This window comes from Trematomus bernacchii, unplaced genomic scaffold (assembly GCF_902827165.1).
Source record: "Trematomus bernacchii unplaced genomic scaffold, fTreBer1.1, whole genome shotgun sequence".
NCBI lineage: Eukaryota > Metazoa > Chordata > Actinopteri > Perciformes > Nototheniidae > Trematomus > Trematomus bernacchii.
Genome location: NW_022987851.1, coordinates 8,791,116 through 8,862,549, shown reverse-complemented (window position 1 = coordinate 8,862,549; position 71,434 = coordinate 8,791,116). Strand labels below are relative to the sequence as shown.

General features: G+C 40.4%; 4 protein-coding genes across 6 annotated transcripts; 3 read left to right on the top strand and 1 right to left on the bottom strand.

Annotated features, from left to right (window-relative positions):
- Positions 1-343: 343 nt before the first annotated feature.
- si:ch211-149e23.4 lies at positions 344-10,618 on the top strand. Its single transcript, XM_034113288.1, has 14 exons — positions 344-458; positions 2,704-3,033; positions 3,611-3,919; positions 5,465-5,746; positions 5,836-5,992; positions 6,322-6,491; positions 6,594-6,875; positions 7,006-7,305; positions 7,394-7,678; positions 7,773-7,935; positions 8,583-8,743; positions 8,892-8,967; positions 10,084-10,111; positions 10,244-10,618. The coding sequence occupies exons 1-14, from the start codon at positions 392-394 to the stop codon at positions 10,391-10,393; spliced, it is 2,760 nt and encodes a 919-aa protein (XP_033969179.1). The 5' UTR covers positions 344-391; the 3' UTR covers positions 10,394-10,618.
- A 649-nt stretch (positions 10,619-11,267) lies between these two features.
- On the bottom strand, positions 11,268-15,748 carry rrp8 (ribosomal RNA processing 8). Its single transcript, XM_034113409.1, has 8 exons — positions 15,545-15,748; positions 15,328-15,444; positions 14,570-14,810; positions 13,551-14,442; positions 12,632-12,761; positions 12,437-12,543; positions 12,250-12,346; positions 11,268-11,702 (listed from the first exon to the last, which is right to left on the bottom strand). Exons 2-8 carry the CDS (start codon positions 15,430-15,432, stop codon positions 11,583-11,585), a joined length of 1,692 nt encoding a protein of 563 aa, XP_033969300.1. The 5' UTR covers positions 15,433-15,444; positions 15,545-15,748; the 3' UTR covers positions 11,268-11,582.
- A 1,441-nt stretch (positions 15,749-17,189) lies between these two features.
- On the top strand, positions 17,190-32,678 carry LOC117468842 (integrin-linked protein kinase). 2 transcript variants are annotated; one of them, XM_034113161.1, is made up of 13 exons: positions 17,190-17,310; positions 18,610-18,867; positions 26,123-26,288; positions 27,129-27,224; positions 27,323-27,419; positions 27,528-27,611; positions 28,584-28,669; positions 28,763-28,872; positions 29,071-29,198; positions 29,367-29,488; positions 29,626-29,725; positions 30,852-30,982; positions 31,101-32,678. In XM_034113161.1, exons 2-13 carry the CDS (start codon positions 18,779-18,781, stop codon positions 31,248-31,250), a joined length of 1,359 nt encoding a protein of 452 aa, XP_033969052.1. In that variant the 5' UTR covers positions 17,190-17,310; positions 18,610-18,778; the 3' UTR covers positions 31,251-32,678. The 2 variants fall into 2 exon arrangements, with proteins under 2 accessions (XP_033969052.1, XP_033969053.1); XM_034113162.1 differs by having other exon boundaries at positions 17,211-17,310; positions 18,648-18,867.
- Positions 32,679-34,243: 1,565 nt separating this feature from the next.
- Positions 34,244-44,234, top strand: apbb1 (amyloid beta (A4) precursor protein-binding, family B, member 1 (Fe65)). Of its 2 annotated transcripts, XM_034113096.1 has the most exons (15): positions 34,244-34,432; positions 35,013-35,657; positions 36,788-36,993; positions 37,077-37,136; positions 37,246-37,325; positions 37,434-37,500; positions 37,936-38,082; positions 38,726-38,853; positions 39,680-39,685; positions 39,818-39,932; positions 40,037-40,118; positions 40,202-40,282; positions 40,421-40,536; positions 41,515-41,691; positions 41,838-44,234. In XM_034113096.1, the coding sequence occupies exons 2-15, from the start codon at positions 35,042-35,044 to the stop codon at positions 41,991-41,993; spliced, it is 2,037 nt and encodes a 678-aa protein (XP_033968987.1). In that variant the 5' UTR covers positions 34,244-34,432; positions 35,013-35,041; the 3' UTR covers positions 41,994-44,234. The 2 variants fall into 2 exon arrangements, with proteins under 2 accessions (XP_033968987.1, XP_033968988.1); XM_034113097.1 differs by lacking the exon at positions 39,680-39,685.
- Positions 44,235-71,434: the final 27,200 nt, after the last annotated feature.

The following is a 71,434-nucleotide window of genomic DNA, read 5'->3' as shown; positions in this document are numbered from 1 at the left end:
TGACTTAAGAATTTCATCGACATAACTAGCTATGGTTGTATGACTAATAAAGAACCTTGTACACGTATGGGTGTTTGAGTGGCAGCAAACATGCACACCTCAAGGCACAAACATCCTCATGTCAGCTGTAGAGGGTGTATACCTCTAACCATAAACCACACACACACACACACACACACACACACACACACACACACACACACACACACACACACACACACACACACACACACACACGCGCGCGCGCGCGCACACACACACCACACACACACACACACACACACACACACACACACACACACACACACACACACACAGGCAGACACAATTTAAATACCCTTATGCCTCACATACAGTCAGTTGATGCGGATCCAGCTCTGATGACACCATCATGGGACGCTCAGGGCTGCTTTTTCTGGTTTTTGTCCTAAATGTTGCTCACTGCTCGGACATTCTGGGTGAGTCTGCAGGGTTACAATCCATCTGTGACTGTCAGCTGTTTATAGGCTTATTTTACTGGTCCTTAAGGGCTTGTTTAACCTGTGGCATTCACACTAAGCAGCGCTGTTGTGGCTTTCCTATGTGATTAGTCCAATTACAAATGCACAAAGGCAATAAAGCCACATGCTGAATGCATCTTGAACACACTAAATAATAACTATTTTTGCAATATGTTGCTGATGGCATTTTGGCATTGGCACTCCAGCAGTCAGTTTATTACTATTGACCAGAGGTGTCACCTAAAACCACATACGTTTCCTTACAGCCTTTAAAAGTTAATATATTAGGGTCGTTAAGGTTTTTCTTTGTGTAAGGGGGAAACCCTTGGCAGCCTACAGTTATGTAGAGATCCTACTGTACAGTTTCACTATGAAGTCTTTGTTTCTGCAGAGTCAGAGACTTGTAGCTGGAGATTAAAGTTTAAGCATGTGTTTTTTAAAGTCGAAAGCCTTAGTTGTTTACCACATCCCCAGTCTGCGATGAAGAGCTGCTGTGTACAACTGTTGAATGGTTGCTGTTTGGTGAGAAAAAGAAGCCCTGGGGCTCAGGAAATATGATGCAGTGCATGAATAACTGATTTTTTCTTTTAGTTATTACTTTGTTTGTATCCTTAAGGTGTGCTTTTTCCGTGCTTGGCTGACATAAATGTTGGCAGTAACCTGCAAGGACAAATAAATTATAAACCCACAAGGCATAATTGAACTGATCCAGCATATTTATTTCTCTCCCTGTCCTTTTAAAAGGCTTTGGAGGGTCTCCACATTGTTTCCATTTTGCTGTGATGTATAGTAAGACATGCAGAGTTTCAGCTTTCACAGCATTTGATGCAAACATTTAAGTTTAGACTGCAGCAGCTGGCTGTTTGCTCTGTTTTTAACCATGAAGCAATGCGGCAGCACACTTTTACTCATCATGTCTCTAAAGCTGAATAGAGGTTCTTGGCTTCAGATGGCTGATGGGGCAAACTGTGTCCTCAGGTGCACTTGGATAAAGTCAGCAGAGGAAGCAGGATGAAAGGGACTTTGTATGCATTGAGTCTGCACACCACACTGTCCTTAGTGTTAAAACCTGTCAGCTCAAATTAAATGTCCTTTCCTCTGAATCCTCCCCTAACCGCGGCTGATCGGCCGCCGCTGTCTGGGTATGGATCAGGGCGTAACTTTTGGACTGTTTTCATTTCATTAACATAATGGAGTCCTCTATTGAATATACTCTGAGGGGACAGCGTTGCATTACCCAAATGTCATTTTGTGCACAATGTCCATTCCCTGTCTTCACCCCCTCAATTATAAGAGGGCAACTTTATCTTTGACTTATACTTTCATATCAGTTTTGGGTTGCAAATCAGAGAGGTTTGTGGTTTCATCTCTGCAGGCTGCATGTGGAAGTTTAGCCTCTGTCACATTATATAAATGAGTGTGTGAATTGGTGAATGCTGGCTTGTGTTGTCAAGCGCTTAAGCAGCCACCAAGACTAGAACAGTGCTGCATCAATGCACTTCATTTGATATGTGTTGGGTTGGTCCATCACTTTGGTCTGGAGTCTGAAGTTAAGAAGAATAGTTTTCTATTAAATATTGAACAGACATTCATGGTCACCAGGGGATGTATCCTGCTAACTTAAGTGACCCCTTGACTTTTTCTCTACATCAACAACTATTGGATGGATTGCCAGGTCAAATATTTATTTTTTTCCAATCTCCAGATGACCTCTGGCCCAACCCGACCTGTGTGTTTATGACCTTATGTCTGCAAAAATAAACACATCAACCTCAGCTGTACTTTGTGTTAATTGCTAAATTACTAATTATACAACGTAAATACTGTAAAATAAGATAGTGAACATGATAAACCTTACAGCTAAACATTGCCATGTTAGCATTGCCCCTGTGAGCTGCATAGCATGTTGACAGGATCTTAGTCTTGTTTGTATTGATTAGTCATTGGCATGTTGTAATTATGATAAAATGATCCTCATAACCAATGACCCGGTTATTCTCATTAATCACAGTTTCACCTAACTAGTAAAAGACAATAGGAGCTGCAGAAACCCCTTTCATAAGCACAACAACAGACATCTATCAGCCTGCCCCCCTACCCCCTCACATCATTCCTGTTTCCCTAGTATTTGCAATTGTGGGACTGCTCAGGTAAACCTTTGACCTCTGATTGTTACTGAACTTTTTGTTGTTATGTGTCTCAGGTCCAGGCGAAGAGTTAATTATTGAGATCAGACACAACATCACAGCAGTGCTGGGAGAGGACGTGCACCTGAGATGTATATATCTGGGAGAGAGCCAGATCCAGAGCGCCGAGTGGAAACGCCGGACAAGCTCCAAAATTAAATTTAAGAGACTGGCGGGATTTGCTGATGGCAAACCGTTTAGCCGTGATAACGTCTCAAACCCAGTCTCTCTCACCAACCTCACAATTCACATGCAGGTGTCCAGCGTGGAAGTAGAGGGAGAATACATCTGTGAGTTCAGATCAGAAGAAGAGTATGATTTCGACAGTGTATTCCTCACTGTAGTAGGTAAGCAAAGCTGGGTGTAATTCTTTAGTCATTAAAGGTAACCTGTTATGCCAAATCCACTTTTTCATGTCTTTTATAGATAAACATGTGTCCCCTCTGTGTAAAGAGATTCTGAAAGTTTCATGAAAAAAGATTCACTCTCTTTTTGTCCTGATCCATTTATATAAAAACCGTCTGAAAATGAGCTGATCAGATTTTGGCCACTTTATGATGTCATAACGATTTGGCTTGTGTAACCATTAGCCAATCACCAACCAAGGTAACACCCCCCACCTTATCACCTGAATCTCTTCCTAGAGCACCATTGTGTTTTTTTAACCAAATATCTCGCAGAGGGGCATGGAGAGTGGCACCTTATTTTCATCTAAATTAAAGATCGGGAATCTTTTGAAACAGGGCTGAAACAGAGGGGCTTATGGGATGCTACAATGCATGATCTGTTTGGTATTTCGAGCCAAACACTTCAAAGACATGTTCTGTATATATCTGGGACCTAAACTATATTGATGAAAAACAGTATAATAGGGGACCTTTAAAAACACTGACAATGTGGTTTGACATGACTTTTTCTTCTCAGCTCGGCCGGATATTCAGGTCGAGGTGAACTCAGAGACTATAAACGGCGCTCACTACCAGGCGGTGTCGTGCTCTGCGTTCGGTGGCCGACCTGTACCTCAGATCAGCTGGTTGGTCGACAGCCGCCCTCTTTCAGATTACCCTTTCACTGTGGACGTGAGTGAAACCCTTCACTCAAACGGAACCTCCACCCTGAGCAGCATCCTGCGCTTCCCCACCCACCTGCAAGACGAGGACAGCGTGACGTGCGTGGTCCAACATCCAACCCTCCCAAAGCCCACTCTCACCACAGTGAGGGTGGAAACCTTCAGTAAGCTCAATGTTTTCAGTGTTGCTGTGTTTCTCCGTCCGTGCTGCCAGGAGGTGACATATTGTATTGCATCACCAGTCAGGGTCTTTTTGTAAACGTGCATCATGACTCAGCATCTCACAACACAATAACATTTTCCTGCTGATTTTTCACACTGGCCCTTCCTTCCCACTCTATAGACATACACAGTGACAGACCATAAATCACATTGCACAATGCAATGCATTCATGTGGGAATGCACTCTTTTCACTGGCGTCGAGCATATGGAACAACATAATGCAGCAACAGCCCAGTAACTAATTATTAACACACCACAGTGCAGTAAGCAATTAAATTGCTTTTTTTAATCAACCATTTTTTTAAACTCAAATATTGATTACAAAAAAAAAACATTTCTAGTTGAGTGGTGACATTTATTTTCCAAAGTTCCCACTTTCAACACCAACAAAGTTTTTGCACACCATAAGGTATGAATGTAAACATGTAGAAAACAAGGACATATGCTTTATTTAGACACAGGAATATTTATTTTCAAATAATTCATCTTCAGATGGCACTAGCATCTAGAAGTCTAACACGACTCATGTACAACTTTAAAGCAAGTACAAGGAGCTAGTAGTAAAGATACTAAAACACTCAAAAGCTTGGATTTCTTGTCACCTCAACTAAACCAGCAATGTTTAATTTTACACCACACATTTAGGCTCCTGCCTTATGTTAAATTGAAATGAAGGATTCAATTGAATTCCTCTTTATCCGTCACGTATACAGTGACATTTGGTGCAGGGCAGCTGGAGGCCAACATCAGACAAATCAGTTGGCCCAATCTTAGCAAATGTACCTGTGGTGCAGTATAATGTTGCTCATGAGGACCTTTTAAATTTGGTCATCAATCTTTAAAAGCTCTCACTAATGCTCCTCCTCGCGGAATGCCGGTTTCAAACTGAGATGCCCCCTACTGGTCACATACTGCATTTTGGCTGCTTTGCTCTCATTAGCATGATAGGGCCAGCTAATTTATCCATAATACTTTCACACCCCACTGAAGTAATGCAGCTTAGGCTATAGGTAATTCTCCAACTGCAGTGGTTAAATCTACACATAATTTAGGTGTTAACAGATTAAAGCGATTAAAGTGCTTAACTCACTTTAATCGCACACACCCTTCCTTAACTCATTAGGAATGGCTGGCTATTGTACAACGCCACAACATTGATATATTTGCTAATAGCCTGTGATCTCTGCTGATTCCCTTTATTAAATCCTGTGGTTCTCTCAGCGTTGGTTGGACAGCAGCTGGGCCAGACATCTGCTCTCAGCTGCAGCCCGGCCAACAGATGGGACAGGTGATAAGCTTAAGTCAGCACTTTCCAGAACCCAAGCAGAAGCCCCTCACGGCTCGTGTTTAGCTAACATTCAGCTCATCCGGCCACCGGCTCCTATTCAACAAAAACACCCTGAGCCTCAACTTGATATCTGACTTTTTAATTTGCTGGAAAAAACATTAAAAATAACTCTTCTCGCCTTTCTTCCTGCTCTTTTAGCAAGTCCAAATGTGACTATTAAAGCAGAGATGGTACAAAACGGAGGAAGTGAGTTCTGGGTGGTCTCGTGCATTTCGTCTGGAGGGAGACCTGACACCGACATCGCCTTGGCTTTGAACACTGACGAAGATCTGCAGAGAGAGGAGCACTCAGACTCAGACACAAAGACCAGCTCAGTGCTCCTCCCTGCAGCTGTGTACGAGGGGGTCAATGTCACCTGTGTGTTTGACCATCCTACATTTACAGACAAAGTGTCACGAGTCCTAACACTGCCGTCTTTTTGTGAGTGTTATCAGCATTCTGCTTCTGAAAAACTGCTGATGCTCGTGATGTAGAAGTCACAGAGAATATATGTGCTTTTTATTCTGCAGATTTGTCTGGAGTTCAGTTATTGTTCTCAGAGATGAGAAAAAACAGTGATGACTCTCAAGGCACTGAATCTTTAGAGCTAAAGGACGGACAGAGTGACACCGTCATCAGACTGCAGGTCACGGGAAATGTGCCACATTACAACGTCACCTGCCAGAAGTAAGAAATATTCATGTGAAACTGGTAACTGTTTATTTAGGTTTTGAATGTTTTGTTTTGTTTTGCAGTCTCGTGCAAAGAAAAAAAAATATGGGGTGACATATTGACAAAAACAACATCAATGCTCCTTTTTTCCTCCTGTACGCATAGACTGAAACAACTAGAGGATGTGGTAACACGTCTGTTGGCACCAAACCACAAGCGATAGACTGCAGGAACCAGATTTAGAAATGTTTCCTGAATGAAAAAACACTCATATTTTAATGTTGGTAAAACATTAAAATGAAGAATGAATTCCTCCTTGTGTTATTGCTTGTGTTGCCTTTTAGAGATGATGGACCGTTGCCTGAGGGTGTGGAGCTGGTTGGCAGCAGCCTCACAGTTCAGGGTCCTGTGGAGCATTGGCACGCCGGCCTGTATGAATGTTCCTTCTCATATCACCATCTTAAAGCAACGCTGAAGTTTAACGTCACAGTTAAACCTCAAGTTATACAGCCTGGTAAGTGAAAGTCTCTGCATATGTTTCTTTCCATGACTACATTTTGAAATGTCTGTATTATTCCTCTATAAATTATTGATGTGGATCCTTCTATCTTCTCAGTGCCTCCAACAATACGGGTTGATTTGCGGGCTGAAGATGGACACAGTGTGATTGAGTGCTCAGCAGCTGATGCTGTTCCCGTTGCTAACATGTCCTGGCTTCTACCAGAGGGTGTGTCTGGAGTCTCTTGGTTCAATTTCACTTCTCATAATGGAAGCCACTCTGTCAGAGGAGTTTTACTCCTCCCTGCCTGCTCGCCTTGGGAGCTCACTGCAGAGTGTGTGATAAATCACCCTGCGTTTGAGGAGCCAGAAAACAGAAGCATAACTCTCCCTCTTTGCGGTATGTTCGACAAATCATGCAATGGATGATTTTGTCTGAGTACTGGACACATTTGGCTGTAGAAGTGTCATATATTTTATATTTTTACTCAAAACCACTTCCTTTAGTTTCACTTCTCTTTCCCACTCAGCTCGCCCAAACATCACCATCAACTCCAGCACTGAGAGGAGAGATGGTGTGGAGTACACAGAGGTGGACTGCTCTGTGGAGAGTGTTGCCCCTGCAGCAACAATAACCTGGCATGTTGGAAACAGTGACAACAGCATCAGTTATCTGTCTGAGACCCAGGTCCAGGCTGATGGTCTGGTATCGGCCCGCAGCTCTGCACGCTTCTTGTCTTCTTTGTATTCTGGTCAGAATTTGACGTGTACGGTGGAGCATCTGAGCCTGGAGGCACCAGAAACAAAAACAATACACATTCTTGGGCCGAGTACGTTATTTCTTTCTTCGAGATATTTCTCTCTGTGACTCACACAGCTGCTCACCCCCTTCCTGTCACTCCTTGTTTTCTCTTTCAGAAGCCCCTCTGATGAGTGTGTCAGTGGTGAGACAGCAGGACTCTCCCCTCTGGCTGGCAGTGTGTAACTGCACAGGGGAGGGTGTGGGGACCAACCTCAAATGGGTCCTTCCCGAAAACACCAAAGGCCTGACATCCCTGCACTCAGAGTCTGAAGGGTATGTCCGGAAAGCCCGGCTGACTTATCTGTTCCCTCTGGCCCTTCATGAGGGGCAGCAGCTGACCTGTGTCTATCAGTCTGAACATGGAGCTACAGAGACAAAGACCCTTCCCATCCCCAGATACTGTGAGTTTAACACAAAAAAGGCTTTTATGAACTTCTGAACTCCCAATAATTCACAGTGATGCATTCAGCGATGGTTTACCTGACTTTCCTGCAGATATCTCCGCTGTGACAGTCCTTAACCACACCACTCCTCTGCAAAGCCGCTACGGTGATGAACCCTTTGCACACAGACTGGCTCTCCAGGAGGATCATCACAACCAGAGAATACTGCTCCGAGTCGAGGGAAATGTACCAGAGTACAACCTCAACTGTAAAAGGTGGTGTATCCTCTGTTATCTCAGAAAACCATCAGTAGGAAGCACCTGCATGCAACACAAAATAATTGTTTCCCCCATTGATGAGAGTTAAGAATTACCAACCTTAAAATGTTAACTGGATTGTTTGCACGACATGGACATCATCCAGGATAATTTCGATACTAATAGTTGGTTTGAAGATATTCCTTTTTTCTTGTTTTTCTTGTTAACACATTGCACGAAAAGACAAAAAACATAAATGAATGGTCAGTGTAGCAATGGCCTGATACAGCTTGTTCCACAGTCCTTTTGTTGTCCAAAACACCTGGGCAGTTCCCCAAACACACCCTGCAGCCTTAATAATCACGAGAGCACACATGTATTCGGGGCTGAAAAAAGCCCACAACTTATTCACATTTACTCCTGTTACATAAGTGCCGGAGTGATTTATAAACTCACTACAAACAAGTTAAACTTCACATTGGTTGGGATAAATGTTCAACAATGTATTTAGTAAGCACTTATGGGGGGAGACAGCATTGAGTAAGGAAGTCAGTAACATTTGAAAGATGACCGAACACATTGATGGTTTTGGTCTTTTCAAGTGATATAGGACCAAAGACAATCGATTTTTAGACATATTCAGTTAAAAATCTCTTGTGTTTCAGGAGTGACGGCTCATCTGTCAAAATGGACGGTGTTGCCATGGTGTTCCCGTCAGAGCTCACAGAGCAGGATGAAGGCCTCTACAGCTGCCAGGCGTCCTTCTACCACCACACAGCCACAGTCAACATACAGGTGGAGGTCACGAGCGAGGAAAAACATCTAGGTGAGCTGTCATCTTTTGAATAAAAAAAAAAAAGGCTTTCTGAGCATATCAATATCCTGAAGTGTGTTTCAAATATAAATATGAGCTTTTCTGAGACTTTTGTTTAATATTTGTGGTTAATACAACTGTGTCTATGTATGTGTTTCAGCAATTGCAGCCATAATCTGCATGTCTTCGGCTTTGGCTATCCTCCTCATCCTCGCTGTCACCCTGTGGGTCTGCTGGTAAGTTAAATGGCTGCACAGGTTACAGGAGGGAGAGGGCAGGTGATGTGTTGCAAATTAGGGCAACTCTGTCTGTGGCACACTATACGAGACAAACAGGATGCGCGGATCGCATACCCAACCAACCCACTAACCCCAGCATCAGGCTGTTATTCACAAACAGGAAACAGTGTGGCTGAAGCAGACAGGTGCCTCTGCCGCCACAGCCCCGTCTGTAGACAGGTAGAAAATGTTCCATTTGTCAGTGAGAAAATCAGAGCTATTTTCCATTTTCCTCGTTGGCCCATTATCACTAACGCCACATTGCAAAAGGGAAGATAAAAAGTCCACATCTTCAGGAAGTTATTAGTATAATGAAATTTGAGCTCCCATTCATCAATGAGAAAACTCCACAAATCCAACTGTAATCTTTGCTTTTGAGAATAAGAAACAGTGAATCACTCGTCTTTTACGACTGATGTGGGATATCTGTCACAAACAATATGATTTCTGCCTGCAGAAGTTTCCACATTTTCAAATTCACTGCCAGATCTAACTTCTGTCAGGACCGTTTATCAGGATCAGATCTTGCCGGGAATAAATCTGCACTGTGCGGCACAACAGCAGTTCAGAAGCATTTTCAATAGGCCTGGCTCTGTGGTCAGAACATTTGGTCAAGGTGCCATTGGTTGACAGATCCCCTGCTCCAGTGGGAGGGTCCTGTCAGGCTAATTTGGGAAGGTCAGTCACGCAGTGTACACCAAGAAAACATGACTCCCCGGGAGAAAAACTATTTTGGGACCAACGTTAAACCCCCTGACCCCCCCTCCAGTGCTGGGGACACATTTTGACCCCAGCAGTCTTCATTGGGTTGTCACTGAGGTTATGAATGAACAAAGTGAGCTGCTGCCTCTGACATGAGAGAGAAGGATGAGGCCTCGGGTCACCCCTCGCTGTCTGTCTCATTGACCCTCCTCTGGCATAATGCATCACACCTGCAACATGTCCATCTGAACTGAAGTCAGTGTTAGATTGAGTCACAGGGCCATCTAGTGGTGTCGTTCAGCCCTACGAGTTCCTCAGAAGTGTGTACACAGGATTTCTCATGATTCATACAATCTGTTTTTTGTTCTACAGCAAAGGATACAGCAAGACACAATATAAGGTATGTTTGGATTCAGTTAACATGAACAAAGTGTTTTTTCTGGTTTTATTAAATTATGATGCACATTTAAAACGTTAAAAATAATTATCTCAAACTGTTCTTTTTGTCTTACTTTCTCTCATAATACTTCAGAAGAAGGAGTCTCTCTCGGCCTTGACCTCTATGATGCAGGAGCCCGGCTCTCCTGAGGTGAAGAAGCCAGCAGTGACAGAAAACGACAGTGAGGAATACGATCAGCTGGTCAATTTCTCCATAGTCATCGATCTCAAGAGCACAGTGTAAAGATAAAATCAGTTTCGGATTACATATTCTGCACAAACTATAAGGCTTACAGCAACTGCCACATTGTTCATTATTTCAGTGTATTTTTATGAGCATTAATTGTGAGATTGTTTCTTTTTTAACCAATTTGTATTGACTCGCATTACTTTGGCACTTTTTTAACTTACTTGAATTTTGTATGTTTTTTTAATGCAGATTGTATTTTTTTTGTATTTCTGAATAAAATAACCCATAATATATATTTTTTTTTTTACGTGTTACCATACGACTTAACAACCATCCCATCTCCAGATTTAGAAGACTTTTACTTTAGCTTCACACCATCTGCCCTTGTGGTAAACTTGGTCAACTAAATCAGTGAGGACCATCTGCTGTGACGACTAAGAAACTCTAAAAATAAATCTTGTCAGTGCAGGTTCCAGATACAGACACACTCATCCTCAGCTCACCCGCCCACATCAGGTCGCTGTGTTGCTACACCCTCTTGTGGCAAATGATTACACACACAGCTGAGTGAGTGAGGTTTTAGTCACAGCCACAAAAACTAAAATCTGTTTTCTTTTTAAGTTTTTACTCAGAACTCTTCAAAGTATTTGCTAGTAAAACAAAGTTTCTTGAAGTAATCAAAATGAAACGATATTTTGTATAAAAGGTTTAGTGCCACAAAACTGCTGTACAAAAAAATGACTCAATATAATTGACATAAGATATAATTTGACAGTGATGTCATTTGGTCACTACACAGTTTCAAATATTATGTTTTACTTTTACCAGTCTTCAGTATTTCTTTTACATTTCACAATTAGCATTACTTTCCTTTAAATAAAAAAAAAAAAAAACTGGATTGGATGGACATCAATTATATTAGGACAACCAAACTGTATGTAGGTTTTATTCCAACAAAACACCACACGGTTATTTCACTGATCAGCACATCTTAAACCAGAGACAAGGGTAGGGAACCAGCATGATCTCAGATAATGACGGCATATGATGACAGAGCACTGTATTACATGAGAAAACATGTACAAATAATGAAGATAATTAAACAGCTGAAAACTGTGAATTACAGAGGCTTCAAAATGTAGCAATACAATCAAAACAGTTTGATACAAATGTACAACTATTGCTTTAGGAACTGAACTGCGTAAGTAAAATATGACATACACGGATGTCCTTTCACATTCATTTATCTTTTCTTGTAGACACAGGGCCTCAACTGCAGTCCAAATGTTTTTATATTTTCTGGAGCGTCTGCTGTCTTCATTAGTTCAAAGGCGTAGAAATGAGTGTTTTTGTTCTCCGATTCCTTAAGGGGGAAAAAAAGAAACAAAATATTATTTATCTTTAAACGGTTAGTCACTGAGTGGATGTGTTACTCTATGTATAAGCTTGAGTAAAAGCTACAAGCCATCATGTGGGTAAACTCTTATTCACATCAACATATATATGTTAATCTACCTTTGATATATTTAGCCAGGTCCCTGTCACAGAGTGCATGGAATATTTTCTACCTAATGTATTTTTGCCCACAGAAAGGTGCAGCTTCCAGCTACTTACTCCCTCTTATTGACTACACAAAAGTAAAAATACAATTATGATACTTTTATTGACTTTTGAAGGTTTAATTAGGACTGTACAGTTGGCGAAAAACATCTTAATGTGGATGTTTACATGCAAAACTAGTTATAATTGTATATTAATCAAGGTTTTTATAAAGGAGGAAAGGCTACAACCATTGCGGGTTTCAAACAATTGTGACAAACGATGCGCCTAATCGATTGATATTAATCGCACTAGTGAAAGTAGACAAACATAAAAGTGTTTCTGTCCTCTTATTTAGTTTCTTGCCTCACCTTGGACAACAGCTTGAATCCCAGGCTTGCCAGCCCAGTGACGAAGTTCCGCACGTTCTCGAACCTGCTCGCCACTTCTGCTATTTTGAGGACACCCCTACAATGATGGTGCAAAATGGTTATACACACATATAGTATTCATACATCGATCTGCCATACATCTAATAAATAACACCAAACACTTTACCCAATCTTTAAGACACGATTGGCCTCTGCTAGAAAATCTGCCAGGTTGGTCCCCATGAGAGAAAGGCAGAACACAGCGATGTCCACAGATCTGTCAGGAAGAGGGACCTGCAAAGAGAAAAGGTGTTTTATTTTCTAACAATCTCACAGATTATACATTTATAAGCGTGCAGAAAAATGACACAATGACACTCACGTTGGCCATGTCGCAGACTGTGACAAGCTCACATGTAGCCACCAAGTCGAAGCTGTGCACTTTGTTCTTCACACTGCTCGCTATTTTACAGTCGCCACAACCAAAGTCTGCAACCACCAGAGTGGGAGGCCTGAAATAGATGATAAAAAAAAGTCAGCAGGGTTAGAAGTACTGTGTACAGCAGATAATGGGAGTTTTGGAAGAAACAAAAATGCTATTGAATTGTTTTCATTCTTTTGAGGGTGTAAAAAGGTGGTGCTAACGTCTTGAGAAAAGGCTGAAACTGGTGCGCGTTTTGATCTGGAAGGATAGAATCTGTGGTCTGCTTAAATTGTTTGGAAAGACTTGAGCTGTATTGCTATAATAAAATGGTATTTACTGTCACTTCATCAGCATATATTGAACTAAACTAAGGACTTTATGACAAATTATATTTCTCTCAGTGTATATGATTGTGATACCAGCCTCCGTAGAGGTCGGAAACCTAATTGATTTTTCCACAGGGCTGAACTGAGAAATATATGTAGACCCTTTGAAAAATGTGTAAGAATATATTTAAAATCCTATGTCAACTAACTATCTTTTTGCAGCTTTATAATGCATCCTTCAGTCTTGTTTGGCGAATGGAGCTCAAGTGTCCCCAAAACGTTGTCAAAGTGTTGTGTAAGGGTCTCCTTGTAATTAAGTAACCAATATTTTGCCCCTCAGGTCACATGAGGACACTCGAGCTAGCGCCAGTTGCTGAAGAAGACTATGTGATTCAGTTGAATGCTCAGAAAAGCTACTTAGATAAATACACTTTGTTGTCAAAGGTCAAGTATGAACTTCCATGTCCAAATTACAAACCTGGTTAGATTTGACAAACCTCAAAATGCTGTACTACATGCAAAACATTACATTACATTGCCTTTAAGCTCACTTTAGTTGAATGTAAGCGATGATGGCTTGCACTGGATTAGCCGGCCATCTCTGGACCTGTGCAGTGTATCCTCTGTGGTAGATCCCAAAAGCCTCCGGGTCCTGTTTGAACATACGCTTTGCTTCTCCGCTGGTCGTGCTGTACAAAACTTCATTAATGTAGCGGAAACGAGCTGACTCCAGACGCTGCTCCATGCGGGACCGGAGAGAGGAGGAGCGGTCCTGCTGCCCCTCTTCTTCTGGTACCACAGGCTCCTCTTCCGTCTCCGCAGGACCCTCCTGTTGGACCTCGTCCTGTTGGACCTGGTGCTGTTGGACCTGGTGCTGTTGGACCTGGTGCTGTTGGACCTGATGCTGGCTGAGGAGCATTTTGCGCAGCTTCTCTCTTTTCAGAATCTCTGCTTTGCTCAGCTCAGGTTTCAGTCTTTTGCTGGGAGATGGGTGCTGATCCTCTGTGATCTCCACTATAGGTTCCTCTGCTTTTTGTTTTGATACACCAGCAGGAGATTTTTTTTCAGCTTTTTCAACTTTGCCACCAATTTCCGGCTTCTCTGTTGTAGCGGCTACAACAGTTTCCTCTTCAGGGTTTTTCCTTTTCTGTGGTTTAGGTTGCTTTACCTTTTTCTTTGCTGGAGTTTGACTCTTGGTATTTGGAATTATTTTGACGTCTTCCTTTGGCTTGTCTGGCTCTGCAGATTCTTTATTGACTAACTCCTCATGCTTATTCTCTCTGAATTTATTATTAGATTTCCTCTTGTTCTTCATTTTTGTTTTCCACTGTTTTCTGTTTAGTTGCTCATTGTCCTCTGGTTTATTTCCATTTACTGTGTCGGATTGGGTCACTTTTATCTCTTCCGTCTTGCCCACAGATGTGGTTTCTGCCTCCGGGGTCACTAAGGGAGAGAAATACATTTTGATATAGTTAATATCAAAATGTCCTGTTTCAGAATATATTCAACGCTTAAATACTTATCCACACAAAAATATTAATTAAATGATGGAATGCATGTAATTACTCACCAATTTTTTTATATTTGTTCCTTTTGTTTGGTACAGGTTTCTCCTCATTAGCAGTCTGGTCTGCGTCCTCTGCTTTCTTTCGCCTTTTACTTCTCTTCTTCTTTCTCTTTCTCTTAGGGTGTGTCGGGACCACTTCTGCCTCACTGTCACTTCCCTGCTCTTTGTCTTCGTTCTTCCACTCTGGTACCGACCCCAGGGTCTGCAGGGTCCGCATCAGGCTCTTCTTTCCAACCAGCTTAGCCTGATCAGGGGATACATTTCAGATATCGTAATTAGCCCTTCAACCTAAATACTCAGTATTCTTTCAAAACAGTGTGTAACGGTGAAAAACACAATATTAATAGCTTCCTTTATAACAAATTGCCTTAATGAAAAATGTGTTTTTAAATTGTTTTATTAAGAAAGAGGGAAGAATTATGTCAACATAATATTTGTCCTTCTGTTACCAAATGTGGCATGATAGCAACACAATAATTACTTTGACTTTTTTTGTTAATTTATGTTTTTTTCCTATTCAAATCCATCCGTCTGGCATGTTTCAAGGAACATAATTTAAACAAAAACCAAACACACTTTAGAAAATGTGCAGGTAAGTTGCCTGGCTATCATGCATTCATTATGTTGCACCATTTTCTGCTTTGTATGATACACTTACACAACTCAAGGTAACATACAGCCATCATAATGGAAATAACTGCGTTTGCTCATTTGTTTTACAACTTACTCACAACAGGTTGCTTATCTGCATTTACATGTACCTTGGCATTTGTACTGCTGTTCGCCTTCTGGTTGTTTCTGAGGACGGTTTCGGTTAGGACTTTAGCGTCTTGTTCATCACTCCATTCTTCTTCCTCATTAAACATGATTTCTGAGGACTGTAAAATGAAAACCAAACATGTAAAAAAGAGGAGAAAAAGTCTGCGGGTGTCACTTCTTCTCTATCGACGTGCTAACTCTGCTAATTCAGTCACTCACCAGTTTGTCTCTAAAGCAGAACAACGAGATATGTTACTTGTCAATCGGCTTTTGTTAAAGTCGGTGATGGCACAAAAACGTTTAATTTAATAACCATGTAACTACATGAAGTTGCTTCAGAAATATCTTGTCAAAAGCAAAAGCCACGTTGGTTTGTCTCATGTGCTTGAAGGAAGCAAAACAGAACTACATGCGCATGTTGATGACGTAAAGACACAGGCGGGGATTTATGGGACATGTAGTCCAGTGCCCAGTTCTTATTATACATCCATGCCAGTAGGCTACCCTACCAGATATTTTAATACAACTCTTATTTACTCTAAATAATTCATGAAACTATGTGTGTGATTCTGCACCCTAAATAAACACTGACTTGACTTAAATAATGATATCAACAAGATATAGGCCTATTGTAATAAATGTGCAATTGTGTACAGTTTCAACGACATAATTACTCTGTAGCTATGTTAGTTTGACAATAAAGAACCTTGAACCTTGAACAGTATGAAGAAAAGTCAGTGTATCTTCGTCTCATTTGTTTCTCTTTCTTTCTTTTCATTTCTTTCTTCTATGGGATTTTTGGTTTTTAAATTTCACCAGACTGTGAAGGCTTTTGTTTTGAAATTATTTCCGGGAGTTGTGTTTTTTTAAATCAGTTTTATCCAACATTTTGACAGTATTTGAAACTAGAAATTAAAAAAACTAATTGTTTTAATGTTTTTATATTTTAATAATGATTTTATATTATAGTTGGAATAAAAAATAATACCTAAACTTCAAACTAGAAAGTAAACAGTACATAGTTTTAACATTCACTTTACAAAAACAGCCATAGTATCATATATTACAATATAAATTATGTTGTCTTTTGGCGCTAGCTTTTCCCTTAGGGATGTCCAAATAACCAGTGGTGGGAAGTAACTAACTTTACTCAATTACTGTACTTAATTGGTTGAGTATTTCCATTTAATGCAACTCTTTACCTCTACTTCGCTATAATTTGTCTAATAAGCCACACCTTTACAACTTCAGCAGTAAATTATATTAATATTAATGTATTATATGTATATAATTTTGAGGGACCATCTTTTGTTCTTCAATTCAAATATAAATGGTGTACTTTAACTCCACCACATTTATTAAATATCTTTAGTTATTTTTCCGATTTTGATTAATAATTTGAATAATAATCACCACTTAAAAAAGACTGTAATTACACAAGGAGTCAAATTCACAAGCTACCCTGCAGCATTAAAATAATTAAAACTAGCTCAAACTTTGCCTGCTTTATTAACACTTTAATGCATCAATAATGTTAATCAAAATATATCATATATATTAGTTTGAAATGGACCAATCTGCATAAGGAGTACTTTTACTTTTGGTACTCCAAGTATATTTTGATCAAAATACTTTTGTACTTTTACTTAAGTAGCATTTTGATTGCAGGACTTTTACTTGTAAAAGAGTATTCCTACGCTTTGGTAGTTCTACTTTTACCAAAGTACAAGATCTGAGTACTTCTTCCACTGACAACTGCCTGGTATTTGTTGATGCCTTTGTATTTAAAAAAACATGACCTGAGGCAGTGGATTTGTCCTCCCTGCAGTGCTCCATCCCGCCTGTAGGGGGCGGGCCTCTCTTGCTCTGGACATTACCACGTACGGCGGCGGTGAGGGTGTGGACGTCCCGTAGCATTCAACCCAGAAACATAACGCTGCTAATAACTACTAACCGCGTTACACCGCAACAGGCGAACATACCCGGTAAGTTTGTCTCATTGGAGGCATATTTCATTTCTATTTGCTCTCTTTAAACCACCAACTTACATCGTTGTGTGTTTATCTCAGTCAAATCAGCGTGAATTGAGAGAAAGGGAGACAGTCCGAGGCGTATAGATAGTTTGTTAGCTTGTTAGCCTGTGTCTCATTTAGTTAACCAGAGGATGCTATCTAATGCGTGGAGCTTATACACTCACTTTTGGTTTAGTCGGATGTAATAAAACCACATTGTGTTCCTGACAGGAGCTGAAAGCATAACCAGCTTGTTTAATGAGCTATTCCTCTCTGTTAGCTAGTAGCAGAGCAGCTAGTCACACTGCTCGGTGGGGTGAAGTCATTACTCTGACACCAGATTGTTGCTATTTCTGTGTTAACTTATATGAACAAATCACAAAGTCAACCTAAAAGGTGTGTTAAATTGCACTGACATATAAAGTGTTGGCATCCGCCTTACCTTTTTTAAGTTTGAGTGATGGGCTTATTCAAACATTAAGTTAGAAATGTATGTCTTTCTTCATATTAATTGTACATGGGCAATTGTGATCCCAGTACTGTGCTAGTGTCATGCCAACTTTTTAAACCCTTTACAATCTGGTGTCTTCAGTAATGTCTTGAAATTAGGCTATGCTTTATATTTAGCAAGCATATCATGTTTTATCATGGTTCAGGATGTGTGGAATATAAGGAAGTGTATCATTCACACCCTCTACAACATCTACCTTGTTTATTAAAAATGCCTGTTGAAATGTAAGAAAGATGACATACTCACATAGCTTGTTTTTTTCCTCAATGTTCCAAAACTAATTTGCAACATGAGACAGAGAAAAGCAGTAAATCATCAGAAATAAGGAAACTGTTACCAGTTGATGTTTTCTATTTTTGTGTGATAAATGTCTTGAACAACTAAGTGATTATTGAAACCAGTTAAAGATAGATTTTCTGTCAATCAACTAATTGATCAACCACAATACCTTGTCAGTGCTAATAAAAGTATTAAAAAGTACAATATTTAGTATGACAGTGGATACAAATATGTATTCACCATGGTGTACCAGGTTCTTTTCACACTAACAAAACAGTGTTCTGAGTCACTTTGCTGTAAACTGCACACCCAGCCAGTATTTAGGGCGGATAAGATTACTCAACACTAGGTTTCTAAGTTGCTGCTATCTTATTTTTTAAGTTTGTACAACAGTACATACCACATAGCCTTTATCATCTGGAATCAAACGGGTTTAATATGCGTTATCAGAGCAACTTCCTTGTTTGTGTCCCCCTTCTCAGGGTTGCTGGAGTGCCATTGAGCTTCTTGTGTCCCTCAGTCTCCCAGATGAGGGACTGATGCTGCCCAGGCACCTGCTGAACCCCCCGGGTCGCCTCTCATCTGTCCCAGCTCCTTTCTGCATCTACTCCCACGGGTGCTGCTTAAGAAGAGGAGAATACACTAACTAAAATGGATGATATCTTCACGCAGTGCCGGGAAGGCAATGCGGTTGCAGTTCGATTATGGTTGGACAATACAGAGAACGACCTCAATCAAGGGTGAGCCAAAGTTTATTTAGTTACACCGTAGTGTCGTTTCTTACTTTGAATGTTTCATTTTAAGCCTACATTTCTGGTGCAGGCTGAGAGCCCGCCTTTTCAGTCCCTAGCGAGATAGTGGCCTTTGGTTGAACTCATTTCCTTTTGGGCACATGTTTATGTCCAGAGTAATTCAGAAACGTGATGTTGGACAGGAAGCCTGCTGTCATGGTAGAGATAGTCACGCTTTCATTTGAATTGAGACCCTTGGAGGAATTAAAATAAAGAGTAAACATACCCTCACACAGATCTGCAGGCTTCTGTAAGATGTGACATGTTTGTTATACAAAATATCTGTCTGATAGTAACAGATCATCAGTCAGTCCTTCTGTATCCTCAGCTGACTCTGTAAAGAAACACTTGGCAGAGCTTGCCAGTTGTTTTTCATGTTTAGGGCTGTAAAGATTAAAGAAGTATTCATACATTTTTATAATACAAAATAGATACATGCAAGAAGTCAGCCCTTGCAAGATACCAAATAGCCCTTTTTGGAGCACTTTAGTCCAATTTTTATTTATTGATACAGATATTAAGGAATATTTGTTCGCCTTTTGAATGTCTGTATTGACATTGTGTGCTCGGTTTCCCCTTTCCTTTCATTCAATTTTCCCACTGTTTAGACGGTATGATTGCATCAAGCCAGTGTGTATCCATGCATTCCCAACATGTGACTCGTCCATTAGCTGATTGCATGTCAAGTTCCCTTTTCCGGTTGATATATCTCCCCCAGTGGGTGAAACACATTTATTCTTGCCATTTAATTTCCCTACAGAACTTCTACTCATTCCCTTGTTATATTTCAGTAAACCCCTTGTATCTCAGCCTATCAGATATCACTGTGATATTTGCTGTGCTCCTTGATGATGGTGTGTTTACGCTGATGTAACTCCCTGACAGAGAGTAGTAGTGGAATGCTGAATCTCCTTACAAGGAATAACACACAGGCCTCGAGGGAACCTTCTACCACCTACCAAAACTGAGGGAGAGGGGGAGGAGATTATTGTAGTAGGGCCGGGCTCGAAGAGTTATGTGTGACGAGACAGAGGATCATTGTGAGTGTGCGTGGGGGGCAAATAGTGAATTTTTCAAAACAGAAATGCAGAGTAAGTCATAGCAGAGGACATCACGTTCCCCTCCTCCACTTATGTTTCTGTTATTCTTCTCCCAGTAGTATTAGATAACTCCGCTCATTTCCGCTCGCCATTTCCTCCCAAGTTCACAAGAGATAATTGCAAAGTTTCTCCTAAATGTTTACAATGTAGTTATTCTCTCTTCTGGTCTTCTCTGAATATATTTCAACCTCAATTTTGAGTAATGTTGGTACAAAATATAGTAATGTTAGTATATGATATAGTTTTGCGTTACATGGAGGGTAACCCATGGTTTAAAATTGAATACATTTGTAAAGCTGAAACCCTAAGGCTAGGGCTGCAATTGACCATGAATCATTTTGCCTTTTAAATGTTAGATAATAGTCGATTTTGCTTTCCTAGTCCAAGACGATGTTTTCAGGTTCCCTTCTTTTGTCCGAACATTGAGCCCTACCCTGTAGATATTCAGTTTGCTGTCGCATAAACAAGAGTGCAGCAAATCCCTATAATTTGAAGTTTAGATTCAGAGAATGCATAACATTTTGTTTGCACAACATGGACTTAACGCTCGATGCATTTCAAAATAGTTGCTTGATTTATAAATGTGTTGAATAACTGAATATTGATATGCACATTTTCCAAAACATTATAAATAGTTTTAATATATGTTCCAGCCTTTCAAATGTGCAGACTTGCTGTTTCTCCTCGTCTTACAGTATAATACATTGAATACAGTATCCTCAAGTTTTTTAAGACTTTTGGTCAGACAGTAATGCACACCTGAATTTACGATGCTTAACATTTGAACAAATGAAAAATTGGTTTGCATTTGAATAAATACTGAAAATAATTTCCTGTTGCTGCACCATTTGAATAATAATAATAGTCTGCGCCCAACGTCTATTCCTGAGTGCCCCGTTTGTGTTGCGTTTAATCTCCGGAGAGGACTGGGGTCAATGCTCTTGTGATTTCTTTGGCTTACAAGTGTATAATTATGGCTTTGATGGTTATCTGTATTTAGCCTCTGTTTACATTTGCATCCAAAATAAGCCCTGCCCATGTGTGAATAATAGTTAGAGCAAAGGACTTTCCATTTCACTCATGTCTTTGGACCGTAGGACAGCACTTATTTTTTATCGAGTTTACCATGCAGGCTCCTTTTCTGGGAAAGAGGTAGATTTAGAGTGTGAATGCAGATTGAATCTATACTCTTTGGTGGGAGCAGCAGTATGTTGCCCTGCAGTGAGAACTACTGCAAGCCGACAGTTCAGAGAGGCTTGTTGGAGCAGGTAGTCATGTTCTCAGAAGAATCAGTGTTAGCACTTTGTGAAAAAAACAAACAGATTATCAGATATGCTTTCCACGCTCTGCTAATCTCTCCCATTTATTTCTACAGTCCTTATAGAAGAATTGACTAAACTTAAATCTGTCATTATTCATAACGGGTTTATGTTAACATCTGTAGTCTGGAGCTATAGCAAAAGAAAAAGCAACATTATCAGATATAATTATTAAATTGAATTATCATAACAAAAACAAGTGTTTATCTGAGAATAATATATTGGCCACACATTAATATGTGTATGGATGTGCTAATAACACTTCTGGCCCTGATCAGCCTTTTCTTATTGGGTATCTGTGAATATCGAGTCCAATGCCATACTTTTATTTATTAAAGTGGACCTATCATGCTATATTTGAATAATATATTGTAGGGCCATACCTATATAAAACATGTCTGAATGGATCATGCATTTTAGCCATGCCTGATTTCGCTCTATTTGCTATATTCCAGCAAGGGCTGATTCTGTGGCAAATAGAGTGGCGAAGTCCCTCCCCTTCCGGTGGAGCTCCATGGGACCTTATTTCGGAAAAATTATGTATTGAAGTCAATGGAGAGAGAAAGATTATCTTTCGATCCCGTTTGAATTGTGCCACGAATTACCCATATGATGTTTGTCAATTTAAAAGATAATTTTGCAAGTCAAAAAAAAAAAAAAAAGTGTCGTAAAACTGTGAAGTAACACATTTGTTTGTGTGAAACGCTCAATAAACTACATCTCTGGTCTCACAGAACAACACACGTCACCAAGATGGCCGTCACTACTGTCTTGTCAACAAAACGATTGACTACCCTCACTATCACCACAATGAAACGCGTCCTGAAGAAAGTCATGCAAAGCTGCCTGCCTGCCTTCCTTTGATTCTCTCTGAACTGCCTGGTCTTTGTAATGTTTAATGTCAACCATTTGTGCAGATAGCATGAAGTAGAGAAGATCGCTAGCGTTAGCATTTCTCCCCGGGCTTAAATTGTGTATTATAGAATGATCACACCGGTGTGACAGTACTCTTCAAAGGGTTCACGAAATATGACTACTACTCTTACTGTTTAACATGTTGGGTTACTTAATGTTACTTCATGTTAAGGCTAATACAAATGACAAGGCTGTAATGCTAACTAACGTGCTAGCTACTAGCTAGCTTGATCGATCCAGACACTCCTGGTCCTTTCATCAGACGGGAAGCGAAAGAACGAGCAAGACCCATTGCTGGTATGATAACAACCTGGTACTAAGCACACAGGCATCTTGTTAAAGTTATCTTATCTTAGCCAGCGCCATATAGATAGATTATATCTATATGGCGCTGAGCGTCATGTTACCATGCTGTTACCATGCCACGGCAACCTCTCATTCCCCTGATAGGTGGAGCGTTGCCCATATAGGCGGAGTGTCACCGCCCACTATTCCGGGCTGACGTCGGGTCGGATGGAATCTGTATCCGCTCGTTGTAGACCTGTTTTTAAAAGATTTGGGTATGGAGGAAAAGAGAGGGTTGTATTTTCTGACACTTGGTGAGTTCCCTGGAACACCGGGGACACATATTCATGTATAAAAGACGTACAAAAGTGCATTTTGCATGATAGGTCCACTTTAAATAATGAGTTTTTACTACATCTGGCACGCTGAAACAACAGCTGGTGTGCTACTTAATCTGACAAACCTTATTTTTCTTAAATTCCTCAATACAGGATCCCTTAGACATTATCTTTGTCTAAGGCAAAGGAAAGCAATGAAACACTAGCAACAAGATCAGATTTTGCAGGATTTTATATAGATCATAAAATGTTTCATAGATTTTTCCAGAGGTGACAGAATAAATAATAGAAGGCCTGTGATATTTTATTTCTCTGAAGTAAAATTATTGTTTTCTTTTTAGTTGTCAGATGTTGGTGTGAATTTAGTTTACCCTCCCTCAGGCGTGCTATGGAGCGGGGGGGAAGTCTGGGCAGAGACAAACAGGGTGCAGACAGGGGCTCTTCCTCTGGATCTCTGTCTGCCAAACTGAGCACTGTTGGCAGGTGGAAGTGCCTGAAATAAATGACCACAGCTAGTGTGGAGGGGGAGAGCAGGAGGAAAGCCTGGCACTCCAGAGCCTCAGGGGTGTGGGGATGAAGCTAGCTTAGAGGGAAAATCCTATATCCTATAAAAAGGGTCTCCGAATGAAAATACACACAGGAAACCAGAGGCCTCAGATGATGTGTTGGAAGTACATTTGCAGCACTTGAATGTGGATTGGGGCACTTGTATTGTTAGTCATTAGCGGATAAAGAAATTATGCAATATTTTTATCATTTGCAAAAAACATTGTCATTCAAGGTTCAAGGCTTTTCTTGGTCATACGTACATAGCTACAGTGTAGTTATGACGATGAAAATCTTAGGTCACAGGCTCCTCCAACAGTGCAACACAATAAAACGGAAAAAGATAGTGCAAGTAAATACAAAAGAAAAATAGTAAAAAAGTGAAATAGTGAAAAATAGTACAAATGTGAAAAATGGTTACATAATTTCTCAAAATATAAAGACACAGGCATAAAAAAATGCTGATGTTTTAGGCACATCATACCTTTTTATAACTTTTTATTATTATTTTATGTATTAATGTGCAATTGATTGATTGGTCTATACATCAGATGGTGAATGAATATCAGCATAAGTTCCCCAAGAGTCCAAGGTGATATCAAATGTGTTATTTGGTCCAACCACCACACCAACACTATCGGATATAACATACTTAGTTAACAATGACATCAAATAGTAAGCCATTGAATCCTCAATTCAAAGGAGCTGAAACCAGACAACTTCTGGAGGCTGGGATTGATACAAGATTGTTTATATCACGTTGTGGTTGTCATACAGATGAGCAGGATGGTACATTTGTTTATGTGTTGACATCATAACTTTACGTCCTTTCTTAAAGAGTGTTCAGCTCAACACAGAACTCTAATAAAATGAGAGAAGTGAGGCTCTGGGGAGTGTTCCTCTCATAAACTTACACTAATTACGTTTTGGGGATTTGGCCTTTTTGTCTGAGAGGAAATTGCTCGGAGAGCAAATTGGATGTGACTGCAGCAGGTCACCCAGATGCACAGACAGATGTGTGTTGTGGGACTGAGGGTCTCTGTGGGGCTCTTGATGCTGCTTTGAGCAGAGCTTTGCAGGAAGTGTGAATACAAGCCAGTGAATTGATGGCGGGGGCAAAGGGTTCAGATTCCTGCAAATTCATAATACTCCCTTAGTTCTCAGATCACATTATTATGCTATACGCCTAGTCATCATTTCAGAGTAGATGCATAACTTTATTTTTAGGGTTTATGCTGTGTAGCACAAACAATAGAGCCCATATGGAAACGGAGGGTGTATGGAAAGTGGAATATGTCATCATTGCAGTTCAGTTTCAGTGACACTGAGATAGAGAGGATGGATCTGAATGAGAGAATAGAGAAGTTGGATAAGGGAGTGTCCACAGGAAGTCAGAGTAAAAGGACACAATCGCACACAGCAGCCAGAGTGTGCAGCGCTGCTGAAGGAGGTCTTACTGGGCCTGCAGCAAATATTCAACCTACTGTTTTTATCTTATTCACTTTTTTTTGTCCGATTGTTTCTCTTTCACTCAGCCCTTATTGTGTTGCTTCCAGTGTCCCTGAGGCAAAGAGGACTGATGGTTTATGTGCTGTTTCAGTCTGAGTTGCATCAACTTCCTTTTTCTGAGGAGGATACCAAATGAAAACAAAGTCCTCATTTTGTGATCTCAAAGCTGAGAGTCCCTCTAAAATTAATGCAAAACAACATAATGCTGTAGTTTTAGATATAAACTGGCAACTGATAGTATCTAAGGAACATCTAGCTTACTATTAACCTGTTAAGCCCCAAAGCCCCCCTCGGCGGGTCTTTTTTTTTTTCCCAAATAAAAAAAAAAAAGAAAAAGGTTTTTTTTAAATTTTTTATACATTTTTTTTATTTAAATGTTTTTTCTTTGGATGGAATGAATACCTATGGTGATAATTCAATGTAATACATAATTTTTATAGTCTGGTACCTGAAAAAGGTCAAATGGCACTGATGGAACCAGATGTACCCAAATGTGCCGAAAGCTTATTCCGCCTGGAACTTTTTGTTGCTAAACCTCTCTAAAAAAGTCAAATTTAACTTGTTTTGCCTCAATCTTGATACAGGGTACTTATTATATGTTATAGTTTGGATTCCTAAAGCTTTTAGTCTACCATCCCATCATTCAAGGGTGGTTTTCACTATAAGTAATGTTTTTTCTTTAGGCGGAGGTAAGAATTTACCTTTTTTTGCTATGTTCCATCTGAATTTACTCTGACTGAGAAAAATCTATATTGATTCTGACACTTCTACATCCAACTCACAGATGTAACCTTGCTTTGATAAAAGAAATTATTCATATAACCCTTTTAGAAGTGAAGTTGTAGTCATTTGTTTTGGGCATGTCATTTTTGAGCCTGAAACCTGAAAAACAGGCTCGGGGCTTAACAGGTTAATACGGTCTTACACAACAATCCCACAGAATATACCTACTATAACATTTGTGTTGATTTAACTCTATGATGATTTGGTGGCTGTATTGCTGTGTCGTTGACTTGTATGGCGCATAGGATTAAATGCTGAGGAGACCTAATAAAAGTACTTATTGCTGACTCTTGACATACTTAGAAGAACTTCAGGACAGGCGAATAAAGATGAAAAGTCCTTTCTATGTAAAAAGTATTTTTGTCGGTGAAACCTGTGCTGAATATAAATGTTACCCTTCTCTCTGTAGAGATGACCACGGCTTCAGCCCGCTGCACTGGGCTTGCAGGGAGGGCCGCTCCAGCGTGGTGGACATGCTCATCATGAGAGGGGCTCGCATTAACGTCATGAACCGGGGGGACGACACGCCCCTACACCTGGCCTCTAGTCACGGACATCGCGAAATCGTGGGAAAGGTGGGGTTCATGTACACACTGGGGCACGCTCCTTTGGTCATCCTTTAAAATGCTCATATAACTGTTGAAGTTTGCTTCATAAACCCAGGATATTATGAAACCTCAGATGATGTCATCCCATGAGCAATTGCAGATGCAGAGGTCTTGTCTGTTCTTGCAGTTCCACCATAAGAAATGTCAAACTGCAGGGATGAGGGAGATGTAGAAATGTTTCAGTGTTGATGTTTCAGTGGCTGCAACTACAGTTTACTTTTTCCCCTGTCAACAAGTTATTTATTTATAAAGAGAAGAAGTTATCTATAGCTGATTCTGTGGCTAGTCTTGATTCGCCAAGATAAGTTTAAATAGTTTACCATTTAACAGCATTTGTGCACATTAGCTGCAATTTAACCAGCAATATGGTGATCCATTCCCTGATGTTCTGTGTTTGCACAAGCTGCAGGACTCCTTTTAACATGCTCCACATTGGTATACCATGACCTGTTGAAAGGCTTTTTAACCATGCAACATGCAGTGCATTGAACGCAGCTTCCTGCCAGACTTTTGTATTTGAAGACATTCACTTCAGTCTCCAAAAGAATATGAAGAGATATTGTAACGAAGCGTTTTGTATGCCAGAATGTGAAGCCTCTGCTCTGGGGTGTCTGATTTAGATTTGCTGCCACTCAGGTATTGAGTTTAATGTTAGGTATGTCTCAATACCTCTGGCATGTGTCCACAGGCGAGACAAACTTCCAGGATTTTTGTTGCCAGCATTAACACTCATCCCTGTATACAGCCCAAACAAGATCTGACCAGCCTTGTTTTGCTTTTAATCCTTTGTTTCTGCTTCCCTTTCAGCTGATTCAGTGCAAAGCAGACACTAATTCAGCCAATGAGCACGGGAACACACCACTGCATTATGCCTGCTTCTGGGGCCAAGACCAAGTGGCTGAGGTGAGTGTGCCCCCTGGTGGAATTAAATACATTTGATGTTTAATAACTAATAACAAACTATTAAAATGTAGCTAACAACAATTCCTCCTTTCACTTAGGACCTTGTAACTAATGGGGCTCAGGTGAGCATCTGTAACAAATATGGGGAAACGCCCCTGGACAAAGCCAAACCACACCTGCATGAACTCCTCAGAGGTATACTGACCCCTCTTTACCACCTCCCTCATTTCAACAGTTTCAGCTTCCTTTTTGATTGTCTTTGTGTTCAATTTTCTCATTGCACACTATTCCTTTATCAACCAGAAAAAGCTGAGAAAATGGGACAGAACTTGGCTAAGATTCCCTTCAAGGACACGTTCTGGAAAGGCACCACCAGAACTCGACCCCGTGAGTCCACCACACATAAAAACCTGTTCTTTAACTGAAGTTTCCATCAGTCAATATTAGAGATGTCCCGATCCGATCACGTGATCGGGGATCGGAGCCGATCACGTGATCGGGGATCGGAGCCGATCACGTGATTTTCAAAAGATCGGAATCGGGAGAAAAAAATCGGGGATCGGGAATTTATTTTTATTTTTTATAAAATATTTGTATTTTATTTAATGTTACAAAACAAAAATGACCATGTTCACGTCTTAAAGTCATCCTGAGGCCTTAGTTTTGGTTTAAAATTACACAACATCATGTATGTGTTGCTTCTTTTGGGCTTGTTTTCATAGACCTGGTTGCTTATTTCTCTCAAATCTGGCAACAGAGTGGGCGCAGTGTCTAATAGTAGCAGTAAGCTAACAAGAGGCTACGTTCAGCTGGTGCCTCGGGAGTCGGGACAGAGAAAATGTCAGGAGTTTGGAAGTATTATAAAATTGAAAGCGAAGGCAGTGTAACAGCCAGATGCAATGTTTGCAAGGCGGAGGTTCCGCGTGGTGGAAAGAACAGAGCTACGTTCAACACGACCAATCTAATACAAACACCAACAACAACACGACGAGTACACAGCGGCCACTCAGGTAACGGCACTGAAACAACCGACACTTTCAGAGACTTTTAAAAGGAAAGAGAAACTGCCCCAGAACAGTGAAAAGGCCAAAAAAATAACAGCCAAGATAGCTGAATTCATCGCGTTGGATGACCAGCCGTTATCTGTTACCTTTTTTTTCTCTTAATGCATTGCATAAAGATCGGATCGGGAAAAATCGGTATCGGCAGATTGTCAAAATCAAATGATCGGAATCGGATCGGGAGCAAAAAAAGGTGATCGGGACATCCCTAGTCAATATACATGTGGTGTTTGAAATGTCCACTGCTTTTTGTCTGTATTGTGCTGTTTCACATTTCACATCGATTATGTGTTTTTAGGCAATGGCACCCTGAACAAACAAGCAGGCATTGACTACAAACAGCTCTCTCTCCTGGCTAAAGTGAACGAGAACCAGTCTGGAGAGGTACTTCTGATCTTATTATTTTACTATTCTGAATTGTTATGCCAAGGTACAAGCATTCATTTCACCTTTTCTTTATTTAATTCTTGTCTGTAGCTGTGGCAGGGACGCTGGCAAGGAAATGAGATTGTTGTTAAAGTGCTTAAAGTTCGTGACTGGACCACAAGAAAAAGCAGAGACTTCAACGAGGAATATCCAAAACTCAGGTTATTATCTAATCCTGAATTTTGTGCAGACTATATGTTGTGGCCACTCATTTGTCTGTTTTCATTGTGTTGATCTGACCGTTATGTCTTATTTCATTTTGGAGGGCTTGCATCTCACACAAGACGTCTGTTTATGTCAAATCCTCTGGGTTTCTTTCTGTCTGTCTGTCTGTCCCTCCCTCTTGGGCTCCATCCCAGGATATTTTCCCACCCGAATGTCCTTCCTATGTTGGGAGCATGTCAGTCTCCTCCCGCCCCTCACCCCATCATCATCACACACTGGATGCCTTATGGCTCCCTCTACAACGTGCTGCATGAAGGCACCAGTGAGTATTCCTGCTCTGGTCACAATACCTGTACTTGGTTTTTGTGATTTATTGAGCATTTGTCATTGTGTCACCATCACTTTGGTACAGTAGTAATTACATATTGCTGAGTTGTTAAAGTAAGGGTGGCTAATATCTGTTATGAATTGTCCCTCACTGTGCTGTCAGACTTTGTGGTGGACCAGACACAGGCGGTGAAGTTTGGACTGGACATTGCTTGTGGAATGGCCTTCTTGCACACACTCGAACCCATGATCCCTCGCCACTATCTCAACAGCAAAAGTGTTATGGTAAGAAGAAGTGGTGGTTTTTTTTTTGGATCATAAATGTATAAACTGCCCTTTCAAAGAACAATTGTGTTCCCAAAAAACCCCCTCATAATTCTGTTTCTCTTCAAAGTGACATCTCTGTGTTCTTGTTTCCACAGATAGATGAAGACATGACAGCCAGGATCAGCATGGCAGATGTCAAGTTCTCCTTCCAGTGTCCTGGCAGGATGTACTTGCCTGCATGGGTAGCCCCCGAGGGTAGGCATCACTCATACAGCACAGATCCAGAGTGGCAGCTGAAGACACAAGGGTGTATGATGGATGCAGGATACTCTAGACTCTCAGAACTAAATGTAATATACAGCAGATTTCCCCCCAAGATACGGGGAAATCCAAGAGACATGAACTGATCACAGTACGTGAAAATAACCAGGGATCCACAGAAAAGGTTTTATGTTCACAAAACAGTGCATGGAGCATGATGGCGCTTCCTGCATGAGATATAGGAGACTTGTTACCATAGCAACACCTACATACAGACTAGGTATAGTGGGTAGTGATCCGTGAAATTGAGAGTGCGAGAGTGATGGTATTGATAAGACACAAATGTACATTTTTGGCTGATATGAAGACTTTCTGTAGGCCTTATCTTCAGCATGAATGTCTTTGTAACAGTTATACAGATTGCAACAATATATTATTCCAACAAAATTGTTCCGATAGAAACATTTTTTGTTATCACCTACTGGGATGAAAACATAGTTTTACAGGAAAAGGAGCTTGAGATTCAATGTTGATCAAAGATACTGAAGTCTGTCAGTCACTTGTATTGCTGCGCCACCAACATAATATTTCTTTTTTATAGTCGATGGCATTTAAAAATAATCTTAATTTTAATTTGGTAAGCCTACAGGACCAACTCGTGTGGTTATTTGCCACTTCTTAGATCACCTCCTCAGTAACCAAGATATACTGTATATAGGTTACTGAAGAATATACAAATTGTAAAGCCATTTCTCTGTAACGCTTTATGATGAACAAAATATAATGGGTTCTTCCGTTCACCGTGCTACACCCTTCCACCAAGTATAATGAATATCACGCAAGGAGATTTCCCTGCTGACAAACAAACAGAGCCAAACGCATAGCCTCCTTAGCTCATAATAACGGCAGTATCACAAGTACTCTTTTTCAGATGTTAGCATTTTAAACCTACAAAATGTTAAACCAGTTGTGTTTTCACTTTCCAGTAGAATTTCTGCATTTCAACCCAATATTAACAAACCTGTGTTCACCTGAATCGAAGTGTAGAGAAAGGCAGCTCCTGTTGTGTAGTTCAGTGTGTTTGCCTGATGTTCATTCTTTGCCCTTTTGTGATACCCAGCCCTGCAGAAGAAGCCAGAAGAGATCAACCGTCGGTCATCAGACATGTGGAGCTTTGCCATCCTGCTGTGGGAGCTGGTGACCAGAGAAGTGCCGTACGCTGACCTCTCCAACATGGAGATTGGCATGAAGGTTAGCAGATCTTTCTCTAACTCATTATATTACCAGCTGAGTAGAATAACTCATAGCTTTAATGTCATTAGGAATATATTTCCTGCTTAACCAAACATTTTGTCTGTTTTACTATCAGGTTGCCTTGGAGGGTTTGAGGCCCACTATCCCCCCCGGCATTTCGCCCCACATTTGCAAGCTCATGAAGATATGCATGAACGAGGACCCAGCAAAGAGGCCCAAATTTGACATGATTGTGCCAATTCTGGAGAAAATGCAGGACAAGTGAAACTCCTCCTCTGCCCTCCTGTACTGAACCGTTGCATTAGAGGATATCTTGTCCCAAATGTCCCTCTGATATATTGGTGTGGTGCTTGCCAGTATTGCCTTAAACTCTCACTTTCTGCTGCATTCAACACCACTGTAGCTTCTGCTTCTGAGATGAATTCAGCAGCAGTCACGTCTTGTACGCCTTTGTTCTTTCCTTTTTTTTTTCAATGTGATATCAAGTTTTTATTATTACTGTCTTCATCTTTGTCACTGATTTGCTGTCTTCACAGGAGCTTTGTGTTGACTGTTCATCCCCTAACTGTAATCATGTGACTGAGTTATATCCTCTTATAGACTGAATAACCTGTGGAGGTCAGCATGACAGACTGCAGCACTCCTTCAGTGGATTTAAGGCCTTGTTTTTCTTACCTGGAGTGGGCTTGCCTTGTAAGGAAACTGCTCCTCTATAATGTTGGCCCCTAATAAATCAGATAACATATTAACTCAAAGCTTGTCTTGTGGGAAAAAGTAGTTGTGTTGGCTACAAACTGTATGCAACTGGGCAAGCATGACACAGGTCTGAAACCAAGCATTTAAACAATATATCAGATTATAAAAAATGTTTATGAAAGAGCAATGCCTGTGAAAGTACTTAGCAGTGATACCTCTCAGCTTGGCTGCGTTGTGATGTGTTTAAGCCTGACCGTAAACTGCTGACAGTGATGTAAAACTGCCCATAGAAACTTTATTTTCATGCAGGAAAAATGGCAATTTTGGGCAGATTACTTTTATATGGATTGCAAGATTGCTAATGTTCTTGTTGATTGCTATCATGTAATGTAATTAACTAGAAGACTCAAAGGTTATCTACTTTTTCTCATTACACTCCCTTCAAAATATTAACGTTTTTATACGATCAAATACTGTTGGCTGTACTTTTTTCACACCGAGTATAATCTCCTCAAAATGTCTAAAAGTGTTTGTGCTCAACTCACAAGTGTTTTTTTTTCATGCTGAAAGCTGGCTGTGTCGTCCTGTGTTAGGAATGAATTCTGCAACTGAGTTAATTTATTCGTAGATATCAAAGATACAGTATGTTGTGCTTAATGGTTGTGCTTTCGAGCAATTGACTGCCTTTCTTACAAACTTTACGGCTACATCAGAAGCAGCTGCCAACAGAAGGTGACTGGGACAAGGAGCGGGGGTGCTAACATCCTGCAAACCTTCATTTTGTTTTCTCACGTGTTTTTATTGCTTTGGTCCTCTACATTACTTCTGACTTTCTTTCAATCTTGTGGGTTTTTGTCCTACCTGCATCGTCCATGTGCCTACACCAGCTTGCTTATTTGTGCTGAATCACAGGTTGAAGCCAAAATCAAGAATGACTTTCACAAATGTATGTATTTATATATAAGTATATTAAAAAGGAAAAATATGGGCAACTTGATTGTGTGAATTCATATTGTAAATCTGATGATTTTGAGAAGTTTGGCAAAGGTGAACCAACACATGAATAATTATAAAGAACAAAATCACATTTTAAAAATAGAAACACAATATCAGGCCAATGAAATGTAACTGATATTTCCTTCAACCTGGAATAGTGCTTTTCTGATATATTTAAAAAATATGAATAATCACTGATTTACGGCAATACGGGTTAATAACATATCTAATATATTGGTTTATATATATTCGGCCTATTTAAATTACTATTTACATAAGTAACCAGTAACTTAAGATGCCATACAAGTATAGTGGAGTAAAAAGTGCAAGTTTTCCCTCTGAAATGAAACACAGCAAATACATAAACCGTGGCAAAGAAACATAACAAAGGGAAGTTACACAAAGGTTTATTAAAAAATAAGCAAGTTAAAACAGTTATATCAATGTTTATACCATTTAATCAATTTATAATTGCCTACATTTATTTGTGATATTATTTTGCTAAATGTAATGGTAGGCCTATATAAAATGTAGTAGCCTAATGTATTGATGTATTATGATTAGACCCTCCAGAAAAACGCGATTATGCGATCGCATAATTTACCGCATAATCAGCAAAATAGCGCATATTTTTAAAAGGCCGCATATTTCTTAAAAGGTCGCATAATCCCCGCATTTTTCCACACAAAATTGAGGAAAAAAAAAGTTAACGTGAAGTAGTGATGTCATCAGCTCGCGCAGGTAAACAACACCGTAGAGTGAATGTGTGGAACTCACACGAGAGAGAAAAGCAACAAGATCAGCGCCATATAGATTATTATATAGCCTACTATTATACTATTATTATTATATACTATTATAATTATACTATTATACGGCTCTGACCAAGATGAACAAATCGAATCCATCCCATTTGCCTACGAACATTTCTGCTAAAGACCGGGCAAAGCAGTACGCAGATGTCTTGCACGAAAGTGGGGGGAAACTATTCTGCACCCCGTGCAACTGTGTGTTGGAACATACAAGATTGAAGCTGGTCAGATAACGAACGGGTAAATGAAAACAGAATGAGGCGGAGGTGTGTGTGTGTGTGTGTGTGTGTGTGTGTGTATCATAGGAACTCTTTAAAAGGGCTTCCTTTCATTCAGTAGTAGCCTAGTAACAGGGTGTGGGAGAAGAATCACCTTTTTTCCGCCTCCCGCATATTTCGCAACTTTTCGCATATTTCGCAACTTCTCCGCATATTTCGCATAAAAACCCCGCATGTTTAATCGCATAATCAAGGATTTTAGCCCGCATAATCAAGGATTTTAGCCCGCATAATCAAGGATTTTAGCCCGCGTTTTTCTGGAGGGTCTAAAATTATGGCATGTTCTGTTCCTCATGTTTGAGTGGCTAAATCTAATTTTCCCTTCATGCCTATGCAATAATTAGAAAATATAGATATTGCTGTTGAAATGAAAGAAATGCATTGGGCTTGGTGGATGATGATGATGATACATGCAGCACCGGAATAATGTCCAAAAACATACAGTAACTTTTATTCCATGAAGTCCCGCTCCTGCTCTGTGCCTGAGAGGCAGCAGTGAGACGGTCGGTGACGTTTCCGTGACGCAGGTTCAGCCTCCATCCCTGGTCGAGCCCACTGACAGAAAACACCACCTAGAAACGACGCGAGGCCTAGCGAGTTACGGAAATATGTAGTAAGCTCGCACAGTTAAGCATATTTCGACAACTGGGGGTTTGGTGGAGCTGGTAAGTACACATTCTTAACATAAGGTTGATAACGTCATTGCGTTTTGCTGTGATTTAGCATTGGGGCAAACATTAGCCTAGCCTAGGTGACGACGGTGATGATGGCCGATGGATCCCGTTATATCCAGCTGCGGCGATGGCATCCGAATACTATTGCTGTATTTCAATATGCAGTCTTCTATTAAAACTGTATTCAGTTAAAAATCATCTAACAGATAATGCACTTAGCTTCTTACTATCGTTTTGATAAGAGGTCGTGTTGGCAAATGAAAGGTGAAGCTGCAGAAGTACGTTTGATATTCGTTGGGAAAATTCTACAGTGAAAGTAACCGCAGTGTTGGCCTACCCGGAATAGTCGAAACAGAAACAGACTTTAATCTCCAGACCGTAATGTTGCTAGCTAGTTGTTTCACAGCCAGTGTAACTCGCACATTTAAGCGATAGTGATGTTGTAAACGCATTTAAAATATTAATTTCCTTGAACTTTGACGAGTAACTCTGTCTGAATCGTGCCCGTGTTAGCCTGCTAGCTAGCATGCTAACGGTAATGCTAATACATCTCAACCTCTTCCTCCATCAGCACTTTACTACGTTACATGAGAAGTTAACATGGGGGGCCATGATGATGAAGATATGCCATATGTTGTGAATAAACAAAAACACGACGAAGAGCTAAAGAACAAGCTGAATGACAGCAGTCACTGGTGCGAACAGGAGTCTACTGGCAACAATGCTAAGTGGGTTAAAGAAGGCCAGAACCAGCTGCGGAAAGTAGCTGAGAACCATCAGGACCAGGACCACAACTGCAACATCAGCCAGAATGGGAACAAAGAGGACTTCCCGCATCAGAACACCACTCAGGAAGAACAGCAAGGAAACGAGGAGCAGAACAAGTCTCCCAAAATATCAATGACCCCTGGGCTCAGTCAGGAAGAGTCCAAGAAGCCACTGCTCATCGACACTGCAGAGTCTACAGAAGAGAAAGACAAAAAGAGAGAAGAAGATGATAAAGAGAAGACATCAGAGGAAGACGAAGATACATCAGGTGATACCAGAGAAGAGCTGGAGGCAGAAGATGTGGAGTCTGAGAGAGAGGCCTCTGTTGTGGGGAGAAATCCCTGCCTCCTGTTCTCCAACATGAATGGGACACCCAATGAGGAAGAGGCCAGCTGGCCTCCACTGTCTCAGGACAACACCGCTGACAGCACTCCAAATGGCAACAAGGGTAAATAGAAGTACATGTGTTGAAGTTTAGGCCACATATACAACATTTGACATGCCCAAATGAGCAGTTGTATGTGAGCTTGCACATACAACCAGATGTATGGAAACAACATCCCATTAGAGACCGAGAGGACACAGTGAAAACTTAACTATGGGCTTTGATAACACAAAAGTATGCACTGAGCATCACATAGATTACACAGGTTAGAACAATGGGCAACACTTACCTTTCAGTTCACCTTTATAGCATTTCTAAGCATTATATCATATTTACATGGTTTATTAAACTATAACTTAAGCATATATACAGTACGTGTATATTATGAATGTACTTTTAAAACAACTACAACTCCTCTTGTGGTGTAGCACACACCAGAGAAGGAGTTTACATTTTTGACAAATTAACACTGTATTACTAAGAAATACCTTGATGTCTTTATTACTGTGAAAGACCACATAACAGTGTAAAGGAAACCAGTTATTAAATGTTTGTAAACCACTAATAAATGCTACATTGGGTTGCGTGCATCAAATGCATTGTATTCTTTAGGATCAAAAACACTTTGGGGTTTTATGTGCAATATATAGGCATATCGTTTCTATATTGAGCTATAGGCCCTCATTTCACCCAATAAAAAATTGCAATCTCTTTAAACTGATATATTGCCTTTTCATCCACTGGGGATAATAATAATAACACTGACATCTGCATTGGAGTGAATTCTGTTAGTATTCAGCATTATGATTGTAGTGTATATAGTACTGTTATTAGTTGAATATAACAATGTACAGTGGTAGTAATGATATAATCATCAGTATTTTATCTGTTTATTCGGTAATGTTGTTTAACTCAATACCCTGAAATATATTTAGTAGCAACAAAATATAGCTGTGGTTAATTGTTGGTAGATGGACTGCTGGCCACAGTGAATCATTATCCCTGTGTTTTCATATCGGTTTGCAGACATCATATCTCACATTTTAAACATAAGCAATTTCAATGCTGTTTGTTTGTATACATACATTTTTTTTTCAGAATCTTTATTTTGTCCTTGTTATATTTCCATCTTTTTCAACCAGACATTGAACACTGTTCCCCTCTCGTGTTTCTCTTTGCTCCCCGCCTTTCAGATCCCTTTTGGGACTCCAGTGCCTTTGAGACTGACACGGACCTGCCTTCAGGATGGATGAGGGTGCGAGACACATCGGGCACATACTACTGGCACATCCCCACAGGCACAACCCAGTGGGAGCCTCCTTCCCCCCTGGGTAAAGTTGGCGACTCCACAATGTCCTCCACTATGTCCCTGGAGACTACACCCTGCGAGGAGACTGAGGTGAGGTCTCACGCTAACTTTGCTTGGATAGGGGAAATGGCACGAGAGTCTGCAGACAATAATATCTCCTTTTAATATTCCAGGAATCCTGGGCTCACCTTTCCAGCACTGATGAAGGAGTCGGTGAGAGGGAACTGTGGAATGTAAGTTGTGGCAAGAATTTAATATAGTGTTGTTTTTAGTGTAGTTAGATTGGATTGTTAATAAAAGATGTCCATTGGTAACTCGTTTTTGTTGTTTCTGTGTTTTCAGGAGGAGGGAGAGGTTGCATCTGATCAAAGCCTGAAGGAGTTTGAAGGGGCCACTCTACGCTATGCATCCATCAACCTGAAGTATGGGCTGTTAACATTTTTTGATAAATAATAGTTAGTATTTTATTGCCTGTTCTGTTCTTATTATCTTTCTGTTGCTTATCCTTATGTCCTTCTTTCTCTTGATAGTTACAATTGCTCCATGTCTGAGGAAGAAGAGAGGCTCGCTCCACTCTGCACAGATTTAGAAACTAAGGTAAATATGTGTTTATATGTGTTGTTGCTCTTGATACAAAAGACTGTTCACAGACCTGGTTTTTAAAACGGCTCTAAAACATTTACGATTGGTCAAATACAGAGGTGGCAATTCTTCCACAGGGTTTTGTAGTATGACTTAACTCATTAGTTCTTTCTCATCAGGAACTTAAAAAAAGCAAAAACACATGACATTTTTAAACTTTTGGGCACATTAAACTTAAGACCAAATGAGGCCTTTTTTCTTGCTTTTGTATGTTTGTAGCCAAGCAAGCATATTTTTGTTAATGAAGTAACCAACAAGACTGAAGAGTTGTAAACATGTGGAAATAAGCAGCATGAACTCTCAACAAAAGGCCAGTATTCTGAGTTGATGGTTCTTAACCTCCCTGTGCTGTCCAGTTTTTGCTAACGTGCTGCTTTTGTGTATTGTCAGTGTTTTGCAGTGCGTTCCCTGGGCTGGGTGGAGATGTCAGAAGAGGACATGGTGCCTGGAAAGAGCAGTGTTGCTGTCAACAACTGCATCAGGCAGCTCTCCTACCACAAACACAACCTCCATGACACTGCTGGGATCTGGGGAGAGGTGAGGGGATGTTACTATTCCTGTGATGTCCACTGTGATGTAGATGGTTTTGAAAAGGACATTTACTTATCAAACTCTCTACATTTTATATGGGTAGGATGTCTACATCAAAAACAATTTGTATTTAGTAGTGATTGCTAAACAAATTGTCGTTATTTCCTCTCGGGTGCTTTTGAGTCGTTTAAGTTTTCTTTGATAAATCCATAGTGGAATTGAAGCAAAATAACTCAAATCAGAAAAGGCATTTTCACATGTTGTCAGACCGTATCAAGTGAGAGATAAAGAAATGGTATAACTCCGGAGGGTCCTTTCTATAATGTTTTCAGACATGATAATAACAAACTGAGCCTGTGAGTGACCAAACCAGCCCTTAAGTGGAGGGACATTGACGACGTGCAATTGCCCCGAGAAATTTCATCGCAGCTTGTTTAGCGGCTGCTGTCAAAAGCTTTCTCGCTCGATACCGGTGCAATTTCTAAAATTGCTGTCCCCATTAGTCATTTAGACAAAAAAAACACGGCTAAATGGGGTCCAGGTTGGAAAACATCAGTCACTCTTTAATAGCAGTGCAAAATGACTCTTGATAGTTGAAATGTTTCTAAGCCAGGCTGCTCATACTAAGAGGTTGTGTGTGTTGTCTCAGGGTAAGGACATGCTGATGGTTCTGGAGAACGACACGATGAACTTGATCGACCCTCTGGGCCAGACTCTGCTTCACACTCAGCCCATTGGCAGCATCCGTGTGTGGGGTGTTGGCAGAGACAATGGCAGGTCAGTAAACACAGGACAGAATGAAGATGCCCCAACTGCACACGGCTTATTTGTCTAACTTTGAACAACTGCTTTTTAAAACCTGTTTTATGTCATTTCGAATTGTACTTTTACATAATTCATATATTTTTTTATTTGCATTGTGGCGGAAAAAAGGTTCTACTCATACTGCAGTTCACATTTTTCATTTGTTTTAACATGCTCCGCTAACAGAAAACATATATCAAATGAGTTTACTTAATTAGAAAACAAATGGCCCTTAACCCTTTTGTTTACAATTAACTACACGGTCATGTTTTTGTCCCAAATTGCATGGGATTAGCATAAAGAGGACGTGTGTGTATGAAGGGGACATTAAAGTGGCTATCCATGAACTACATTTTCATTCAAATATTCTGGTGACACGTCAAGGGACCCTTTTTAAAATCAAAATATAGTATGAACTATAGGATTCCTTATTTTTAAGTAGTTTCATATGATGATTTTAGGATCATTTTGATGGCTTCTGACTTATGTTTGGACCACATACATTTCTCCCTCAGTTGAATGTTCTTCTTTTATCCTGTTGGGATGGTTTATTCCTGTTTAAACTAATACAACGCCTTTTGTAATCATGACTCGTGTCCCAGAGGCTTGGTATTCCTGATTCTGCATGACGTGCACTTTGTTGTCCTGCGTGCACTCTTTCTGTTGCTCGCTGCTGCCCTCTGCTGGATCGATAAGAGCATTGCAGCCAAAGCTAACCTGACTGTTTCTGCCTGCTTTCTGTCTCTGTTCTCTAACAATGGTGTTTTTTCTTTCATGCTGCATTTTCCACCATGAACAGGGAAAGGTACACATCAACAATTACTATTTTGAAATCTTTATAATAATTATAGTTTAGTCCTGCATATATTTCTACACGTCTGCTGTGTTAATGATTCCCTGTGTAAATGTGACCTTTTCCATCTGATATCACCTGCAGGGATTTTGCCTATGTGGCTCGAGACAACCTGACTCAGGTTCTGAAGTGTCATGTTTTCCGCTGCGACTCACCTGCCAAGAACATTGCCACCAGTCTGCATGAGATGTGTTCAAAGGTCAGCCACCATCTTATATCATTTTGTACCATGGTGAATTCAGTGCAATGTCAACCATGAATTCTGTACTTGGAATTCACATATTTTCCTTGCCTTCATTTTAGATAATGCTGGAGAGAAAGGCGAACAAACCGGGGCTGAGCCGGCTGAGCTCTGACCCGAATCAACCTGTCGTCCCCATTGAAGGTAAAGAACCTTTAGGGTTTTCACACTTTGATATAAATCAGAGTGTAGAAATAGATCTCAAATGTTTCCATCTTACTCAACAGAGTTTCCTGCTCCGAAAAACGAGCTCTTCCAGCGCTTCCATGTTTATTACCTTGGTTGTCACTTTGTGGCAAAGCCAGTTGGTAAGAAACACCTTCACACATTTAATGATTATTTTATTACTTCAGCTATCTTTAAATCATGACTGTAATTTATGTGTCCTAATCTCTAATTTGATTTTGTTATGTGCTTTGGGTATTTCTCATGTTCACGTCTCTCAGGTATGGATATAATTAATGACTCACTCGAGGCAGCAGTTATTGGAAAAGATAAAAATGAGTGGACTGCTGTCTCTGTGAATATCGCACCAGCCACGCTCACAATACTTTCAAAACAGGTAACTGACATTATTTATTTGTTTTTTTAATAAGGAGCTAATCTGTCATAATAATTTGCTTAAGGGCATTAACACTTAATAAACTCAAAACCTAATATTTTGAAATGGAGGTGGAAATAAGCCTGTCTTTTATGTTTAACCACTTAAAGATCTCCTATCATGCAAAATGCTTTTTTTAATGTCCTTTATACATGAATATGTGTCCCCGGTGTGTCAGGGAACTCACAAAGTGTCAGAAAACAAAACCCTCTCTCTTTTCCTCCGTACCCAAATCTCTAAAAACGGGGGTACAACAGAGCTGATCCAGATTTGCGTCCGATATGACGTAAATCACGTCATATCGGACATGTGGACCCACGGCCCGATCAGAAAGTTGCTATCAGAAACAATGCGCAACATGTTTTGGAAGTAATATGGTCTTTGTTTACATTAGCAAGCATCGCTAACACTCAGAGCTAAGCTGTACTGGAGAGAGTATGTGTAAAAAAGCAAAAAAAAAAAAAAGGGAACTCACCTTGTAGTAAACCCGCAAGAGAAAAAGCATTTGAGCTCCATACTGTTTCAGAAATAATCCTTGAAGTGGTTTGGAACATGATATGGCGTTTAATCACGGCAGCATTTAGAATTCTGAGCAGGCACAAGCTCCACCTTCTTTTTTTTCTTTTTTCAAGGACCCCGAACCTGCAGTTCTCTAACAGGGCTGGAATAGAGGAATATGAGGGATGTCTAAAATGCATGATCTGTTTGGTATTTTGAGCAAAACACATCATAGACATGTTTTTTATATATTTGTATCTGAGACCCATAATATATTCCTAAAAATAGCATAATAGGAGACCTTTAAACGGTAATATTGTGTTATTGATTGTAATCGGTTTATCATTACTGATTATATCATTTTTTAATGTCTGCGAATAACCTGGAACAATCTAATTTATAATTAAAATAATTTACTGTCATTTGTATTTCTACCTCCAGACTGAGGACGTGCTGTCAGAGTGCAGGGTGCGTTTCCTCTCCTTCATGGGTGTGGGAAAGGACGTCCACAGCTTTGCTTTCATCATGGCCGAGGGTCCCGGAGATTACACCATCCACATGTTTTGGTGCGAACCCAACGCGGCCAGTCTCAGTGAGTCCGTACAGGCTGCCTGCATGGTGAGTTCCAAACAAAAACATGAACCGTACAGGTGGAGAGATGACATGGAGATGTACAAAAGGTTGAATTCTTTCAACACTGGCTGACATGTGAATCACCATTGTTAACGCACACCATTCATGCGGAGTGTGTTTTCTTTCCGTAGCTTCGTTACCAGAAATGCTTGGATGCCCGTCCGCCCAGCCTGGCCTATTGCCTCCCCACCCCCCCCGCTGACTCTGTGGCCCGCCGGGTGAAGAAGGGGGTCCAAAGTCTGCTGGGCAGCTTTAAGAGCTACAGGTCAGGCCCCCAGTCCCCCTGAGTTGGAGTGAAGAGGATCCAAACACAAGGTCCATCAACACAGCCCCTTCTCACTCTCCCTCTCTCACCCTTCTACCACATTTTCGCCTTACGAGCGTTTCACTTGTCTAGTCACTAGTCTAGTGCGTGGAGTAGTTTGTTGGGAAAATATGTGTGTGAAAAGATTGCATTTATTGGCTGTTTTGAACTCCCATCTCCAAACAGATGAAACCCAAGCATCTTTTGTTTTTTCTTTCCTGGGATTCTTTCTGTGAGTCTTAACTATTTTTGTGTTTTAACAGAAACAATGCTATGAATGTTGGAATATGGATGTAATATATATATATATATATATATACATGCAGATGCTAGAATTTGCTTGAAAATGAGGTTGCTAGATTCTCTCACAGAAATCGTTCCCTTTTCCTCCTTGGTGCAACTTTCATCTCGAACACTCCTATTTTTGTAATACTGTCACACAGTCGTTGTCAGTACCCTAATAATGATTTCCTAAAACACCATTGCACCGCTCTCTCCACCACCCTAGGTTGTAATACAAGCGCTGTAGGTAGTATGACCCTGACCCTCCCAAACTATGTATTTTAGTCTTCCAAAGAACTGTATGGTCATCTGTCACATAGTGAGCAGCCACTGAGTGTAGTGTGTTCCTCATACATTCTGCATGGACATTTGCAAGTTCAGTGCTAGTGTGCAATAATCAGATGTTCCTGTATGGTGTGTGGTGATATGACGGCTGCCTTGTGATTCATTTGTTCACTTTAAATGAGAGAGTCTGGCCATATTCAGCGTGAGGCCAACGGAACAAAAGAGCCATGTCGAAAACCATTATTGTGTGCTAGAAATAATAGTAATGTAAAAAATACAACCTCATGGTTTTCACACAGCCGTTTACCATCAACAACTACTGAATAGTACTTTAGAAACTCACCACAAGCTGCATGTTTTGCTCGCAGCAGTTTAGTGCTTAAGACCCATCAATGTATCCTGTAAATTCCTTCTCTGTGTTTCCGTACGGTAGGAGGAGGCTGGAGTTGACGTGTTGTTTCGTGTTTCATAGGCATGTCACTCTAGTAAGTGTCAGTGTTTATCATAAGCTAGCGGTAGAAAGTTAGACTTCCTGTCAGATCCTTCAGACTGAAAAGATGAGAGCAGGTTATAATGTTTGTATTTACAGTTTGTGTATATGGCAAACCTAGAGATTATTTCTCCACTGGTTTACATTTTTATTTGTATTTCCTTGGCCACATTTTGGCCCCGGGCCACTTGATCTAATGTATTTTTTATTGTGTCCACACATTACAACGTACACGATTAAGATGATATAAACATTAATTTGTTAGATTTACTTTTTTATAAAGAAAACACTAATTAACCAAGTTGTATGCTATCTTTATGTGTCCGTCAGTGATCGATACTGTATGTAACACAATAGTAATAGTCATCTCTAATATTAAAGATGCCGTTTGTAAGACATTTGTTAGCTACTTACTCCTCATGCTAGCTGACTCCACTACATAGATACAAATACCTCTACAAAAGACACAAAACCACATCACTCAATTAAATTAAAACACATATTATGGAAAGGAATGTATTTACATGCATAGAAAATACAGCGTTGTATTTAAAAAAACAAACAAATGCATTTATGAATGTTAAGAAGTGACATGTCTTGTTAAATGAGTGTAAGTGGTGAATAATGATACATCTATGGTCTAAAGTAGGGGTCTAGTCTTTTTAAAAATACATTTTTAGTCTCAACTAACATCAGTCAGCATTGAATTGTTCACAACCTTTAAACTTTCACAATGTTTTGTTTGAAAAAACACTCATTTGATATTATTTTATATTAAAACAAAGCTGAAATCAGAATTGTGCTTAAAAGAGTAACATGCATATACTTGTATACACTTATGTTTGAAACATATTGATTGGAAACAAATGAAATAGATACCCACTTTCTAAATATTTTAGAAATACTCACTAAACACTAAAACCCTAAATCTCTTACCAACTGCTTCTTGAAATGTGTAAGATATAACACTAATGAAACGTAGTCTCATTGTCTCATATTACTGCCATGTCACTCCCGTGTCACCTGGAGTTACGTTTGCTTTTTCCCAGTCAGTGGCAACACGAGTTTAAGAACATTAGCAGATTAATTTATTTCTGTTCATGTAAATTAGGTGTATAAAATGTATGTATATAAAAGTCACTGCACAATAAATGTGAACATATCATACCTCGTTTTCTTGTGGTCTTTTTATATCCTGGCAGTTTGTGGTTGTGTGAAGCTAAGTGGGTCTGAAGAGATTGGTTTCCAAAGGGCAGTCTGGATTCGATAGCCTGAAGATGTCTCCTTTGGTTTCCGGTTTGTGGCAGAAGCTGCTTTTTTTTTTTTTCATTTTCAGTTAATGGCTTTATCTGTCATTTCCAGCTTTTCCATTAAAATGTAAAAGAAGCCTCCACACAACCTGGCTGGCTCTTTTGCATATGCATTAAACCAGCTGACACCAGATTTACCATATGTATTGACAGACCAGCCTCTCGGAGCATGAACAGAAAATGCAAAACACCCCCCCCCCCCCCCCAGTCACCTGTTCAGGTCATATCGGCACCGCTGCCCCACCATGTGAGTTCAAAAGGAAGGGAAGGACTGGTTATTGTTTCCCTAAGAGATGGCTTTTGGAGATGAAAGCTGCACATCAAGTGGAATCTGCGGCGGTAATAATTGGCTCCACCATTTCCACAGAAATATGAGGACTGCCCTGCCAGCGGGACCCTGAGCAGCGGGACAGATCAAGGCTCGGCTATAATCGCTTTCTTTTGAAGACAGACAGGGACCCCTGTGCCAGCTGACATATTGACTTCAGTTTGTATAGATGAAATATCGCCGTCCACTGTCTGTCCGGTTGCATCATGTGTGTCAAACATATCAGGGGTGAATTCTTAAAACGGTAATAATTGTTTTGTGTTACTCTGCAGATACTGCTCAGGTTCACACCACAGGGGGGCAATGTGCATGTTTACCATCTCCACAGATAATGGCTCATATTCACACTGACAGTGTCAGTTTAGTTGGTACACCCAGCTCAAACTAATTCATTCTTGACAAAAAAACAAACCATATAAATGTTATGTTAAGGTTTTAGTGAAAATGATTTGGTACTTTTAGTTGTAGTTAGAATGATCCGCATTAAAGGCAGTGAGCAACACGTAGACCACCAGATGTGAATCATGTACACCATCCAGAGGCTGAGAGGATCTCGACTAAAGAATCGATACCATCACATTTTCCCTCTCGCAACCTTTACTTTTACTTAAACGCTAAAAGAAAGTACTATGGTGTTAGCTACACTGAATTTTTTTTAAAATGTTGACTTAAATAAATGTATTATGTAAACAAATTAAACATAATTGTATTGATAAGCTTTTTTTGGTTTTGCCTGTGCGGGTATGTGTGGGTGGAGGGAGGGAGGGGGGAGTGTAGTGAGTGTACTGTGATATTACAATATAAATGAAATGGCATCGATCATTGTACACTATAATGAAATAAAAAGACTTGTAAAAAAAAAAAAAAAAAAAAAAAAAAAACATAATTGTATTAGGTTAGTTGAAAGCAATAATATTAAGTTTAAATTAAAAAAATTATAGTTTCAACTTAAAGGGGACCTACCTATAACTCACGCAGCGTCAGAAAATAAATCCCTCTATTTTCCTCCGTACCCAAATCTTTAAAAACGGGGGTACAACGGAGCTGATCCAGATTTGCGTTCAATATGACGTAATATCGGAAATGGGGACCCACGGCCCTATTAGAAACAATGCCTTACGTGTTTTGGAAGTAATATGGTCTTTGTTTACATTAGCAAGCATCGCTAACACTCAGAGCTAACCTGTACTGGAGAGAGCATGTGTCAAAAAATCAGGAAATAGAAAAGAAATGCACCTTGTAGTAAACCTGCAAGAGAAAAAGCATTTGAGCCCCATACCGTTTCAGAAATAATCCTTGATGTGGTTTGGAACATGATGGCGTTTAATCACGGCAGCATTTAGCTGCATCTGCCGGGTAATTCTGAACAGGCATTAGCTCCCCCTCCTCTTTTTTTTTTTTCAAGCTAAGGACCCCGAACCTGCACTTCTCAGGCCTGAAACAGAGGGATATGAGGGATGTCTAAAATGCATGATCTGTTTGGTATTTTGAGCAAAACACATCATAGATATATTTTTATATATCTGAGACCCATAATAGCATAATAGGAGAACTGTAATGCTGCGTTCACACCGGACGCGATGCGCTGTTTGGGGGCGGCGCGATTACATGTAAAGTCAATGCAGAGACGTGGACAGACGCGAATTCGCTCCGACGGTGCGCATGAAGCGGTGGACGCGGCGCGAATCACACGATTGAGGCGATTGAACGGTGCCGCGTTAAACGCGAGAGTTCAATTTTTTCAACTCGAGCGTCAAATTCACGTGACGCGTTCTCGCGGAAGCCAATCAGCGGTGAGAATCTCAGCCGCCGTCACTGACATTCAACCACACAATATCAGCCGTTAGCTGTTAGCAGTTAGCACACAGAGCTCACAGCTCCTCATATCTGTTCAGAAACTGGACAAAAGTTAAACAAGTACAAACCACAGACTGTCTGTGTCATGGTGAATACAGTCGCTGGTTTATTTATGTCTGTAGGCCGTTGTTATGAGTGTGGAATGAGCATAGACAACGTTAGCTTAGCCTGGTCGATCCGATCTTCATTCAGAAAACAAGCATTTTAAAAGGTGTTTTGCCTGCTGTCTTGTCTGCAGACTTGTCAAAGCCTTAATTCATGGTTGTTACTAACCGGTATCAGTATGTTGTTACTTCGGCATCATTTAGAAACGTGTATTACAATTTAATCACGGTAAAATGTGTTCATTTGTTGTAGTTGTAGCTCCCGAGCCAGCGCGTCTTGTTTGAATGATGCGAGTAAACACAGCTGGCAGCCGCGGTGAACCTCCAGCGTTTAGAGCGATGCGATAGGAGCGATTAGAGCGATGCGATAGGAGCGATTAGAGCGAAGCGAATAGTCGCATCGCGTCTGGTGTGAACGCAGCATAATACTATTTATTTCAACTAACCTAATACATTCATGTGGAACCTGTTGACATAATACACTTAATTAAAGTCAATGTTGAATTCTTTCAGTGTATTTGGAATTTTCAACCGTACACAGGCTCCTCTGATGACAATGTTTATCCACCACTGTTGTTTGGACTAAAATAAACAACAAACTCATGCTAAATTGAACTTGTTGGCTTGTGTTCAGGGCCAATTAGCTCATGTCAGCGTGCCAACACCTTATTGTGAACATAGCAGATATTTTACCTGCTAAACAACAAAATGTTTTGATACAATATTCTGTGAAATTATACTTGAATGTGCATGTACTGAATGTTTAATGGAATTGGTACACAGCTTGACATCTTTTGGAAGTTATCCTTATCCATTTAAGAGATGTGTTTATTTAACTGTGTGCTCATTCTGGGGCTTTGATGCTGTTTTATACTGAGTTTATAATATTTTGTCCACTTCATTTATATCAGGAGGAGACAAAGAGTGTTTACAGAAACACACAGTGGTTGTGGACAGTCCTGTATTATGAATGCGCGGTGGTGGCATGTTTACAGACACCCATGTCCTGAATCGCTTTGTCTCCTCTGTATTCGGATGCTTGTTATTCTGAGCAGTGTGTGTTCCAATGTATCTCTGAAGCCATATTTATGCACTCCTTTTTTTCCTGGTGTCAATCACAATTTACATAGGTCGGCCCATGGAGAAACTAATCACAATTATAATTATTCCTATAGCCTAATTATGCATATGGCATTTGTTTAATGGAGATTTATTTAGAGTAATGAATGTGTAGTCTTGTGGAACATTGCTTTTCCTCTCGGTGAGGAGGAGAGGAGTTGCATCTCCTTCGCTTGCCTCTTCAATCTAATCACCAATCTCAGGCTAGATAAAAGAGCCGGTGCAAGCTCCGTCTTCAACCTGGTATCAAGGTCTGAGAGAGATGATGGGATTCCCTGCAGGGCACATCCTTCTTTGACTCATTCAGATTGCAATATACACCTCTTTGAACGGGGATTCTCATATCCTCTGCAGCCTCTATTCCTACACTGCTTATCCACTACAATTTCTGGTGTTTTTGTATATATATTTCGCCCGATTCTGCAGAGATTTCTGTTTCTTGTCCATCAGGGAGGACGACAGCTAGTGCTGAGCTTGGCCACAGCAAATCAAACTCAACCACAGGAGTTGGAAAACTACAAAGGAAGGGATAATACTTTTCTTGAAAGTATTACAAGAAAACAATCCCTGCGTTCACGATCCTAGAAAATCCACAATAGTATGAGATGCATTACAAAACATAGAATGACAGGTGTTGGAGAATACACAACAGACAATACAGATGCAAAACACAAATGTTGGTACAATCTCTATTAACGCCCTGAGCCATTCATTTAGGGATTAAGCGGTCTAATCTCACAATGTTCAGAAATTCATTCTCTCCCAAATAACAATAATTGCTTTGCCAGTGGGAGCAGCCAGCAGCCCACTGGTTTCTGGGTAATCATTCTGCAGGGCTCCTCCAGCCATCCCTGCAGCCCGGGGACGGTTAAGGAGCCGTTCAGTGCACACACACACACACACACACACACACACACACACACACACACACACACACACACACACACACACACACACACACACACACACACACACACACACACACACACACACACACACACACACACACACACACACACACACACACACACACACACACACTGCACACACACTCTGAGAGCAAGCCCTGTCTTCACTGACCCTGCAGCATGTGATGATGCATGACAATGTAAACAAACCACACATGTGCCACAAAACATTTTCAATATATCATGTTATATTTTAAGAGTACCATTTACTTATAAAGCAGCAAAACAAAGTATGTAGCTCCTTTGCTTGACCACAGTGTACAACTATTTAATTACAGGTCAAAAACATAAAGTACTTAGGGATTGAATAATTATGTTATTAATATGATCTCTACTATTTTATTTGTAAATATTCCTTTAGAATCTAACGTTTCTATCACTTAAACCCACTGGATATTTCTTTGAGAGAAGGAGAATATACATTTAATGCAACAATCTTTACATTGATATCAGGGTTAAAATATGGCAGTATATGATATTGGAAAGAAATAATCTGAGAGTGAAGTCTTTCTAAAGAACTCTGGGACAACATTTCTTAAATAATTTGTGCGTGTGAGGACACTGAATGCTCATCTTTATCTACGCATGCTGTCTTTGGCTACACAGTATTACCATTCTTTTCTGCAGTTTTGGTATATCATAATTATTTTCTCGTAAAAAGGGAAATGCATTTTGTGGAAATAAAATGGACTAAAGATATTTAATGGGTCTTTGCACAAGTTACCTCTAAAATAATATTTTTAGAGTTTATAAAATGTGCTCTTTGCAAAAATTCCATGAAGTGAAATGCCTATGAGTGTGCCGACAAGATGCCAATATGAATCACTGACAAGTCTTTTAAATCTACATCCCTGCCTCTCCCCCCCCCCCCCCTCCCCTCCATTCTCCAATCAGTAGTTTCTATTAAAATGTGTCAAATTCCATAATGGAGTATTTTCTATGAAGAACAGACCTGCCATGCTGGCAATGGTCTTTTTGGGGCACGAGCAAATCACTGTACTCATTCATCAATAAACTTGTAGACAGACAGCCAGTTCATATTCCTACTGAGATGATCAGGCTGAAATGTTCAACGATTGGAGTTAGTGGGAAATGACATGTCTCATTACACATATAGATGAAACACTCAGTGTTACAGAAATTGTTACCGACACATCATTTTGAATGTTTCCTCATTTCCAGATAGTCAAATGATCTCAGATTCACTTTTTGAACTTCAAAGGAGTAGTTTTTTAGCTTGATTCGATTCATATTTATTTTAAATGGACAGATTATGAGAGTGGTTTCAATCTTCTCATGTAACTGAAGTCATTTAGTTTATTTCCCAAAATGTAAAAATATTCCTTTTACTCTCTGTAGCTGCAGTGTTGCTACAGTCGAACCGATCCCACGCAGATATAAACAGTTGGTGTTGCAGATGTACAGATTAAGAGAAAGAATAATTAATAAACAAGTCTCCCTAAGAAGACAACAACTTCTCCTGCGAGTCTCTCCACAGACCCCACAAATGTGACGGCCCAAACCCTCCCAAGGCATACTGCAGCAAATTGCATCGTTACTTTGCAAATTTGCACAAGCAATCAACTCAATCTCACTTGGGGTACCAATCTGACAACAGGAATGATTAGAATCCAGGGCGGCTAGCCGCTCGCCACTTGGGACCGAGATGAGAGCGGAATTACAATGAAGCCTGAAATTGCGTGCTTTTGTTACCTCCCTGTGTTCCTGTCCTCTCTCCATCCTCCCTTTCCCTCATGCCCCCGCCGTCTGTCTCCTCTATTCTATCCTTTGGAGATGTGGTAACAAGGTGTGACTGTTAGAGACAAAGCCAAAGGGCAATTCTCTAGGATGGGAGACCAGAAATAGCTCTTGTCCAGTCTTTTTTGTTTGCACAGATTTATCATTAAAAACCCTGATTTGGGAAATGGAAAATGCAAGGTTTTTGTGCAAACGTGATGAAGGATTAGAGATCACAGCCTTTCATGCAGCACTCCTGGACAGGAAGTGCTTTAAAAGAGGAATGCATACTTCATCATACCGGCAAGAGGGGCAGCATAGTCAAATTCCCTTTAGGTTTGGACAAAAAAACATTCAAATGACCTCAGCAATTGTAGCGAAATGCAAAGGGCAGAGGCCCCCCTCAACTTGCTTTGTATTTATCAGTTTCTCCTCACATGTTGCCTGCAAGAGAAGGGTTGAGGGGGGTGAAATGACCTGCCGGTAGCTGAGGGGAGGAGAAGCAGGCTGTTGATTCTCATTTCACCGTTCCCATCTCCCAGCAGGATTGTCTGAGACATAGATAAATACTGCCAGCACTGCGATTTATAAGCTGTGCAGCAGACACAATTTCACCCATTACCTGACTGACTCAAAAGTCCAACACGCTTGAGTCCCCTGCATACAGAGTGCTGTGATTTCAGATGCTTCTGCCTTTCTTCTGTTCTGCCTTTGCCTTTCCTCTATCGCTCTCTTGTCAACACCACAGGGGGCAAGGGAACTCTCAAACCCTGAACACCTATTTTTTTAAAACTACAACAGTGATGTGCTTTTGTCATGTGTTTGTTTTGCATGTCTGTTTATTTTCTTGTGCACCAATTTGCATAAATTGGACGGCCAATCAGAGTGACTTCTTTCACCGCCGTGCACCGCCCAGCAATGGCCGACTATCGGCTTGGTTATGGCCTTGGTGCTTACAAAACGTGCCCTGCCCGGAGTTTCCTAAACATTGTTAGCAGGTTGTTCTTAACGTATTGACATAGCCTCTTAACCAGCAAGTTCAAAACTTGTTAATATATTTTAAAAAGTCAGTATAAATCTGACCAGCCTTCTTCTACTACTTCTACTTCTACTACCATTACTAATACTACTAAGGGTCTACTTTTCACTAATCCTAAAATATGATGACTGTTGATACCAATCAGGTTATGCTAGTTAACTGGAAAGAGGCTAGATATCACTCCAAAGTTAAACTGTCTTTACTGTGAGGCCCTTAAGCCTCAGTGTAATACGATTGCTTTGTTAAAGACTTTAAGCAGTGTCCAATTTCCTTTCCTTGTAAAAAGGCACGACTGTCCCTAACCTCAACTCTATTTCCTCTTCAGTTCACTTTACCTAAACGCAGCAGTGCCAGGCTGGATTAGTACCCCAGCGGCCCCTGAGCACTGAAGCTCATAAATGCAACCCATGGGGGGCTGGAGCCCAAAGGGCTGAGCGGAAGTCTCCGGAGGCTGCATTACACACGGCCTAATGCCCTGAGACTGGAGGAGAGGCTCTATATAGACATATCATTATTGGATCATTAAGATCAAGAGAATGGGTCATACGTTGTGTCATATTTCTGTGGGGCCCAAAATATAATTTCTACCATCCAAGAAGTCCCTGTTGCCATGGAGGGCCGCTTGGAGGTGAGGGGCCCAGATTGCCCATAATGTAGTTCCAGGTATGCAGCCGTGTATTAATGACTTCTGTAGACAAGCATGTTGGCTTCAAGCTATCCAGCATAGCAGTTACAGATAGAATACAACGCTTTATTATCGAGTGATTGCTAATGAAACAGTAGAGACAAAATAAACATTATTATAAGTGCTTAACTCTTTCAAAGGATTACTTATAAATCAAAAAAGGATTTAAAGACCGTGTTTAACATTGAATCTCTGGTACCAATACTGACTCTTTTGTGAACTTGAAGCTATTTTGTTTCCGATAGTATTAAACACCACAGGCTTTCCTCCACATCCTCACTCAAAGTCAAATTACTCCTTCAAGGCCTGCCAGTAATATGGGTTAATTGTTCTGGATGGCTGGATCACTTCCAAGCAGTTCATCCAATTTCCATTTAAATTGAGCTATCGGAGCGTGACATGGGCGACGCTTGGCTCGGCACTGTTGCAGACGGGCCGGCGACAGCGATGCTCCGTGGGCTGGGATGCAGAAAAAGCTGTTTACAGGTCAGAGTGACTCTCAAGTGGCTCGCAACAAATGAAATGCAGGCGCTCACCTTGCTGGTTCTCTCAATTGGGCTTTAAGAGGGAGCAAAGAAATCTCATAGTCTAAGCAGTCAAGTGTATATATACAGTACATTGCCTCATTGTGAGTCTCCCGTTGACTGCGGTTCCTATTGTGACCCGACTGTCTGAATAATAGAGGACATTCTGCTGCTGCTTCTTTCTTTACCTTCTGCTCTCTGGTGATTCATTGCATTTTGAATTAGAGCCACACTCATCCTACTTTCAAAATATCTTTTACCAAAATGCAATTTCTTACCCCTCTGCCCCTGCAGGAATAATGTCACAACATTTCTCAAATTATTGGACAGGTTTACTGTCTCCAGCACACCCCATTGTTTTTAATTAAAGCTGTTGATTTAAGGCTTCAGTTTCCTTCCCTCTCATAACATGTGGACTCTAATGAGCCATGATTATTTCCTGCAACTGCTACACATCTTTGTTTTGTTGTTGTTCTTTATGTGTACAATCAAGGCGGTGCATTTTATTTCAACAACGTGAATAAATCACCTCTCATCACATGAGTCATGCTGATAAATCGTACTATTAAAAACTAACTTTCTTTAGAATATAGGAGCCAGAATTTGTCAAATACACCACAGGACTCTTTTGCTGCTTCACTTAGTCAACACTCCACCTTCTGATTGCTCATTGACAAGAGAGATATTTTGTAAATGTAACCTTCCACGTTCACTTCAAACGGTTTTGCCATGTGATTAAAGTATTTATTGGAGCTCTCTTTTTGGACAGCCACTCCAGACCCCCAAAAAGGAATAAGTGACACAAACAGTCAATCTTCTACCATAACAACTGGATTATAATATTCATAACACTTTTTACTTTTTTTCTAATCAAACAAACAATAGACATGAATGATATTCATTGTGTTCTTGCTGAATTCCTACAAACATTTTTAATATGATTATCAGCTACAAATATGATTGTTTTTGACTAAATTGACAATTGTTTCAGTCTCAAATTGTCTCAACTATCCATTTGAATCAGGCGACAGAAGGTTTTTTCATCAAGATGTTTGAAGAGTCTTTAAGAATTCTGGAAATATCTCTTCAAAAGAGGGAAGTGAATTGGATGCTTGACTCTGTGCCTTTCCAATGCTTCAAGTTTTTCTCAAAAAGAACAAAAACCTTGAAGATTTGACTGAAAAAGTTCCAAATAATGTTGCCCCTCTTTGACCCAATGCCTGCTTTGTGACCTCAATGTAATGGAAGTTCAGGGGAGACCTCCACCCATCACCATGGCAGCCTCTGAGTGGATCAGCTTGGATGGCTTGCATCAGTCACCCCCCCCACAGCCAATCCAGCCCAACTTCCCATAAAAACCACCCCATTCTGTATCATCGATTCGTTCCCTTCTAGAAATGGGCCCCATGTCACGCGTATTGTTTCTAGATTGAAAAGGAGTTTGCCAACATCTGCTGTAAATCAAAAAGTCCCATTAACTGGAGGGATCCATTCTGCCACCAGACATCAGCTCTCTCTCTCTTTCTCCTGGGTCAAACCATTGTCTAGGTTTTATTTTTGCAACCCTTGCATGGCAGACCCTCCATCACTGTCCCCCCCCCCTCATCAGAGGGAGGACTGTGGTTTGTGAACACAATGATGTTTGGTACAACATTAAAACGTTTAACCAAGTGGAGGGGCAGCGTGACCCCACACCCTCACACCATCACACAGGTCAGGATGAGAAAATGGGGGTCACATAACAAACACATATTATTCCAAGACACTAAATGACACTGCGAGGGAGTCTAAGTCAAACACATTTAGGCTCATGTTTGACCTGTTTTATCTCTGTATGGTTTTCCTATAATTGAGTTAAACGGTCGGTTCTTCCAAACTAAATAAAACCATATTTTTTTTACCTTCCCCCCCTTGCGGTATCTAACCATGAAGATACAGTCCTTTTTTATTTATTATTTGCTGAGGTTTTGGAATAACTGTCTCATATATGCAGCCCCATTTTGTGGCTTATAATATAAATGTACAAGATAACAAATCAGACTTTATAAGGGATGGACTGGACACATTCGCATTGTAGTCCCTTGTGTTTGTATACACAGTTCTAAGCTTATTGGAGCATACATAAGCATTTAATGTGTGCTTTAAATATATATTAGCGACTAAGAATGAAAAAACTAAACAAACAATTCAGTTTCAGAAAGCAGACTGGGTCACAATGTATCAAAACACCCAACATATAAATCACATTATAAAATAAGTTTATGTGACATATCAATATGATATTCACAAACAATTAAGGATTTAAGCATAAAAACATAGTAATATATCTTCATTGTGATAGGAAATAGTATTTAGAAGCCTTAAACTGACGAATTTAAGGAACAGTGTGACATTTTCAGAAACTGTTTAATTGCTTTCCAGTAGGGTGTTTGATTTCCTGTTTACTGCAGCCTTATTCAGACATTAGAGTCCTCTCTGTCTTCTCATCTAGCTGTTTACCAGAAAACCATTCAATTTTCAAACTATTAATTACTATAAACAAACTATTCCTTTGAAAATGAAACTGCTTGATGGCTTGATATCATTAGCAGCGGTAGGAGAAGTGTTTTTTCTGTGTAATTTTGCTAAGCTGACCCTTTAAAAAAAATAGGTTTAGCGAGGAATGGGGTATGAGAGAAATACTTTAATATATGTTTCAATAGTTGGTGAAGAACAAATGCTTTTTTATTTGTGAGGAAGAACAGATATAATGTTTTGTACCTTCTACACATTTTAATGAACGATTTCATGCAGGAGTCATCCTCTGAAAGGCTCATTTTGACTCAGGTCTCCCACATTAGCAGTTCCCCTTGAGCTGCCCTTGACTTGAACGCATTGAGCCCGAGGCGCTGGGCTGAGGGCTGGCCCCCCCCAGGCTCCCCTCCCCCAAGGACACTCTGCAGGTTGCCTTTCTGTCTGCCTGCAAAAAAAAAGAAATCATGTCCAGATACTTCTATTGTTCTACACTCTGATCTTCACACAGGTTGCTAAAACAAAGCCCTCTTATTAATATTTATAGCCTCTCTGATGGGACGGGATCAATGGAGAGAGGAGCAGAGAAGAGAGAGTGTGCCTGAATAATCATCATCCATCTACTTCCACACCTCCCTCTCCATCTCTCTGAAGTAGTGTTGTTTTAAAGAGGAATTCAGTTTGCGAACGGGAGATGGAAATGTGATGAGATAGGATGGAGGAATGGCTGTGTCCGGGTTCACGTCTGTTTTTCTTAGCTTTCACAGCTGGCTTGTTGCAACCTTAACAAGGATGTTATTGAGACATTTTTACAGCAGTTTTCTTTACGTAAATAAATAAGCAACACAGCACACACTGCATCCCTGTTTGCCTTAATAGATATTCTTGTGTACTGACATCAAAGCCTAGCTGTGTCTTGCTTGTTTCTTGACTTTCATTTGCCTTCATTTCTTCTCTTTTCCCAGCTGAGGATGTGTGGGAGAGTGTTAAGAGTGGATTTGTAACAGACTTCCGGTGTCTTCATTGGCAGGCCCAGCATGGTGGATCTCCGAGATGAAAGTCGGACAGCCTGAGACTGTCTGCTTCAGTCGGTGGGCACGCTGCCCAGTGCTCAGTAGGCGAATTAGGTGGGCAGTATGCCCAACACACCCCCTGTTGACTGACAGGGGCCCTGCCGAGCGTTCTTTAACTGCACAAGGAGAAAGTTATTAATCAGATCTGTTTGCCTCTTCCAGCCTTTCCGGCAGAGGAGGAGGGGAGACCTGGCTTGGTGATGAATGCCCTCACTTCTACGTGTTTCAAAAGTACAGTTTATCCATGAGGAATGGAGCAGCTCGTACATGGGCTGAGGGAAAATTGCCTTTTCCTTTGACCTGCAGCCAAGGGTGAGGAAGTGAATTGAAAGCGATATAAGAGCGTCTGCCCTCTGAGGTGATGAATACGGTGTAAATTAGAGGAAGAGGCCTTTCAATCTCCAGCGCTTTTGCTTTTCCCATTCTTGCCACGTAAAATTGTTTTCTGTCTTTTGCTCTACAGCCCATTCCTGCCACCCTCATTTTTTTTCTTAATCTCTCTTTCCCTTTTTTCTTCCATTTATATCTGTTCTCCATCCCCGCCCCCTCCTCGCTGCACTGCAGCAGGGTTCTGGGGGAGTGCGGGTTGACAGGTTGAGCTCTGGGAGGTCGAGAGGGCAAGGGCAGCATTTGCAGATTGTGGGACAGAAAGCTGAGACAGCATGGCCTTCAGATAGAACGCAGCGTGCAGCAGGAATCGCGAGGCCATGCAGAGTCACTGGGAACCGTGACCTTGAGTCGTGAGCAGAGAAGAAAATCAACACAAATCCATCAAGTCTGTACGGGGATTCATAGGCCCTTGTGCATGCGTATGTGTGCACTGATTGGCATATGGTGTTTTGTTAGAATGGATTAGACAACACCCCTCATGAATTACTGTGAAAGCCCAGAATATGGCATGACTGAGGAATAAACAAATGAAAGCTTTTATAATGTCTGCCTTTAATTGATATTTATTAATGCAGTATCTCATATGAAACAAAAGTTTTGGTACAGACTTTTACATTTGGATTACTAATGACTAGTATAACAATCCAATGGATGTTGTCTGCATGTGTGTCTGTTTGTGATTGATATCTCCTGTTTTCTCCTGAAACTACGATCTATTAAGGTGTGCGTGTGTGTGTTTTTGTGGCTTACATAAATGCTCAGAATAATACCCCCCAAACTACTCAAAGTATCCAACACAAAGCCTGTGGGACATGAATCTTTGAATCATACGTGAGTGGAATAGCAACCGTGCACTGCCTATGAGTAGACTGATGGACTGCTTGAAAATACATGTTTCTACTAGACTCAATCTTGGAACCAGTCCTGTTGGACTGACCCCTAGATTCCACCGGGTCCGTCTGCGCCGCGTACTACGAACCTGGGAAAAAGGGTTGGATCTGTTGTGCTGCCCCAAATTTCGACCGCTTTGCAGTATACATTTTTCCACATAAAACTAAATATTATGAGCTTTGGAACTACAGGAGCTTGGTTTATACAATATGTGAGTATATTAAGTCCTTCACTAAAATGTTAAACTTAGCAAAAGCTGCTTTAAGGCACATCAGCTTATTTAACATTTTAAATCCCCCATAATGCCTTTGGCAGGTAAAACACAGGCTGACTGTTAACATAGAAAACATACATTTACATTCAATTCAAAACGCCAAATGCCGGGTTTCTTATGATACAAGGTTGACTACATTATATAAATGACAGAAAATGTGATGCACATACTGTATATCATGGAATATATACCTGCTATTTTTTATAGGGCAGTGGTTCTCTGAAGTTGACAAAGACAACCAATACAGGGTTTCATTACCTTAGAAAAGCCAACAAAAACGTGTCCCAATGCATAGTATGTTAAATTGCCAGAAATTCCAAGATGTAAAAAGTATACTTTTAGAAAGTATATGATTTGGAATAGAGCCATAGCGTCTACAGGAAAAAATAAATTACCTTCTAGTTTACTTCATCCACTACTGATATAAATAGCAGACTACTCAGGATTTTCTCCAGCAATTTAAGCTCTAACCTAAGATTGTGTTGAAAAAAACGAAAATGCTTCTTTTGAAATTTAAAAGGAGAATAATTGAAAAGTGTTTTTGTTTAAAGTAACATTTAAGAGAAGCACTTCAGCCTAAATGGTTAAAACATTATTAGTTTGAATGTTTCCATATTGAATTAAAGTCATACACACAAACTCTGTTTTCTACCGGCCTCCACAGGTGTATTTAATCCTAATTAGTAATCAGGAAACTCAGTTTGACCCTCACCAGCCACCATACACCACAGTAAACTAGCAGCTAGTGTGCTCAGTGTTTGGCTTTCACTGCTACTCTTGTTTGAGTACTTTCTCTCATTATAGTGGCATTTTTCAACAACACAGTCTTGTTTGGATATGATGCAGTACTTATAAAAGACAAAGCTGACTCAATTTGAAGGATTATTGCTTGGAAAAACATCAACCAGCATCGGAGTATGGAACAGTGTGTGAGTGTTACCCCTCTGTGGAGAGGCCTGCTGCTTCCAGATTGTCCTCCAAAAGTAAGTTGATTCAACATATCAAATAATGACAAAGTTCAACAGCCAGAAAGATTGACACCACTCTGCAGGCCTAGTTGCCTACAGTTTTAACTTTATTTAAAGGAGGTAGGAGGTTAAGAGAAACATCAATCAACTCTCCTCTCTGGACTCTTAATGAGGCCTTATTCTCCAACTGACCCTTCTTCTCCTGACAATTTCAGCTTTAAGTACATTTGTTCTCAGTTTTTTAATGAAGACACATCTGCCTGCCTTGCAATGCCTCTCAAACACCCTCAAGATGTTAAAAACCTGTAAAGGAAGCAAAGGAGAGATCTTAAAACATATACTGCCTCAGGCATGTGGCTTTTAATTTTCACCTCTTTGCCCATATGTTTAGGTCCCCAGATTATTATAGGAAATTGGTCACTATTTGGTGTTCTGAAGGAAAACATCTGCTAAATAAATGCACTGATGTGATTGTTCCCATGTAGGTTAACCATAATACTACCGCTAAGTGATACCAACACTACACTGTCTGTTAAAAATGTTTGTGGCAGCTGGCCCTAGCACTGGAGCAAATTCCCTGCAGTATGTTTTAATACAAGAGAGCAGATCCACACAGCCTGTAGCTGCTCACTTATGCACAGGCCATACTTGGATTGTACAATCATTAGTCTCGGGGTTTGAACTTGGGATGAACCAGCAGTAATGATAGATTCATTGTCTTAAAGAGCACCTTCCAATCGTCGCAATATGAGTGTTTCTCATGCTGAGATATTGCTGGGGACAGTGTTTTTTCTTCTGTCTGTTTTTCTTTTAACTGCACTTGTAGCATGCAGTGAGAAATGATGTAGAGTCAGGCTCTCTAGGCGACTGCTTCCCTGGGAAATGTCGCTTATTCTCTGAATTGCATATGAATATGTGCAGGAAAGATTGGAGGCTGATTATGATGTATGGTGATCTGGGAAGCTGCAGCTGTGATTTTCAGAGTCTGTGCACATACAGTAGAAGTGTATTGTATAAAAAGGATGCAGCATATTTCCATGTTGCCTGTGTGTGTGTGTTATTATGACTTCAAAGAGCTTTCTGTATTTTTAATTCAAACACCTTGTTGTCACTCCTACAAAATAGTTATGTACAGCTCTGTGGTCTTTAAAGCAACAGTTGGACCTTTTTGGAAAGATGCTTTTTTGTGGGGATTATTAGAATTAGAATATAAACTTCGCTCTCACATTTGTCTGATAAATATCTAGCTGAAGCCATCAGACTGTTTCCTAGTTTGGCATGAAGACTGTGTTACTGTTAATTTGTGAGCTTTTCCAGTCTTTTTGCTAAACTAAGCTAATCAGTTACTGACTGAGGTTTAGTATGTAACTCATAGATATGCATGTGGAATTGATTTGTATATCAAGGTCTTGAAAACGTAGTATAATTCCCAAAATGTTGAACATTTATTTTAGTCTTACAGTAATTTATGGTTTCAATTATTCTGTGATCTCTGCTAATCTCTGAGGGAGAAAAAAAACTAAAAGGAAATGGTGGACATTTAGTTGTGCTGACATGCGTACAAACAATACTGCCCAGAGAAGCGTTCCATTCATCACCAAAATGAATTTTGTCTCATCATTTGCTGAGATTTCTGTCCATTTATCAATGTGAGTTATGGCCCCTCTTTAGAGCTGTATCCGTGCTACCTCAACCTTCACCTCACTTGTATCTTAAACCCGCTGTGCTGTGCATTTGGTTTTATCTGTCTGAGCGTGTAATGTAGTGACACATCCACTGGGACAGCAGACATGAGGTTAAAGCAATTCACCACGGAAAAAAACTGCAGCCTGCTTTGGCACGGGTGAAGAATGGGCAGAGACAAGCATGGATACCAGATGGCAGTGAATCCGTAATCACAATTCTCTGGTGCAAAATAAGGCACTGGTGGAATGAAACCTTTTCTGCAGCTTGAAATATCCCACGTGCAAAAGTCTTTTGTTTACTTGGCAGAGGGTCTAGCAGTGATCCTGGTTTCTGTGAGGGGCAAGCTTGTTGTTTTCACTGTCCGTGAAAGAGTTCAAGTGTTGAGAGAAGGCCATTATTAGCATCAGACTGCAGCCATGTTGGTATTGGTGTCTGCCAGTGTGGAATGGTAATAACCAGCCTAACCCAACACAGAATGAAGATAGAAAAAGACGGTGGAACTGAATTTTTGATTAGGATGAGGCTATAATGGCTCCCAAATGGAGAGCCCGGTCTGTGCTCGCCCCAGAGGGACTCACCTGTGATTTACCCTCCTTACTCTGTATGTGACAGGGTGGCATTGTGGCATCGCCCGCCCCCTCCCCTGTGACCCCCGATGATCCCTCTTCCACAGGAGGCTGCATAATTGTCTAATTAAATGGAGAGACAACAGCCCCAGCATACCTCATTAAAGACAGCGCTCCATCAGCTCCCGCCTCTCCATTTCTTTTTTTAAGGACCCCACTCATCCTGGCAGGGAAGGTCAAACGGAGAAAAGAGTTGGAGATGTTTGCCGGTCCCTCTGGCATCCCTCCTGTAGAGGCTAAATTAAACAGTTATTTTATGATAGTGTTGAATAAAGGGCTGCTACACAATTCCTTCTATCATTTTGAATATCCAGAATTTTACTGTCGGATCAGTTTGATTGTTGATGTGACAAATAAATATGGAATCAGGGGAGAGAACAAAGGAAGCTTATTTTTTCATTAACATCTTTCCATGATGAAATACAGCACGGTGCTGCCTCTGTGTTAAGTGCTGTGCATCTACCTTGCAAATAAAGTGAGTGCAGTCATCTTTTTTGTATTAATGAGGCATGCACCTTTGAATAATTTCAACAGATAAATGAGCCAGGTTTGAGCTGCTTATAAATGAGGGTAGTTGAGCAAAAGGTTCCCCTGTGACTTCTGTCTGTGCTCAGAATATAGTGAAATAATTTACTTAGACATAATGTCAGATGAATTAAAAAAAAAAAATGTTAGGAATGCCTGCATACTGTATATACTATATCTATATATATCTATAGAGGTTTATTTAATCATCATCATCGTGTTTATAACATTTTGTCCATAATTAAAACAAAGTGCACTTTCTTAATTGCTACAGAAATAAAATGTTGCATGCTGTTTTTCCATCCAGAAAACATACATAGGCAATATGTGCTAGGTTTGGCATAATCAGCATTGTAGACTCCCGTCTCAAACCACATGTAAATGTATGTGTTTGGAGGTGTGTGAGACTGCATAAAGACACGTGCATCAGTTTAAATATCGTTGGTGTCTTCATGTTTGTGGTTACAAATGTGCCAATTTCAGAGCCAAATTTATCCGTCTTTCTCTGTCCAGCTGATGCTAAATGTAACCTTTCCAAGTCCAATTATTTATGAAGTCTACAAACGCATCTCCCCGCTTCCTCTCCCTCTGGTTCCTCCTTCATACATATATCATAAATATTTAAGAGGATGAATATTGGAGGTTAACATATGTCCCATTTGAAATGTCACTGGCACCTCCAGCAGCCAGCATGCTGTTGACAGAGCACCAAACCACTTTGTTTGGGATGCGAGACTCTATCAGGCTGTTGTGTAGTCCTCTGGCCCGACATGAACACAGCTGCCCTGAGTATCACTCTCACATGGTTTGTGCATGTGTCTCGCATGCTTGAGAGAATAAAATAAACCAATTGTTGTCAGTCAGGCTGTAAAGTGGCTCCGTAACCTCTCATAATAATCAAATACTGCACCTGACATCCAATTTACTCATCTGGACTCCATAGATTTTGTGTCAAGGTGTAAAAGTAGTTGGATGAATCAAGCTTTGGGGTGTTCAGGGAGCGCAAATAATCTTGTAGATTGGAGTGACATTTTGAGATGGGGGACTTTGTTAACCAAGCTGTCGCTTTATAAAAGGTGTCTGGACTGATGGAAAATAATATGGTGTCGCTCACGAGGCATCTTTGAGATGCGACACAAGTTGGCTTCAAGCGGCTTAAGCAAAGTAAACTTTTAGTGAATTCTGCCATGACAGACTTTATAAGTGACATCCAATAAAAGCCCTTTTCAATACTGCCACTTCTCTACCATTCATGAACTTGTCCAACAAAAATGAATGAAGTTCCTTGAGGCTCAGGTAAATCCATATTAGTTGCAGTTATAAAATGGGAATAATAGGGATCCTGTGTTAAAAGCTACATACTTAAGGACTAAACTACGATTCAAGCCTGACTTAATGTGAGAATGGTTTTATTTGTATTTAACCCCTGAAGTATATGGATAATTGGGGCTTTACTTCACTTAAGTCCCTTCACAATTCATCATGAGGGAAATGTGTTTCAGAAGTCAGCTCCATGGGAACACTGATTTAGCAAATTGTTGATAGTGTTATTTAATTAAAAAAAGGTCCCAGTGGTCAGTTCAGGTGATACAATGCTAATGAGGTTAGCATAGCATTACCTGGTCAGTTCAAAGACTAGCTTGTCAACCAAACATGAGATTATACAATTACAAAGCTTGTACCCTGCATGTCTGTACAGAACAGGAGTTTTTCATAATACTTCTAACACTGAGGAACAAAAAAGGCAGCTTATATAAAGCCTCTAATGTGACAACTTGTTAGCTTGATTTTAATTATCACTATCACACTCTTTTTCTTTTATGACAAACTGAATATCTGTGGGTTCTGAACTGTGGGTCGGACAAAACAAAACATTTGAAGAGGTCAACTTCGACTCTGTATTGTTTTATATGACATGTCATAGACTAACCAATAATCACTTCGCAGAGATAATGAAATCAATGGTTAAAGCCCTAATCGTTTGGCATGAACTCATTTCCCTGAAAACATACTTTTTCTTTGTTAAAGTGCAAACAAAATACTATAGTGTAGAGGCAAATTCAGACAAAGGCTCAGTGTAAGATCAATATACAGTTATTACTTTATAAAATATTCTGGGACATGCCTTAACTTTTGGTCAGTGTCCCTTTTACCCTTTGAACCTGCTGCTGGACAGAATGCAGATAGATGCGTGAAGGCCAATAGAGGGAGCCCAATAGCTATTTGTCCTCAAGCTGCCACAGGGCAGGGGGGTACCACTGCAGTTTGTTTACATGCAAAATGGTTTAATGACTTAATCAAAGCCAAATTATAAGTATAGTTTACCAAGTAAGATGCAGACAGCTGATTTTCTGTTTTTATGGTATATAATGTAAGAAAAGGCTTTCTGCCATCCACTGTCTGTAATCAATTGGCTGGCCTTTTGTGAGGATTTACTGAAAACAAAGTGGAGGCCTTTGAAACGCGAGTGTGTCCCAGCAGATGGACTGGTGCTGATGGGGGGTGTGGAGTCAGAAACAGCTGTGGTTTGTCACTTTTTCCAGAGGTTTTCCATGCCGCTATAGGAGCCTGTCAGCTGGTTTGCTTTAACTCCAGAAAAAGAGACAAAGGGTCTCTGGGGGGACAGCAGGATTTCCCAATACTGCAGTCACCATAACCGTTGCAGTGGTTTACCCTGCGATGCCGTTACACTCTGCTGGTGTCCTCCAGTACACCAAGTCATAAGGTGGCTCTTTACACGTCCTCTAAAGATTAATGAGCATGTGCGTTTATCGTGACAGATTTGGAGATAATGGGACTCAGATGTTTTATCAATATCAAGAAAAAGGAGGCAATGACAATGTATTTCATTGATATAACACAAATCTTTACACTGAAATGTTAAAGGAAACAGCGCTTCCTCTAAATATTAGTTTAGGAGTGATTTTATCCACCTGGGCTGCATGATTGATGGGCTTAATATATTTCATTAAGTGAAAGATTTCTATTTTCTCTTGTAATGAGTTGCTGTGTTTTGCTCGCCTCTGAGGCCGCACAGGTCTGCAGTTAAACTCCAGACAACGCAGTTGTTTGAGTTTGAAGCGCTCAGGAATATTACTTCGATAAATATTTGATGAAAGAGGAAGTTCCATAGATTCAGTACAACTCTGAGTTATATGTGTACATGGTCATTAGCTGGCCTCCGAGTATCCATGTTTAATATCCTTTGTTTACAGTGGAGGGTCACATATGGGGGAAACACATGAATATGGAGCAGGTAGCCTCGGCTCGTCTCTCAGCTTTGCACAGATGCTCGTCCTGTGTCACACACACACACACACACACACACACACACACACACACACACACACACACACACACACACACACACACACACACACACACACACACACACACACACACACTACATATACAAATCAGGCACAATACACACACACTGTACATATACAAATCAGGCACAATACACACACATGCATGTTCCCGTGCTCTAATTAAAGTAGGTTTTGTGACATGCATACATTTCCATGATTCACAAAGATATTTCACGGTTATCTTTTATTGATTCCTGGTATAATAAAACATTATCTCATTGTGATTCTTACAGGATGTTCGCCTGGTTAATCTCAGACATCACCACCTGACTCGTAATACGGCATCTTCTGGGGGGGAAAACGACAAAGAGCTACATGAAAGAGGGGCTGAACACAGGGGAGGTGAGTGTATTTCTGTGTGTGCTTTCTGCCTCCCTAAGTGTCTTTATATTTGTGTGTACAGCTGTGGCTTGAAAGTGAATACAAAGGGGGGGGTGGTCTGTACCAGGAGGGCGGTATGGCTCTGCCCCGCAGCATTTGGCACAAAGGGGCCTACTCCTATTATGCATGCTGGTGGTATCTGTGGGAGATAAGGTCAGGTCCAGCTAATGAAACACAAGGTAAAGGTTTGCACAGAAACCCCCTTTTTTAATTTTAATATTTTGAAGTTTTTCAATTCTCATCCACCATCAACCACCTGACCTCCTGTCTTTGCATTTATATGAACTCGTACTAGTTCATCATATCTGGTAATTTACCGGCAACTCTTCAACATTTTCATGAGTGAAAGTGAAAATAATCCAAGGACATATAAAAGTGATACTCATTGAATGAAGTCTGAAATATATAGTAGCGGTGCCAGGAAGCTACCCTGCTGAAACATAGCTGCTTCTTTGTTTATATCCCGTGCTTTGAGTGTAGCTGGGAGGCATGGCAAGTGGAATTCACTCAGGTGATGGGTTTAGTACGAGCGGATGCAGAGGGGGAGCTGTCTCTCCCGCCCGCTGACTCCCCCCAGCCGGCTCTGGCATCCAGTCAGCCCGGCTCTGTACCAGACGACAGCACGACAGCTGTTTCCTATGACTAGGGAAAAAACACAGTGATTCACTTCCTCGGTTGGCCTCATTTGGGAGGAGATGGAGTGTGGCCAAAATGCTCTCCACCGGCGCTGAATTGTAGACAGTAGAAAAAGGTCAGCAGTAGAGTGGGGAATGAAGGGGAAGCAATGCTTTAAATGACAAGACCAATATGTCAGCTGTGAATGGATTTTAACCTTTTCTCATTGTAGGAGATGAACCTTGATGCTATTTAGTAATTATTTTAACCGGCAAAGGCATAACTCTCTTACTATACATTTGGTAAAAATGTAGTTAAGACCTTAATAGCCGCGTTCACACCAAGTACTTTCCTGTACTTAGTTCCGGCACTAAGAGCCCTGGCGCTTTTAACCCCAGGGTACTTAGTACAGATCGCGTTCACACCGGAGTACTTTTCCCTGAGGGAAGATTACAAGTACAGTAGGTGGCGGTAAGCACCTTAAAGTTGTTTGCAACCCGCTACAAAACAAGAGAAGAAGAAACTGATACAGGATCTGTTTAATCGCCATGTCGGTTTTCTTTATTGCACTCTCAAGACATAACATTAAATAGAAATATTTTAAATGTAACTAAAGTGTCAGTTGTACATGTCAGTAAACATTGTCAATATAAAATAGTGTCAGTTGTACTATATAATAACAGTAATAACAATATAAAATAAACTCCCAGGTGTAGGGAGTCTCAGCAGCAAACCCACCTTTATTATATATCTTCCTGAGACCCACTGCATCCGTCTGCCATAAACACTATGCAAACATACATGTTAGTTTTGGCCCATAGTGGACTCCATGTTGTGTTGTGTGAAATGGGGGGGAATTAAAAGTTTAGGTCAAATAATATTTAAAATTATATAAATTGTCATATTTGTGTATGTGCCCCTGCCATTCCCCCACAAGGTTGCAACATTGATGATAAATAAATGACAAATAAAGCTTTGCCAGTTTATAACCGATGAAACATGATGGTATCAGAATAATCACTTACATGTGATGTATAGGATGCTACACAGGTCACAAAAGATAAAGTGTCAGGAGAAATAAGCTTAATCGCCATGTCGGTTTTCTTTATTGCACTCTCAAGACATAACATTAAATAGAACAATTTTAAATGTAAATAAAGTGTCAGTTGTACATGTCAGTAAACATTATATATAAAATAAAGTCATAACAGTAATAACAATATAAAATAAACTGTCCCAGGTGTAGGGATATTCTCAGCAGCATGCACACCTTAGTGCAACGTTGTGTGTCGTGTGTCAGTATTTACAAAAACTATACCAAATAAACTGTTATTAAATGCAGTTTGTCGCTCATCCTGCCGCTGCGCCGACGCTTCCTCATGGCGCAGCGCCCACACTTCATCCTGGTGCTGCTGGCGCTCCATCTGCTGCTTGAACACTTCTGCCTGGCGCTCCATCGAGGTGAGCATCTTGTCCTCCGTTTCCTGGGCCTTGGTGAACAGCACCATCTGATCTCCACGCAGCGACTCATTCACCACGGCACGCCGGTCCTCCAACGCCTGGGCGGTGTCAAAGAAATTCGCATCCCGTGTCCGCTTTCCTAAGAGGGGAAAATAAGCAATATACAATATACAAGTTTAGTCGCCATGTAGTTTTACAACATACTAGGAATGTGTTTTTTGTATTTTCACAAATAGAATTAAGGTTTCACAAATCTGAAACTGTGTTATAAAGAATGTTTGGCCTCTCTGGGATAATCCAGTCCAAATAAATCGGCTATGCAGCGATTTAAGAGGTTCAAACACGGAGGATTGTTCCTTTTTGAAGAGTGCTTCATGTATGCTTGAACTTTGTTTAATGTTGTTGAGGCAAGTTAAACATAAAATATGATGAATATTATGAAATAAACATGATTGTGAACATCAGTTCGATGCGTAACGTTCTTTCAAGACAAAGTTACAGTGTGTGTGTGTACTGTGTGCTCGGGGCCGGTGTTAGCCTATTATGGCTAGCATGGCTAGCTTGATCTACTGAGCAAATAAAAGTACATCTGAGACCATTATTGTGCAGATTAAAACCCCAGTGCATGTAGTTGATTTTACCTTCGTCGTGGTCGTCATCGTTGGCCACTGAATCCGCCGTTTGTAGTCCTGCCTGAGTTTCTTTATTTTTAGCCGTGGGGCTGTGCACATTCCCAGGTCGAGTGAAAGCTACTGAACTGGCTTCAGTGCATTCCCTGGGTCGCGTCCTCTGCGTAGATCTCCAGAAGCGCCGACACCTCCTCATCATTTCTTGATGCTTGCCATAACTGCTTTCAAAAACAAACACAACGCACGGAGCGTTGTGTTTTTGTAGCGAGGAAAAACAATGGCGTCTTCACACAACATTTTCAGAGTTGTACGGGCGTGGTTTGCAATTCGCCCAGCCAATCAGCACTGGGGCACTTTTGGAGCTCTTTTCACCCACAGAAAAGTACGCTCTCTGAGCTGGCTCTAAAAATGGGGGTAAAAGTACCCGAGATTAAGTACGATTTTTGGTGTGAACGCGACATAAGGGGTACTCACGGAACTAAAACGCGAAAAGTACGGTGAAAGTACTCCGGTGTGAATGCGGCTATTGTGACTTTTTTTTTTACTAAGCAAGATATACTCAGTTGCGGTCTAACACAAAAGCCATTGCAGTACATTCATACATCATCAAGATAACAATCTGATTTTTTTAGCACCTATTTAAGACCGCTGTTGATTCAACTTCATGTTAGACAATGTCGTTTATGGTGCTGTTGAATTGTTGTTGACTATGGTGTTTTTTTATGATTTACAGTGGTGGCTCTGCTCAGGCTCATCTAAACAAAGTTTCAACCATTGTATCATGATGGCAGGTGTAACCAGAAAGCACACTCATAACTACTGTGTTCAAGGCAGAAATGTTCCTGCATTAGCATTTACCCCGCTGATCCTGCTATTGATTCGTCAAGTGAACTCTCATCTGACAGCCACCTCCCTTTTGTGGTAGCTGTGAAAGCTTTTGAATAGCCCGAGTACTGTGCCCAGTGCCGGCCCAATACCTAAACAGCCTTTCACAAGGTTTGTGAAAAGTCATCGCAAGGAGGTGTTTAGTTTCCTTAAAGGGCAAAATTGCTTTCACATGAGGCTTATGGGAAATACCTCATAGCACACACGCATTGGCTCTAGAAATACAGACAAATGTATCCAGAAGAAAATACAAATTCACAAATACATGTACATCATGACCTGCATTTTAAATCAGTTGTATAAGAGATAGCGTTGGTACGATCAATAGTTCTCTCATGCTACTTCCAACATCGATCCTCTCCTTTGAGATTTAATTAGTTCCTGAATATGCTCAGTGTAACATGAATATTGTGGTATCGCTATTGAGCGCCGGGGTGATCTATACTGCATTTGTTCATGGATCGATTATGAATGTTGTAATTTGCTATTGATGTAATTGATTAATTTGTCCAATTATAGTGGAGACAGTCGTCAGCCATTTTTACTGCGCAGCTCAATGAGCAGCACATCAGCGGGGGGTCCTCCAGTCACAATAAGCCCCCCCCCCCCCCTCAGTCTACCACAGGGTGGGCTCGCCTCTCATCTGCAGTACTCTCCACTATTCAGATATATTAATGATCTGAAAATTACTGATGTGGGAGAAATATGTTCCTTTTTTATTAATGGGTCTATTTTATTAAGTATTTCATATTCATTTGATACATCCGTTTGCTTTTATAATTTTTACCTCAAAAGCAATTGGTTTCACTGAATTGATAGCAGTTTCCCATAAAAAGTCAACTTTGACCACAATTATGTGTTAGTATCTGCTATTGTAATGACATAAGTTACTTTAATGTTAACTTTCTAGATAACATACACTGTAGATACCATATCATATCTACAAATAATATAAACAATAATGTTGGTGTGGACATTATTGTGGCAAAACTATGAAGATGGCATTGAACATTGAAACTGCTGAATTTTAACTTTCTTATTCCTGGGTGAGAGTAATTTCCAATGACATAAGCATCTTTGCATTAGTTTAATTGTAATACCTCTAAAAATGGCTATTTCTGATATCCTTTATTATGGAGTGGTGCAGGGATGACTTATTTACCCGAAAGTAAGCTGCGCATGGGTTCCCTCGACAAAAAAGCAATGGGATTTCTCTATAGGATTTGGGAAAATAGCTCGAAATAAGGTCTGTGGAAAACGAACCTGTCTGATAAATGCACGTTTTGTCCAGCCGGATAATATCCACATGTCTACCCTACTTTTATAATTTTCTAATCATAAATCTAATCGCCAGAAGAAAAATGCTAACGTTATGCTATAAACAAACTACAGTCGAGTACAGCAGGGTTGCACGACTTCAACGTCACGCCAACTTAAGATCCATATTCAAAAATACATATTCAAAATTGTACAAGTTGAAGCGTTTATTTTAACAGTTTGCAAGAGCGCAGGTACTTGCTTTCAAGCAGAACAGGGGCAAACAAACTTAGCGGGAGTGTTTACGTGTTCGGCGTAATGACGTACAACTTCCTCGACAACTTCTGTAGTCCTATTCAGCCACTTGTTAACAACAATCATTGACACGTAAACTCTTCAAAAATCACCAGTGGGGTAATGTCGTAGAACAAAACGTGATCCGTCTCTTAAATTTGTGTCAACCACAGACCTTATTTCGAGCTATTTTCCAAAATCATATGGAGAAATCCCGTTGACTCTGAGACGAGGGAACCGGTAGTGGTAAAATGCTAACTCACTTCCGGGTTTTAGGACTCGTCACTGCACCACTGTATTCCATTTCGACCGCAACCTTGCTAGATATTCTGTATAAAATCTGCTTTCCTCTTCATGTTGTCCTGACATTTTCCTGAAATGGGTTTTTGTTGGTCTTTTTCAATACATACTCAGAAAGCTGTGGTTCAAAAGCTTTTCACTAGCATCTCTAAATGAAATACATCTGAGCAACTACATACCCAAACTTTTGGTTTACTTATGCTTTTCAAAGAGATAGTTTTAACTAATCTAAAAAATTGTCATGTGTCATATTTATCATAAGATTGTCTTTCTTTGTCTGATGACCTTTTTGAAGGACAATTTGACCACGTTATTTATGATGCGTGTTAATCTGCTCATACCTATAATCTCAAACATGCTTTTGATTGATTGGTTAAGGGTTCTTCATCAGCTGTAATCACCCAATACTCACTCACTCAATCACACACACATACTGTATGTTCTGTTCTTCAGTATACGTCCAAGATGCATGTAGAAAAACTCTAAGTTGAATATTGGTCTTTAAAATACCTTATTCATTGGCCAAAATGTTTCCAGTGCCCACTAAGATAACACATAT

Coding starts and splice junctions, on each gene's coding strand:
- apbb1 (XM_034113096.1), top strand. CDS start 35,042: ATGGGGGGCCATGATGATGAAGATATGCCATATGTTGTGAATAAACAA. Junction 36,994..37,076: donor CACCCTGCGAGGAGACTGAG/GTGAGGTCTCAC, acceptor TTAATATTCCAG/GAATCCTGGGCTCACCTTTC. Junction 40,537..41,514: donor TCACAATACTTTCAAAACAG/GTAACTGACATT, acceptor TTCTACCTCCAG/ACTGAGGACGTGCTGTCAGA.
- rrp8 (XM_034113409.1), bottom strand. CDS start 15,432: ATGTTTAATGAGGAAGAAGAATGGAGTGATGAACAAGACGCTAAAGTC. Junction 14,811..15,327: donor ACAGCAGTACAAATGCCAAG/GTACATGTAAAT, acceptor TCCCCTGATCAG/GCTAAGCTGGTTGGAAAGAA. Junction 11,703..12,249: donor GATTCAAGCTGTTGTCCAAG/GTGAGGCAAGAA, acceptor TTCCCCCTTAAG/GAATCGGAGAACAAAAACAC.
- si:ch211-149e23.4 (XM_034113288.1), top strand. CDS start 392: ATGGGACGCTCAGGGCTGCTTTTTCTGGTTTTTGTCCTAAATGTTGCT. Junction 6,492..6,593: donor ACCTCAAGTTATACAGCCTG/GTAAGTGAAAGT, acceptor CTATCTTCTCAG/TGCCTCCAACAATACGGGTT. Junction 7,679..7,772: donor CCTTCCCATCCCCAGATACT/GTGAGTTTAACA, acceptor ACTTTCCTGCAG/ATATCTCCGCTGTGACAGTC.
- LOC117468842 (XM_034113161.1), top strand. CDS start 18,779: ATGGATGATATCTTCACGCAGTGCCGGGAAGGCAATGCGGTTGCAGTT. Junction 18,868..26,122: donor GAGAACGACCTCAATCAAGG/GTGAGCCAAAGT, acceptor TTCTCTCTGTAG/AGATGACCACGGCTTCAGCC. Junction 30,983..31,100: donor ACATGGAGATTGGCATGAAG/GTTAGCAGATCT, acceptor TTTTACTATCAG/GTTGCCTTGGAGGGTTTGAG.